Source organism: Hordeum vulgare, chromosome 4H (assembly GCF_904849725.1).
Source record: "Hordeum vulgare subsp. vulgare chromosome 4H, MorexV3_pseudomolecules_assembly, whole genome shotgun sequence".
In the NCBI taxonomy this organism is placed as follows: domain Eukaryota; kingdom Viridiplantae; phylum Streptophyta; class Magnoliopsida; order Poales; family Poaceae; genus Hordeum; species Hordeum vulgare.
Genome location: NC_058521.1, coordinates 514,074,833 through 514,146,302, shown reverse-complemented (window position 1 = coordinate 514,146,302; position 71,470 = coordinate 514,074,833). Strand labels below are relative to the sequence as shown.

At 45.5% G+C, this 71,470-nt stretch overlaps 3 protein-coding genes across 3 annotated transcripts; all 3 read left to right on the top strand.

Moving 5' to 3' along the window:
* Positions 1-14,791: 14,791 nt before the first annotated feature.
* On the top strand, positions 14,792-40,073 carry LOC123449209 (anaphase-promoting complex subunit 6). The gene is made up of 16 exons (XM_045126346.1): positions 14,792-15,314; positions 16,029-16,163; positions 16,240-16,313; positions 16,494-16,533; positions 17,065-17,110; positions 17,535-17,614; positions 17,727-17,905; positions 17,987-18,112; positions 23,529-23,603; positions 23,939-24,064; positions 24,867-24,936; positions 26,905-26,987; positions 27,697-27,810; positions 28,699-28,798; positions 39,530-39,565; positions 39,820-40,073. Exons 1-16 carry the CDS (start codon positions 14,931-14,933, stop codon positions 39,910-39,912), a joined length of 1,761 nt encoding a protein of 586 aa, XP_044982281.1. The 5' UTR covers positions 14,792-14,930; the 3' UTR covers positions 39,913-40,073.
* Positions 40,074-40,840: 767 nt separating this feature from the next.
* Positions 40,841-45,510, top strand: LOC123449208 (transmembrane 9 superfamily member 3). The gene is made up of 7 exons (XM_045126344.1): positions 40,841-41,247; positions 41,719-41,759; positions 41,854-42,439; positions 43,454-43,591; positions 43,710-43,866; positions 43,986-44,470; positions 44,979-45,510. The coding sequence occupies exons 1-7, from the start codon at positions 41,093-41,095 to the stop codon at positions 45,196-45,198; spliced, it is 1,782 nt and encodes a 593-aa protein (XP_044982279.1). The 5' UTR covers positions 40,841-41,092; the 3' UTR covers positions 45,199-45,510.
* Positions 45,511-46,090: 580 nt separating this feature from the next.
* LOC123449210 (deoxymugineic acid synthase 1) lies at positions 46,091-63,828 on the top strand. The gene is made up of 3 exons (XM_045126347.1): positions 46,091-46,597; positions 62,864-63,107; positions 63,214-63,828. The coding sequence occupies exons 1-3, from the start codon at positions 46,302-46,304 to the stop codon at positions 63,616-63,618; spliced, it is 945 nt and encodes a 314-aa protein (XP_044982282.1). The 5' UTR covers positions 46,091-46,301; the 3' UTR covers positions 63,619-63,828.
* The last annotated feature ends 7,642 nt before the right edge of the window (positions 63,829-71,470 follow it).

Here is a 71,470-nt window from a genome sequence, read left to right as displayed (position 1 = left end):
TCAGCATCTACTTACTAATCATCCACTTTGAGATATCTATCCAAAACATCTCGCTGGTATTAAGTTGCGAGCCCCACCCAAAGTGTAAACTCAAAGCAATGGACAACTGCATAAACGAACTATGCGTAAGGTAAACAATCCTTGCAACCGTGGTCACAAGTACTGTTGTTTTCTCCCTGGTGGCAACAGCACATCCCCTAGTCTCATGTTTCTGTCACTCAAGCTAGACATCAGGGGGCATGAACCCACAATCATGCATAACGCTCCCTCTTGGAGTTACAATCTACTACTCGGCCAAAGCAATAAAAAGCAACGGAGAACATGCATGAATCACTAAAGAACATAATATAAAAGGATAATCAAATATATAACTCATCACAATCTGAACATAATCTCATAATCCATCGGATCCCAACAAACCAAGCATAGCAATAGCAGGAAAATTACATAGGTGCCTTGATCATGTAGGGCAGCTCACAAGGGCTAAAGATTGAAGCACAAGATTGGAGAGAAGACATCACATAGCTACTCGTCATGGACTCATGGTCCAAGGAGGACTACTCACGGCACGTGCGGGAAGCGTCCATGGCAATGGAGAAGCTCCCGGGGGTCAATCCTCCCTCCGACAGGGTGCCGGGATGAGGTCTCCTGACGCTCCCGATCTTGGAAGCGCTGCGGCCGCGGAACGATGCAGAAATTCGTGATTCTGGATGTGATCGAAGGGTTTCCGATCGGAGGGGTAAATATAGACCAAAGGAGGGCGTCAGAGGAGGTGGGGCCCACCCAGGCGGCCCGTGGGCGCGGCCAGGGGCCAGGCCGCGCAGGGTGGTCGCCTGGGCAGCCCCTTGCTCCCCTCTAGCCCATCTTCGATGTTGCGGAAGCTTCCGTCACGCTGATTTTTATATATTTTTCTTGGGGTTTTTGGGGCTCTCGAAATTTGGGTAAAAGTCCGTGCAAAAAAGACATCGACAGACAGAAACTGGCACTAGGTGCACTGAGTTAGTATGTTAGTCCAAATATGTGTAAAATATATATAAAAGTGTAGCAAAACATATAACAATGTCACCCAAAAGATCATGGAACGAGCAGAAATTATAGATACGTTTGGGACGTATCAACATCCCCAAGCTTAATTCCTGCTCGTCCTCGAGTAGGTAAATGATAACACAAATAATTTCTGTGGTGACATGCTAACACACATATAAGAACTTCAAAGTAAAGCAAGTAAGATATGCAATTCAAGTCAAGACAATAACAAGCAAGAGTCTATATCTAGTATTGAAATTAGCAAAGTAAGAACATAAAGGTGCAAGAGCTCTCGCTGTCCGTGACTCGAATGTCTCCAAATGGTGTTTGCGTGCAAGAAATGGGAGATGGTTGAGAGTATAAAAATATATTTTTTAATTGAGAACTCAATCTACTAAACTTCACACTTGGTCTCCTTCGGAATCTTATTTTGACTCATCCCCACACCACTAGTCAGTCACAAGTCAAAATGATCCTCTCCCTTTCGATTTTGAGCACTCATGCAATGGATGGGCGCAAGCAAGATATGTTGGCACTTAGGATGGCAAATAGAATAATGATGGAGAAGGAATACAAAAAGGTTTGAAAGGCTCACGTCAATGAGGACAACCATAGGCGAGAGAAAGCCAAATGATAGATGTGATGTGAGGAGTAGGGATTGCCATGCAACGGATGCACATATGAGCTAAGGTAAGCTCTCCAATGGAACTAGTGGGGGTGCATCCAACTTGCTTGCTCATGAAGACCTAGATCTCATTTGAGGAGGCTCATCATTGGAATATACAAGCCAAGTTCTATAGTGTAAGGGTCCCCACATAGTTATGCATGAATGATGACCTCTATGTAGTACAAATATAACAATGGAGTACGAGTGTGGATCTTTCAAAAGGAATAGTAGTGTTGCCCCCTTCTCTTTTTTTATTTATTTTTCTTTCCTTTTTCTTTTTTGTGTCTCTTTGGCTCTTTATATTTATCTCTCATGTGTCCTCTTTGGGATCTTTTAATTTGTCCTCTTTGGGATCTTTCAATTTGTCCTCTTTGGGATCTTTTCCTCACTTAAGGGCAACACTCTATATTTTACAAGAGTAAAAAGAATATCTTCACACTTTATAAGAAGTACTCAACATAAAGACAAATGAAAACTATCATGATGTATGCAAATATATGCCTATGCCAGTGTAGCAGGATATGCAATGAAACTAGCGCGTCATGTAGCAATAATAAGGGCAAGGCCCAACTATAATGCGTCTCCTCGATCAAGCAAAAACATGTATGACATGAAGATCAAGTCATGAGATGGTGGATATTGCATGGCAATGTATCTCGGAAAGGCTATGGAAATGCCTTCATAGGTAGGTATGGTGGCTCTTTTGAGGAAAGATATAATGATGCTTATGATGACAGAGTGTATCATGCCAAGGGTTTGGATGCACCGGCGAAGTTTGCACCAACTCTCAAGATGAGAAAGGGCAATGCACTGTACTGGAGAGGCTAGCAAAATATGGATGGTGGAAGTGCCAATAATCGAATACTCTCATTAGTCCGAAGAAATCATACACTTATTATCGGTAACTCTCTATCTAGTCAGGAAATTCACAAAGATACAAGAACCCCGAGGAGGAGTGTTTGGGTGTTTGGTTATCCTTGCACATCCTCGACCCATGGTAACGTGAGGGTACTCTATATATTTCAACCCCTCCAGAGGTTAGCGATCAATTTAGTAGCTAGAGTTCTCAACTAATTTTTTGTTTTTTATAAACACACGAATTTCCCAAAATACGACACCTATCACTAATAGGCTCAAGCTCTTGGCACCAATAGTCCAAACATTACTCAAATCAATACCTCAAAACTATTGCAAGTTACTACTATACTTAAATAGCAACTTCAATTACCTACTCATGCAAGACACGCAACTCAGTGCAACAAGCCAACTCTCTAAACAAGATAAGCATGATAACTCAAGACAGTTCCAAAGGCAACATAAATAAAATCTCTTAAAAGATATAGCATGAAAACTAAGAGCTAGGCATGACAACAGCTATGAAAAGATAAAGAACGCACAAAAAGATAAGCATGAAAACCTATGTTGTGTTCTAGGGTGGAGTGGAGCGTGTTTGTCTCCCAAACAAAGAAGGCTAGGTTTCGACTTGTTATGAACAACAAGCAAAACTAAAACAAAGTAAAAAGTAAAGAGCGGGACGCTCCAAGTATAACACATAACATATGAAGTGATAAAAATATAGCATGGAGATGGACGAACTGATGATTGTTGATAGAGAAGGGGGTGCACGGGGGCATCCCCAAGCTTAGACGCTTGAGTATCCTTGAATATTTCTTGGGGGTGCATAGGGGCACTTCTGCAACTCAAATCAGAAAACTCAAAACTCAAAAGATGATCTGGTGATTTTTGGCGAATTTTTTTGTCAAGTAGACATAATCTGTTTCTCGACAGCATGTCACAACTTTTGAACTTTCTTGCAATGGGAGGCTAAAACTTGGCACAAAGCTTGAAAATAAAGATACAATAATGTTGCTACAATAGTAACAAGCATCAAGACCACTAAAACTGAAAGTAAAAAACATTGGGTTGCCTCCCAACAAGCGCTTTCTTTTATGCCCTTGAGCTACGCATGATGCAAAAAGATCAAGTATTATCAACTCCATAAGAATAACTTGCCCGAATAACAGACTCATAAGGTAACTTAATCTTCTTTTGAGGGAAGTGTTCCATTCCTTTTTTAAGGGGAAATTGGAATCTAATGGTCCCTTCTTTCATGTCAATGATAGCACCAACGGTGCAGAGAAAAGGATGTCCCAAAATAATTGGACATGAGGGATCACACTCAGTGTCCATAATAAGAAAATCAACGGGCACATACTTATCACTGACAACAATAAGAACATCATAAATTCTTCCTAAAGGCTTCTTTATGGAATAATCAACAAGACGAACACCAAAAGAACATTGATCAAAAGGTTTCAAATCAAGCATATCATACATTCTTTTGGGCATAACGGAGGCACTAGCTCCCTAGCTTTGATAAGAGCATTGGTAATATTCAATTTAATCTTGACCATAGGATCCCAACCATCTTCTAGTTTTCTAGGAATAGAAGTCTCTAGCTTGAGCTTCTCCTCCCTAGCTTTGATAAGAGCATTGGTAATATGCTCGGTGAAGGCAATATTGAGTGTACTAGTGTGGGGGTCTTTAGCCATTCTTTACAAAAAGTGATAACTTTGGAAAGACTACAATTGTCAAAATCAAGATTACCACCATTAATTAAAGTGGTGGTAATGTCATCTAAACTCATTCTTTTGGTAGTCTATAAATTCAGAGGACCTTCTTGTCCTATAGTTAAGGTATTAGCATCACCATTAATAGGTCCACTGGGACTAGGGGTATGATGGGTGCTAAAAGTTTTGAGATCCTCAACAACTTGTATAGTAGCAATGGTAGTATGTGTAGGAAGCTCTTAATCCTATCTCCCTCTTCTTTTTCTCTAGCCCATCTATCTTTAAGTTTGGCCAACATTCTTATGTTCTCATTAATTTGGACTTGGATAGCATTCATGAGTTTGGTGTTCCTTTCCTCAAGGGGGAGTTCTAATTTTAAGCATCTCTACATCATGAGTTATGTTGTCTACCTTCAAAGAGAGACTATCTAATTTTTCTAATTTCTCTTCTACACTCTTGTTGAAGGCTCTTTGATAAGTGGTAAAATCTTTAAGCATGCTCTCTAATTCAGAAGTGGAGTTTTTGGTGCTAGGATAAGTGTTGTTGTTCCCATAGTTGTTGGATGGGAACGGTCTAGGATTGCTACCAAAATTACTACTATTGCTTCTACTGCTGCTACTGCTACCGCTACTACTGCTACTACTACGACGACGACGACTACCACTACCACTACCACTGCTACTGTCGTTGCTACTGGCGCTGCTACTGCCACTTCTACTGTTGCCGCTGCTTTTGCTGCCACTGCTGCTCCTACTGCTGCTGCTGCTACTGCTCCTGCTATTGCTCCTGCTGCTGCTAGTGCTCCTGCTCCTGCTCCTCCTGCTGCTGCTACTGCTCCTGCTCCTGCTCCTGCTCGTGCTACTCCTCCTACTGCTGCTGCTGCTGATGCAGCTCCTCCTGTTGCTGCTCCTCCTGCTCCTGTTGCTGCTGTTGCTGCTACTGCTCTTGCTGTTGTTGCTGCTCCTGCTCCTGCTAGTGCTGTTGCTGCTGCTCCTGATGCTGCTGCTGCTGCTCCTGCTCCTGCTCCTGCTACTCCTCCTACTGTTGCTCCTGCTCCTGCTACTCCTACTCCTACTCCTACTGCTGCTACTCCTACTGCTGCTGCTGCTACTACTACTACTACTACTACTACTACTACTACTACTACTACTACTACTACTACTACTACTGTTGCTGCTGCTCCTCCTCCTACTACTACTACTACTACTAATGCTGCTCCTGCTGCTCCTCCTCCTACTGCTACTGCTACTGCTGTTGGTACTGCTACTGCTCCTGGTACTGCTACTGCTACTCCTACTGCTACTACTACTGCTGCTACTACTGCTACTGCTGCTGGTACTAGTACTGCTACTGCTACCACTACTGCCGCTACTCTTCCTGTTGCTACTCTTCCTACTGCTACTACTGCTACTACCACCACCACTACTACTACTACTGTTGTTGCTGCTGCTGCTCCTACTGCTGCTACTACTACTACTACTACTCCTACTGCTACTCCTACTGCTCCTGCTACTACTACTGCTGCTACTCTTCCTACTACTGCTGCTACTGCTACTGCTACTGCTGCTGCTGCTACTTCTACTCCTCCTCCTCCTCCTCCTCCTCCTACTACTACTACTACTTGGGAGGGCTCATCTACAACACCAAGAAGCCATGAAGGAAGGGGGCTAAGGGGCGGAATGTTGGCGAGGAATCTTATCGGATTCGACGAGGTTGGTGCGCGGGCAGGATGCACGGATGTTTGGGAGCGGCATGGGCAAACACTCGTGTGGCTAGAAGGAGGACGACGACGAGGAATCCAGCCGGATCTTGCCGTATCCAACGAGATGACGTCCAAGAGCGTGAGTGGATTGTCTCGACAAGGTCTGGCGGGGCTGACGGTGAGCTTCATAGCTCCGGTGCTCGCCGGCTGTGATGTGAAGGCGCTCCGATGGGCCCCTCTTGACAGGGGGGCCATCGATACATGTTGTTGCTGCTGCTGCTGCTAGTGCTACTGCTACTGCTACTCCTACTGCTATTACTACTCCTAGTGCTGCTACTCTTCCTATTGCTACTCTTCCTGCTGCTACTGCTACTGCTATTGCTAGTGCTACTGCTAGTGCTACTACTGCTACTGCTACTCCTCCTCCTCCTCCTACAACTACTATTGGGGAGGGCTCATCTACAGCACCAAGAAGCCATGGATGAAGGGGGCTAAGGGGCGGAATGTTGGCGAGGAATCTTACCGGATTCGACGAGGTTGGTGCGCGGGCAGGATGTAGGGATGTCTCGGAGTGGCATGGGCAAACACTCATGCAGCTAGGAGGAGGACGGCGACGAGGATTCCAGCCAGATCTTGCCGTATCCAACGAGATGACGTCCAGGAGCGCGAGTGGCTTGTCTCGACAAGGTCTGGCGGGGCTGACTGCGAGCTTCATAGCTCCGGTGCTCGTCGGCTGCCATGCGAAGGCGCTCCGATGGGCCCCTCTTGGCAGGGGGGCATCGATACATGCTAGGGGACGCGACACCTGACGTTTCCCATCTCGCCATGGCCGCAACTGCAATGAGAAGAGCTTGGAGGACGACTGCGGGAGGTGGCAATCGACGGATCTGGCCGGAGGGCAGAGAACAGTGGAGCAAGGCAACCTCGGGAGCGTGTCGCCTACTCATACGTCTCCAACGTATCTATAATTTTTTATCGTTCCATGCTATTATATTATCAACTTTGGATGTTTTATATGCATGAATATGCTATTTTATATTATTTTTGGGACTAACCTATTGACATAGAGCCCAGTGCCAGTTTCTGTTTTTTCCTTGTTTTTGACCTTTTTCACATAGGAATATCAAATGAAGTCCAAACGGAATAAAACTTTCGCCGTGATTTTTGTGTGGAAAATATCAAAAATACCAGAAAAAAAGATACCGGAGAGGAGTCCCGAGGAAGCCACGAGCCATGGAGGTGCGCCTGGGGGGTTCGTGACTCCCTCGTGGGTCCCCCTGACTTGTTCTGGATGCCATCTGGTCTTATAAATACAGAAACCTCCAGAAATAAACCTAGATCGGAAGTTCCGTCGCCGCAAGTCTGTGTAGCCACCAAAAACCAATCGGGAGCCCGTTCCGGCACCCTGCCGGAGGGGGAATCCATCTCGGGTGGCCTTCTTCATCATCCCGGCGATCTCCATGACGAGGAGAGAGTAGTTCTCCCTAGGGGTTGAGGGTATGTACCAGTAGCTATGTGTTTGATCTCTCTCTCTCTCATGTTCTTGAGATGTCTTGATCTCGATGTACCGCGAGGTTGGCACACGTTTTATTCTTGACTCTCGGTAGAAACTTTGGGGCATTCTATGAAGTTCTATGTGTTGGTTGAATAGATGATTCTGAGATTGTGTGATGCATATCGTATAATCATGCCCACAGATACTTGAGGTGACAATGGAGTATCTAGGTGACATTAGGGTCTTGGTTGATGTGTGTCTTAAGGTGTTATTCTAGTACGAACTCTAGGATAGATTGAACGGAAAGAATAGCTTCGTGTTATTTTACTACGGACTCTTGAATAGATCGATTAGAAAGAATAACTTTGTGGTGGTTTCGTACCCGACAATAATCTCTCCATTTGTTCTCCGCTATTAGTGACTTTGGAGTGACTCATTGTTGCATGTTGAGGGCTAGTTATATGATCCAATTATGTTATCATTGTTGAGAGAACTTCACTAGTGAAAGTATGAACCCTAGGTCTTGTTTCCACGCATTGCAATACCGTTCGTGCTCACTTTTATTATTAATTACCTTGCTGTTTTTATATTTTCAGATTACAAAAACTTATATCTATTATCCATATTGTACTTGTATCACCATCTCTTCACCGAACTAGTGCACCTATACAACTTACCACTGTATTGGGTGTGTTGGGGACACAAGAGACTCTTTGTTATTTGGTTGCAGGGTTGCTTGAGAGAGACCATCTTCATCCTACGCCTCCTGCAGATTGATAAACCTTAGGTCACCCACTTGAGGGAAAATTGCTACTGTCCTACAAACCTCTGCACTTGGAGGCCCAACAACGTCTACAAGGCGAAGGTTGCGTAGTAGACATCAAGCTCTTTTCTGGCGTCGTTGCCGGGGAGGTTAGCGCTTGAAGGTATATCTTTAGATCTTATAATCGAATCTTTTAGTTTCTTGTTTTATCACTAGTTTAGTTTATGAAAATAAAACTACCAAAAAAATGGAATTAAGGTTGCCTCATATGCTTCATCTTTTTAATGTCTTTCGTGAAAATGATGGGAAGGAAAATTGTGCTCAAGTGCTAGAAAAAGAATTACATAGAATGATTGGCATAAAATATTTGAATGATGAGCATGATTGCAATGTTGTTAGTATGAATACTTTGAATATCCATGATACTAATGATATGCAAAGCTACAAGCTTGGGGTGCTATGTTTGATGAAGATCATCTTTTTAGTTCCCCCACTTTGAATGATCAAAATTATTATGATGAAAGCATGCCCCCTATTTATGATGATTATTGTGATGATACTTATGCTATAAAGAAGAGGGATGATAAAACTTGTCATACTCTTGAGTATCCTTTCACTCAACATCACTCTTTTAATGTGGATACAATTTGTAATGCTCAAGTCTTTTACGATACTCCCACTATTAATCATGAGAATAAATTTGCTATTGTGAAGAGTAATAAAATTTCTATGCTTGTAGATAATTAAAGGAATGCTTTAGGTTCTGGTTATACTGTTTAATTCATTCATGATGATACTGAAAATTATTATTAGAGAGGAACATATGCTTCTACATATCGCAATAATATCAAGTTTCCTCTCTATGTGTTGAAAGTTTTGAAGCTATGCTTGTTTTACCTTCCTATGCTAGTTGATTCTTGCTCTAAAAAATTGTTTTTTCACAAAATCCCTATGCATAGGAAGAGGTTTAGGCTTAAATGTGCTAGTCATATGCTTCATGATGCTTCCATTATGTTTCAATCATTATCTTTTATGTGAGTATCATTGAAATCATCATGCCTAGCTTGAAAAGCATTAAAGAAAAGAGCTTGTTGGGAGACAAACCCAATATGTATCCTTACTGTTTTTGTGTTTTCACATGATTAAGCTACTGTATTAATCATGTTTTATAGCTTTTATTTCAATAAAGTGCCAAGTAAAGCCTTTATGATTAGTTTGGGTGATAGTTGTTTGATCATGCTGAAAAACACAGAAACTTTGCACTCATGAAATCATTTTTAATTTCTATCCATATAGTGCTTTTAGGTTTATTCTTTTTTATGCTGATTTATATACAAATTGCATTAATTGTCATAATTGTTTCAGAATTTTTGGAGGTGTAGAAGTATGGTTATTGTTCAGATCATTACAGACTGTTCTGTTCTTGACAGATTCTGTTTTCAATGCATAGTTTGCTTGTTTTTGGTGTTTCCATAGATTATATTAAGTGATATAAATTGTGGAAATGACAATATACAGTAGGAATTGTGTGGGAACATTTATGAATCTTGTCTTGACAGTACCAAAATGAATGATTTGCCTTTATTATACTAACCCATCTCACGAAGTTCCGTTAAGTTTTGTGTTGTGAAGTTTTCAAGTTTTGGGTAAAGTTCGGATGGACTAAGGAACAAGGAGTGGAAAGAGCCTAAGCTTGGGGATTCTCAAGGAACCCCAAAGCCATATTAAAGAAAACCAAAAATCCTAAGCTTGGGGATGCCCCCGAAAGGCATCCCCTCTTTCGTCTTCAATCCATTGGTAACTTTACTTGGGGCTATATTTTTATTCACCACATGATATGTGTTTTGCTTGGAGCGTCATTTTATTTTATTAGTACTTGCTTGCTGTTATTTACATTAATGTTTTGCATCATTTAGTTCAATAAAAATGTCAAGGATAGCCTTTACCATGCTTAATTTGCAAGTTTAGGAGTTGCTGTTCCAAAACAGAAAGTTTGCTTGTAGTGCAAAAATTCCCTAGAATTTTCTGTATACCAGAATAACTTGAAATTTGTACACAATATGCTCTTATAAATTCTCTACAGCGTGGAAGTTTTTTCAGATTTTTTTGGAGTTAATTAAGTATGGATCTTGCTGCATTCTTTATAGACTATTCTGTTTAGGAAGATTGTTGTTTTGTTTGCATTGTTTGCATATGTTTGCTTGTTTAATGATTACATTTGAGGATTTAAGTTTTAAATATGTAGAGTCATTTAGTATGCTATGTGAAATAATAATTTTAGTGATTTTCTACAGTAGATGATGATATAGTTTTGCATTGATTTATACTAACCTATCTCACGAGTTCTTGTTGAGTTTTGCGTGGGTGAAGTTTTTAAGATTTTGGAAACCACCATATGAGAGGAATTAAGTAGACACAAAAGCTCAAGCTTGGGGATGACCAAGACACCCCCAGACCATATTTCAAGAAGTATCAAGCATCTAAGCTTGGGGAGGCCCCGGTTGGCATGCCACCTTTCTTCTTCAACAATTATCGGTTAGTATCGGTTGAACCTAAGTTTTTGCTTCTTCACATGATTCGTGCTATCTTTGGAGTGTCATTTTATTTTGTTTGAATAAGGTACTTAGGATCTGAAATTATTAGATGGGAGAGTCTTCACATAGCCAAATAATTATTCAACTACTCATTGATTTTCACTTATAACTTTTGGAGTACTTTTTCTTTTACTCTCATGCTTCACTTATATCATTTTGAGAGTCTTAAATAGCATGGTAATTTGCTTAGGTTATGAATCTAGTCCTAATATGATGGGCATCCAAGAGGGATATAATAAAAACTTTCATACAGAGTGCATCGAGTACTATGAGAAGTTTGATTCTTTGCATATAGTTTTGAGACATAAGGATGGTGATATTAGAGTCATGCTAGTTAGTAATTATGGATTGGTAGAAATACTTGTGTTAGAGTTTGTGATTCCCGTAGCATGCACATATGGTGAACCACTATGTTAGGAAGTCGGAGCATGATGCTTTTATTGAGTGTCATCCTTTGTGTGGAGATCGGGATCGCGCGATGGTTAACTCCTACCAACCCTTCCCCTAGGAGCATGCGTCTAATACTTTGTTTCGATTACTAATAAAACTTTCGCAATAAGTATGTGAGTTCTTTATGACTAATGTTGAGTCCATGGATTATACACACTCTCACCCTTCCACCATTGCTAGCCTCTCTAGTACCGCGCAACTTTTGCCGGTGCATTACACCCACCATATATCCTTCCTCAAAACAGCCACCATACCTACCCATCATGGCATTTTTATAGCCATTCCGAGATATATTGCCATGCAACTTCCACCGTTCCGTTTATTATGACGCGCACCATCATTGTCATATTGCTTTGCATGATCATGTAGTTAACATCGTATTTGTGGCAAAGCCACGTTCATATCTTTCATACATGTCACACATGAGTCATTGCACATCCCGGTACACCGCCAGAGGCATTCATATAGATTCATATCTTTTGTTCTAAGAATCGAGTTGTAAGTAAATTAAAGTGTGATGATCATCATTATTAGAGCATTGTCCCATGTGAGGAAAGGAAGGAAGCTATGATTCCCTCACAAGTTGGGATGAGACTCCGGACTATAAAAATAAAACAAAAGAGGCCAAAGAGCCCACACAAAAAAAGGAAAAAGAAAAGAAAAAAAGAGAGGCCAAAGAGCCAAAACAAAAAATGAGAGAAAAGGAGAGAAGGGACAATGCTACTATCCTTTACCACACTTGTGCTTCAAAGTAGCACCATGATATTCATAATAGAGAGTCTCCTATTTTGTCACTTTCATATACTAGTGGGAATTTTCATTATATAACTTGGCTTGTATATTCCAATGATGGGCTTCCTCAAAACTGCCCTAGGTCTTCATGAGCAAGCAAGTTGGGTGCACACCCACCAGTTCCCTTTTGAGCTTTCATACACTTATAGCTCTAGTGTATCCATTGCATGGCAATCCCTACTCATTCACATTGATATCTATTAATGGGCATCTCCATAGCCCATTGATATGCCTAGTCGATGTGACCATCTCCTCCTTTTTGCCTCACAACCTCCACCATATTCTATTTCACCTATAGTGCTATATCCATGGCTCACGCTCTTGTATTGCGTGAGAGTTGAAAAAGTTTGAGAAAGTAAAAGTGTGAAAACAATTGCTTGACTAAGACCGGGATTGTGCATGATTTAAATACGTTGTGTGGGGAAGATGGAGCATGGCCAGACTATACGATTTTGTAGGGATAACTTTCTTTGGCCATGTTATTTTGAAAAGACATGATTGCTTTGTTAGTATGCTTGAAGTATTATTGTTCTTATGTCAATATTAAACTTTTTGTCTTGAATCATATGGATATGAATATTCATGCCACAATATATGTTAGGTAGCATTCCACAACAAAAATTCTGTTTTTATCATTTACCTGCTCGAGGACGAGCAGGAATTAAGCTTGGGGATGCTTGATACGTCTCCAACGTATCTATAATTTTTGATCGTTCCATGCTATTATATTATCAACTTTGGAAGTTTTATATGCATGAATATACTATTTTATATTATTTTTGGGACTAACCTATTGACATAGAGCCCAGTGCCAGTTTCTGTTTTTTTCCTTGTTTTTGACCTTTTTCACATAGGAATATCAAACACAGTCCAAACGGAATAAAACTTTCGCCGTGATTTTTTTATGGAAAATATCAAAAATACCAGAAGACAAAGATACCGGAGAGGAGTCCCGAGGAAGCCACGAGCCAGGGAGGTACGCCTGGGGGGTTCGTGATTCCCTCGTGGGTCCTCCTGACTTGTTCTCGATGCCATCTGGTCTTATAAATACAGAAACCTCCAGAAATAAACCTAGATCGGAAGTTCCGTCGCCGCAAGTCTCTGTAGCCACCAAAAACCAATCGGGAGCCCGTTCCGGCACCCTGCCGGAGGGGGAATCCATCTCCGGTGGCCTTCTTCATCATCCCGGCGATCTCCATGACGAGGAGGGAGTAGTTCTCCCCCGGGGTTGAGGGTATGTACCAGTAGCTATGTGTTTGATCTCTCTCTCTCTCTCTCTCTCTCGTGTTCTTGAGATGTCTTGATCTCGATGTACCGCGAGGTTGTCACACGTTTTATTCTTGACTCTTCGGTAGAAACTTTGGGGCACTCTTTGAAGTTCTATGTGTTGGTTGAATAGATGACTCTGAGATTGTGTGATGCATATCTTATAATCATGCCCACGGATACTTGAGGTGACAATGTAGTATCTAGGTGACATTAGGGTCTTGGTTGATGTGTGCCTTAAGGTATTATTCTAGTACGAACTCTAGGATAGATTGAACGGAAAGAATAGCTTCGTGTTATTTTACTACGAACTCTTGAATAGACCGATCAGAAAGAATAACTTTGTGGTGGTTTCGTACCCGACAATAATCTCTTCGTTTGTTCTCCGCTATTAGTGACTTTGGAGTGACTCTTTTTTGCATGTTGAGGGCTAGTTATATGATCCAATATGTTATCATTGTTGAGAGAACTTCACTAGTGAAAGTATGAACCCTAGGCCTTGTTCGTGCTCACTTTTATTATTAATTACCTTGCTGTTTTTATATTTTCAGATTACAAAAACTTATATCTATTATCCATATTGCACTTGTATCACCATCTCTTCGCCGAACTAGTGCACCTATACAACTTTCCACTGTATTGGGTGTGTTGGGGACACAAGAGACTCTTTGTTATTTGGTTGCACGGTTGCTTGAGAGAGACCATCTTCATCCTACGCCTCATGCGGATTAATAAACCTTAGGTCACCCACTTGAGGGAAAATTGCTACTGTCCTACAAACCTTTGCACTTGGAGGCCCAACGACGTCTACAAGAAGAAGGTTACGTAGTAGACATCACGTACCGCGTAACGCGTACCGTAGGTTGCCGCCAATACTCGTCGAAATCGACCTATGCAACGGTCAAAGGGAGAATGTTTTCTTACAACAAGATCTGAGTTGCAGAAAAAATTGCAACAAGGCTCTTGCTGCAATAGCGACGGGCACGACAACGATCCGCAGATACTTTTGTGAAACATTGATCTTGTTGCAAAAAAATAATTGCTAAAAGTATCTTGTTGTAAAAAAATCTACAACATGACCCATGTTTTAAAAGTTCCTGCAACACGGTCTTTATTTGAAAAAAATTCCGAAACACTACCGAGTTGCAATGTGAAGTACAACGCTTAGTCATTCGATGACGTGAGATGTGATGGCTCGCGACCGGACTGATTTTTTTAAAAGATCGGTGGACTGACGCGTAGCAGGGAGCACGTCCCAAAATACTAGCTCAAACTTCTTTTAAAAAATAAGAGTATATACAATTGGGGATTTCTCCCCGGAGTCAAAAAGACACACAAGTTTTCCGTTACTGCTCAAATTTACATTTTTTTTGACTTGTACTCTACTACTCTAGTTCTAAATCGACGAGGAACGAATCCATTCGGATCTGACCTTGTCAACAAACCCGCGGCTAGTCCCGAGCTTCTGGCCGTTCCCGTCGATCTCCTTCTTTTTGTTCCTTTGCCTTCATCAGCCAAAAATATAAATACGAATTGTTCAATTTTCTTTTCAAGACCAATCCTCCATTCTCTTTTAAGGAACCACACTTGCGAACCCTAGTTCGAATGTTGGATACAAAATTCGGTTTCCCTCCCTCCTCTTCCCCCGCAGCCGCGCCCCCATCCCGAGCCCCGGCCACAGCCGCAGCGCCGAATCCCAAGCGGAGGAGGAGAGAGGGCGAGGGCGACGCCGACGCCGAGGCGGACATGAGGGAGGAGGCGGTGGAGCGGCTGCGCGGGGTGGTGCGGGACAGCGTCGGGAAGCACCTCTACACGTCCGCCATCTTCCTCGCGGACAAGGTGGCCGCGGCCACGGGCGACCCCGCCGACGTCTACATGCTCGCCCAGGCGCTCTTCCTCGGCCGCCACTTCCGCCGCGCTCTCCACGTGCTCAACAACTCCCGCCTCCTTCGCGATCTGCGCTTCCGGTTCCTCGCCGCCAAGTGCCTCGTGAGCTCTACTCCGCCCCCCGCCCCTTTTTTTCTATCTTGTTCCACTCCCGCATTTCGTCGAACGCGTTGCGTGCGTCACGATTAAATCCAGTTCCCCCTTCCCCTGTTTTCCTTTTTTTTGTTTGGATGGGCGTGTCCGCGCGTTCGGGCTTTCATATCCGTTGTTTGTTTGACCTGATTTTTTGTCAGGCGAACCTACATAGTTAAATTTTGGCCGAATACCTCGCGGGCATTTTCAAGCATTCGGCAAAATTATCTTGTTCTGCTTTCCGCCGGAGGTGTTTGAGTCTGATTTGGGCATTTTGTTACACAGGTGCCCCCCTAGTGGCTACATTTAGTGGTTCTGTTTCTGGCTTGTATAGAATGCCCTAATTTGTTTTTAACTGTTGACTTGATCTGTCTCCCTGCAGCAACTTAGGATAGAAATTGGATGCCCTATGGGGAAAGGATCGAAATACCTCCTTGTAATTAGTCACTTAGTCTGATTTATATCTCCAAATTGTGGCACCATGACTGCACTTAAGCTTCACCATCTTGTAAAACATTGTCTAATTTATGATTTATAAACAATGCTTTATTGCCTGTTACAGAAAGATAAAGTCTCTGTGATGTTTCTTTTTCTTCTTCATCATTTTAGTTTACTAACTTAGCGACATGATTTGCCCTTTATGTTTTCATCTGCTGTATGGCTCACATCTTCTTTATTGGTCAGGAGGAGTTGAAAGAATGGCACCAGTGTTTGATGATGCTCGGGGATGCCAAAGTTGACGAACATGGCAATGTTCTTGATCAGGATGATGGCAGTGACATATATTTTGATAAGGATGCAGAAGATCACGAGATCAATGTGTGGCTTTTCTTCTATTTCTCTCTGAATAATTGCTTTCACGGTTTCTTATTATTTTGACTCTGTGCTTTTCCAGATCAAATCAGCTATATGTTTCTTACGTGGCAAGGCGTATGAAGCACTGGATAATCGTGATCTTGCTCGGCAATGGTGAATTGAGCAACTTCCATTAAACTGCTTGTGTATATTCCAAAACAGCATAACCACTTCCAGTGTGTTCAGCATTATTGGCGATTCATTTCTTTCAAGTTTTTCTTTTTTTGTGCACCTTTTAAGTTGAGTGATAGTTTGGTTAAGCAGATGTAGTGACCCCGTCTGCTGTTATGTCAGGTACAAGGCAGCAGTTAAAGTTGATCCATTATGTTATGAGGTGAGAGGAATCATCTGACTTCATAAAGATAAGATATTCTGATGCTTGTTAGCTTTGTTGATTAAATGAATTGTCCCTTATAATTAATACCACATATGAAAAATACCTGTACCTTAATTGTATTTGAATGCCAAATTCAGTATCTACGAGTACATGCCATGAACCTGATTTTTTGAACCATTCTATGGGTTTTGTATTTGCCTCAACATGTCTAGTTGGTTATCTGAACCTTCTTATGGGCCTGATGCGCTGAGTCAGCTATGGCCCTAGGGACTATGCGCTTTCTAGCATTGCAAATAAAGTGCCATAGGACAATACCCAACCTTTTATGCCCTGAATCTGATTTCAGAATATCATGGACGTGGGTCATAGTCGTATGATTCTGCAACTTGCTGTGAAAATTCTGTTACACCCTCATATGTTATTCATCTTTCCAGCAAACTAAAACACCATTAATCATCCATTGAAATTTTATGTCCTATGTTATCTTCATTTGGTATAATCCTCACTGTTTTGTAATACACTTGTCAGGCTCTTGAATGCCTTGTTGATAACTACATGTTAACATGCGAGGAAGGTAAGCTTTGAAAGGTCAAATCAGCCTTTTCGTTCTTGTTTTGGAGTCTATCTGAGGTTTGCTTATCCCGCATGCTAGTTTTATGTCTTGCATTGCTTTTCAAATATGGACTGCGTTCATTTGATGCTTGTTTGCATTATTTTTTCTTTTGGTAAAGTTGTGCACTCAGTGCTCTCATCATTGTAAGTATGTATGGGTTGGAAAATGCTGGATATGTATTAACTAGATAAGCTTGACAAAATCGGTCCATTCTTCTGTCTGTTAAGTGTCAAGTGCATCCTTTGGGGATATGTCTGTTGATCATCTTATGTCTACTGTCATCACTCATCACTTGGCTAGTTTATAGAGGAACAAAATTTACCTGCAACTTCCTCTTAGTTGTCACCTTATTGAAACCAAAGTATGATGCTGCTTTATATTTCAGAATCTGAGTTATTGGCCTCTCTGAAATTCGGGAAAGAAGACGGGTGGCTGTCAGCATTCTACTCATGTTTGATTAGGAAGGTATCCAGTTGAATAATTATAGCATACCATGCATTGCACCTGAATATACAACCAGTCTTCTACGTCTTTATTGACATTTTTGTTGGTCTTGGTTTCTTTTACTGCCTTTTAGCATGAAAAAGAATATGTAGTGGAAGCAAAATTCAAGGAACTTGAACGCGGATCTAGCAGTATTTGTATTTCTTCAAGTTCTGGTCAAATGATGAAAAATAACATCGATGTTTTGGCTTGCAAAGCTGAATACTACCATCAGAGTGGAGAATACCAAAAATGTTTTGAGCTCACATCTGTGTAAGTTTGTTAACATTCCTGTTTCATTTTTGTTTCCTCGACTAACGTTGATTTAACATTCTCATGATAATGTTTTTTCAGTTTACTTGAAAGAGATCCGTTTCATTTAAAAAGCACATTAGTGCATTTGGCTGCTGCTATGGAGCTTGGGCATTCCAATGATCTTTATCTCTTGTCATGCAATTTAGTTAAGGACTATCCTCAAAAGTGAGTATTTACCTTAATAATTGACCGAGCAACTATATATTAGAATTTGTTCTACATGATCCCATAAGACAAACTCAACACTTCATTGCGTATCAAACAGTTTGAGCCATATAATGATATTTGTATACAATTTATGCATCTTTCTACAGTATCTTAAACATCATGATATATTATACTGGTAGCTTGTAGTCAACCATGTGTAAAGTGTTAAGAGTACTATATATGTAGCCATGTAACCTTTCGTATTTACCCGATTGTATAAGGGGTTTTCTGCATATTACACACCTGTACATGTATATATACTGGCCTATGGCCTCCTGGAAATACAAGTTGCATATTTCCTAACATGGTATTAGAGCTAGGTCAATTTTTTGCACGCTGCAACTCGTGCTATTGATCTTCCTGTCACCGCTGCTTTTCTCTTCGTCTGGATCGAGGAGCGCAGCCGTCGGGCCCTCTCTCTCTCGCTCGAAGACACTGTCGTTGGGTGCCTGGGTCTCGCTCGAAGCCGCTGTCCCTGCGTCTCACTCGAAGCCGCTCCAGATCGAAGCCCCTCGACCGAAGTCGCCGGATCCTGCCGTCCTCTGCCGGATCCCGCCGTCCTCGGCCGGATCTCGTCGTTCTCTGCCGCCGCCGTCTTCGTTCCACCCTGCTGGATCCCATCGCCCGCCCGATCCCACAGCCCCTCGCCAGATCCCGTCGGCATCCTCTGCCAGCAGCTGGATCTCGCCGGACTTGCGCCCCTCGCCGGATCTCGCCGGCCCTTGTTGCCAGTTGCCGCTCTCCGTGGTCTCGCCTGATCCCGCCCCTGCTCTCTGCTGGTTCTCGTGAACTCTGCTGCCGCCGGGAGAGCTGCATATTTCCTAAAAAAATGTTTGCTGCATTGGGTTATGTTGCCGTTCCTCGTTGTCCTGTGATTTTTGATGGCACTAACTACATCGAGTTTGTTGGCTTTATGCGCACTCATATGCGTGGCATACATCTGTGGGGTGTTCTTTCTAGCGAGGTCCGTTGCCCACCACGTCTGGTTCTTCCTGTGGCACCCACTCCGCCAAAGTCACTGGTTCTTCGTGCGGATGCTAATCTGGCCGCGAAGGATGCAACTAAACTTGCTTATGAGGCCGCTGTTCGTGCTTATGATGAGCAGTTTTTGACTTATGAGGAGGCTCTTCAGGCGTATCATGGTGCTATGTCTGTTTACACCCAACGGCTTGATGACGATGCTCGTGCTGCAGTTGTTCTCATTGCTAGTGTTGTGCCTCAGTTTGCCTCTTGAGTTTTTGGGCCTTCCTACTATATTTGAGATGTGGACCCGTCTCCGTCAGCGCTATGAGCCCTCTGGTGATGCCTTATACCTCTTTGTGGTCCGTCAGGAGCATGCTCGTCAACAGGGTGACTCCACTGTTGATGATTTCTATGCACAAAGTTTTGCTATCTAGCGTCAGCTTGATTCTCTCTGCACTGCTGGTTGTCGTACTTGTCAGTGTTGTTAGGCTGTGCGGGCTGATTTGGAGTTTCATCGTGTCTATGAATTCTTGTCTCGGCTTCGTAAGGAGTTTGAGCCCCGACGTGCTCAGTTGTTTGCTCGTGGACGTATCTCCCTCATGGAGGCGCTTTCTGAGATTCATGCTGTGAGGGTTACTTGAGGTTCCCTCTGTGCTTGCTGCTCGAGTTCCTGCTATACCGCCTGCTGCACCGGCTCCATCCCGCTCCAGTGCTCCACCGCTCTTGCCTACTCCTAGAGGTGGTCAGGGTCGTTCCCGTCCTCATTGCGGCTACTGCAATATGGATGGGCATGTTGAGTCTTAGTGCTTCCAGAAGAAGCGAACCTGTGTAAGGCGCGGTCATCATCTTCAGGGAACTCTCCTTCGACATCGTCTGCCACGGCCTTGACTGAGCAGGATATTTTGAGGCTTAAGCGTCTCCTTGCTGCTTCAGGTTCTTCGACGGGTACTGCAGGTTCTGTGACTGATGCTTCCCGCACTGAGCAACCAACACCTTCTACGCAGTCAGGTACATCCTCGTGTGTTTTGGACTCCGGAGCTTCTTTTCATATGTCTTCTCATTCTTCCAATTTGTCCTCTCTTCGACCACTTGATTTTCTTGTTCATGTACTCACTGCTGATGGTACTCCTCATCCTGTTGCTAGTCGAGGCAATCTTGCCGCGCCCTCTTATTCTGTTCCTGATGTTGCTCATGTTCCTTGACTTACCATGAATCTTTTTTCTGCTGGTCAACTTACCGATTTTGATTGTCGCGTCATCCTTGACGTTGACTCTTTGTTCTGTTCAGGATCATCGAACACACACTTTGGTTGGGGCTGGCCCTCGCTGCCGTGACTCTCAGGGTCTTTGGGAGCTTGACTGGCTTCATGTTCCTTCCGCTGCCACCACCATCGCCAGTTCATCCGCTTCTGTCGCTTCAGCTATCGGCTCCTTCCAGCAGTGGCATCATCGACTTGGTCATCTTTGTGGTTCTCGTTTGTCGTCTTTAGTTTGTCGAGGCCTTCTGGGTCTGTCTCAGGAGATGTCTCTTTAGAGTGTCAGGGTTGTCGGCTTGGTAAACAGATTCAGTTACCTTATCCTACCAGTGAGTCAGCGTCCTACTGTCTTTCTGATTTATTCCACTCCGATGTATGGGGACCGGCTCCCTTCGCTTCGAAAGGGGGTCATCGATTCTATATTATTTTCATAGATGATTTCTCTCGTTACACTTGGCTATACTTTATGACTTCTCGCAGTGAAGTTTTATCTATATATAAGCGCTTTGCTGCCATGGTTCGCAATCAATTCTCTTCGCCCATTCGTTTGTTTCGTGCTGACTCCGTTGGCGAGTATATTTCTAAGATGTTGCGTGGTGTTCTTGCTGAGCAAGGGACTCTTCCTCAGTTCTCTTGTCCTGGTGCTCACACTCAGAATGGCGTGGCTGAGTGCAAGCATCGCCACCTTCTTGAGACGGCTCGTGCATTGATGATTGCCGCCTCTCTCCCGTCTCATTTTTGGGCTGAGGCCATCTCCACCTCCACTTACTTCATCAATCTACAACCGTCCGTTGCTCTACAAGGTGGTGTTCCTTTCGAGCGTCTTTTTGATCGTTCTCTCGATTATACAATACTTCGTTTGTTTGGTTGTGTTTGCTATGTTCTTCTTGCCCCTCGAGAATGCACTAAACTGACCGCTTAGTCTGTTGAGTGTGTCTTCTTAGGCTATAGTGATGAGCATAAGGGTTATCGTTGTTGGGATCCTATCGGTCGTCGGATGCGTATTTCTCGGGATGTGACTTTTTATGAGTCTCGTCCCTTCTACCCGCGCCCATCTTCCTCGACCTTTTCAGTGGAGGATATCTCTTTCCTCACTTTTCCTGACACACCTATCACCCCGATCGAGCCTTTGTCTATTCGTTCCACTACCTCTGCTTCTGCACCTCTTGCCAATTTGCCGCCACCATCTCCCACGGTTTCCTCACCTAGCATGTCACCGGATTCTGCACCTTCATCTCCGTTGACTTCTTCGTCTCCACCCCCCGATTCTACCTTGGCGGTTCCTCCTTGTATTCTTCCATCTTTTCCTTAGTATTTCACTCGTCGTTCACGTAATGTGGATGCCTCTGCGGATGTGTCGTCCTCCTTGTCTCAGCCTACCTATGGCTTGCGTCCTCGTCCTCGTCCGCCTGTTGATCGCCTTGGATTTCCCACCGCTGGTGCTGCTGTTCTTGAGCCGACTTCTTATCGTGAGGCTGTTGTTCATCCTGAATGACAGTTTGCGATGGCAGAGGAGATTGTTGCTCTTGAACGCACTGGTACATGAGATCTTGTTTCTCTTCCTCCTGGTGTCCGTCCCATCAATTGTAAGTGGGTCTACAAGGTTAAGACTCGCTCCGATGGTTTTCTTGAGCGTTACAAAACTCGTCTTGTGGCTCGTGGCTTTCAGCAGGAGCATGGTCGTGATTACGACGAGACTTTTGCTCCTGTGGCCCATATGACCACTATTCGTACACTTCTTGCCGTGGCCTCTGCACGCCACTGGTTTGTATCTCAGCTTGATGTTAAGAATGCCTTTCTTAATGGTGAGCTGCGTGAGGAGGTGTACATGCAGCCACCACCTGGGTATTCTGTTCCTGATGGCATGGTATGTCGTCTTCGTCGCTCTCTCTATGGCCTTAAGCAAGCCCCTGCGTCTGGTTTGAGCGTTTTGCCTCTGTTGTGATTGCTGCTGGTTTTTCAGCAAGTGCTCATGATCTGGTATTGTCTGTCCACCTTCCTCCTCGTGGTCCGTCTCTTCTTCTTTATGTTGATGACATGATCATCACTGGTGACGACCCCGAGTATATTGCTTTTGTAAAGGCCCGTCTTAGTGAGCAGTATCTTATATCCGATCTTGGACCTCTTCGCTACTTGCTTGGAATTGAAGTCTCTTCTACCTCTGATGGCTTTTTTATATCCCAGGAAAATTATATCCAGGATCTTCTTGCTCGTGCTGCTCTTACTGACGAGCGCATTGTTGAGACTCCCATGGAGCTCAATGTTCACCTCCGTGATATTGATGGTGACCCCCTGCCTGATCCGACGCGTTATCGGCAGTCTTGTCTATCTAGTTGTCACTCGTCCGGATATCTCTTATCTGGTTCATATTCTGAGTCAGTTTGTCTCTGCTCCCACCTCGGTTCACTATAGTCACCTCCTTCGTGTTCTCCGATATCTTCTGGGCACGATCTCTCACCGTCTATTCTTTCCTTGCTCCAGTTCTTTACAACTTCAGGCCTATTCGGATGCTATGTGGGCTAGCGATCCTTCAGATCGCCGCTCACTTTCTGTTTAGTGTGTTTTTCTTGGTGGTTCTCTCATTGCCTGGAAGACGAAGAAACAAACCACAGTTCCCCGTTCGAGTGCAGAGGCTGAGTTGCGAGCTATGGCTCTTTTGACGGCAGAGGTGACTTGGTTACGGTGGTTACTTTAGGATTTTGTTGTTTCTGTCACTACACCTACTCTGCTCTTATCTGACAGTACATGTGCTATTAACATTGTGCGTGATCCTGTGAAGCATGAGCTCACCAAGCATATTGGTGTTGATGCTTTCTATGTGCGTGCTGGTGTGCAGGATCAGGTTATTGCTCTTCAGTATGTGCCTTCCGAGTTATAGTTGGCGGATTTTCTAACGAAGGCCCAGACTAGAGCACAGCATGGCTTCTATCTCTTCAAACTCAGTGTTGTTAATCCACCATGAGTTTGAAGGGGGTGTTAGAGTACTATATATGTAGCCATGTAACCTTTCGTATTTACCCTATTGTATAAGGGGTTTTCTGCATATTACACACCTGTACATGTATATATACTGGCCTATGGCCTCCTGGAAATACAAGTTGCATATTTCCTAACATAAAGCATATATTTCTAATTTATTTTCTGAACCATCTGCAGGGCTATCTCCTGGTTTGCTGTGGGGTGCTATTACTACTGCATTAAGAAGTATGATCAAGCAAGGAGATACTTTGGGTAAGCATATTGTCCTGTAAAGCTGTCATCACTGTCTTCATTTGAAGCTTTGTTATTCTTCATTTTTTCCCCTCTGCACTCTTGTAAGACGTTTTAGGTCACTATGTAAGACGTTTTAGGTCACTATACGTCATACATTTGTTTACAGAGAGAATATTTTTTATGGCTGGAAGAACTCTGGCACTTTCTTTGTTCTTTCTCTTGTTTTTCTTGATTAGAAGAATAGACATAATGCTCCCATTTCTTCAGATAATTCAGGATATGTTTTGGGATATTCAATTGTGCCCTCAAAAGTTAGCAAATGTACTCTACACTAATATATGTGTCCCTATCAGCAAAGCTACAGGGTTAGATGGCACATTCCCTCCTGCTTGGATTGGTACTGGTATTGCTTATGCTGCTCAAGAGGAGGGTGACCAGGCAATGGCTGCATTTAGGACAGCAGCTAGACTATTTCCTGGGTCAGTAACCCCTTTACTTTATTTGATTTGACATGCCAAAGTAACTGCTGATCTAAAGATCAAATACCCCCCCCCCCCCTTCTTATTCTGCTGTACTCCATTGAAGAATATTATTCTGCTTTAGTTGAAATCTGTATACTTTGTGCTAACTTACTATTCTTGGCTTCTGCCAGGCAACATGCCAACATTTATCTCATACAATGCAACTAGTGATTACTCACACAGTTCATCTTGTATTTTGATTACTCAACTGTAGACCGTGTTGAACTTCTCTCATCTGTTGAATTATGTCATGGATGTTTTTCTTTTTTATTCTGAAATCATGTTTTTTTTGCGGGACGTGTGACAAGCTCTTCTATATTTACAAAACACAATGCTATCTAGATATTGATTATGAGAATTGTTGGTTAGTTCCTACCTTTTATTTTGGGGTGTAAGAGCATTTGCATCCCTACTTCCCTGACAGTAGAAAACACTAGAAGTGAGAGAAATTGGCTATAATTAGTGCTAAGGGATGTGGTAGATGCTAAGATAAAAACACCATCGCTAAGCTTGGCACCTAATGCTAAATATAATTTATGAATTGTTATCCGACTCCTTCGGACCTATAGGTGGTGCTAAGGGATGTGCTACAGAAGCTAGGAGGGGTAAATAGAGCGAAAGCTAATTTGTCTACTTTAGAGTCTACTTATAGGCACTAGCAGGCGGATCCTCTAAGTATCTCTTATTTTGCTTAGTAATCTACACTCTACTTGTTTTTGTAGCTTCTATCTTACTACTTTCATTTTGATTTACATTTCAGATGTCATCTCCCAGCTTTATACATGGGTATGCAATACGTGCGAATGCATAATTTCAAACTTGCGGAGCAGGTATATTTGAGGTTGCTTAGGAGTTTAAATTTGCTTGCAGAACTCTATTGTAATAGAGTAACACACCTTGAGCTAGCGTTTCTGCCCTAATATTTTTCCCATTTACATTGATACTTCCATAGTTTCACGGAAACTGTAGGGTTTAATGCCGATAACTGTTGGAAAAATACATTTAGGCAAATGGAGATTTCAAATGCTGATTGCTGTTGGTCAAATACATCAATTTGGATTCTTGGCATGCTGACAGATAGTGAGCGATCATATTGTTCAAGGAAGTGATACTTGTAGCTCATGGTGAGAGATCATAACTAGTGCACAGACCTAACTTGTGTACTACTGGGCCCACTTGTGACTCTTCAGCCATTGAATGAAGATATGGGCGCTAGTGTCATATTTGCAAAATGAATCTTGTATTTCATGAAACTCAACCTGCGGTCCACCTCATCTCTAGATGAAACTTAGATAAGTTGGACTGGATTCGGTTAGATTAAATACAAGGTTTCTTTTGCAAGTATGATGACAACCAAATCCCAACAAGATGGACAGCTGGTTGATTTTGATAAGTTCTTGTTGTAAAAATGGCAGCAGCCAACGGACTCGGTTCATCTTTCCTGAATCCAACGGATTGAGAGTCAATGGGTGTACTCTGTGCATCAGTTGGCTTGGTGCACCTGATATGTCCTTGTCACGATGAGAACTATATTTGCAGTGTTAGAACCAGACTTGAGATGGAGGCAGAGAGGGCGAGCTGAACAAGAGAGTGTTATTTTCTGAAGCTGCAGAGTATATAGTATACATAGATTAGTTGGTTTGTGAACTGGCTTACTCCCCTAGCTGCTTACTTCCCTAGCTGCTATTTCTAGAGTAACTAGTATTTGCATTATTTTCTAGCGGACCTATTTACTTATTTAGTACTCCCTCCATCCCAAAGTAAGCGTTGTGGTGTTTTAGTTCAAATTTAAACTAAAACCAAGACACTTATTTTGGGACGGAGGGAGTACTAACTTAGCTATATCATTTAAACGTGGGAAGACATCAGTTGGGAACCCAAATGGAGTGCAAGCTACATTGAAACGTGTGGAATTTCGAAACATTTATCATTCTCTATAGATATAGGAGAGGCCATATTCTATTTCCAGGAAAATTTCAAGATCAAGATCAATCACATCCGAATGCTAGAAAGAAGATTTTTAATTTGCATGAGTACTGATTCATCCTTTTCTTGCACAACACCTTTTTCATATCTTCTACTTCCCTCTGTTCACTATTATAAGATGTTTTGGATATTTCAGTATGACTACATATGGATTGAAACGAGTGAACAAACACACTAAAACGTGTCTACTTAAATCCGATTTAGAAAAAGTTACATGTGATGAGCTTGACTTGAAAGTTTTATGTGGCTATGGATGCTCCTTTGCGGTCCTGTTATCTACATTTTTTTCATAACATTCACTCATGGTTTCCACAAAGTTTACACCCAATTTGGGTTCCTTATGATACTTACCCTTTAAACACAACGAAGCTGTCCATATTCACAATCTTGTATGCCTGATTTCTTTTGTATATGGGTATGTAGACTCCAAGCAGGTAGTGTAAAGTGGAACGGCATGGTACCTGTCCTGCTGGCTACTGAATATAATGTCCTCATAAATGCAGTGAGTTCATGCCCAAAATTTTAAGCAAGTTGAATTTGAATCAGGTGGACATCCAACCAGGAATTAATGACTCCATGTATCTGATTTTTGCTTGTGCTCAAGCATCGTTCATTTCAGCAGCTCTGCCACTTCAACCCCTAAGTTGAAATCTAAGATCTGAAATTCTTGTAGTCAATACTGTTAATTCCATGCACCATTTACTGCCACCGCTAGCTTGCACCTTGCACTTACCTCTATAAGCTTGTTTGCAAAAAGCAAAGTTTTTTTGGTTGCCATTTCTTATCGATTCAATTTTGTTTCTGTGCTGCAGTTCTTCATGCAAGCAAAGTCCATTTGTCCATCTGATCCACTTATATATAACGAGCTGGGCGTTGTAGCTTATAATATGAAAGAGTAAGAGAACTTCTCTGTTCTGAAGGCTTTTCTTATTCTAGTACTTCCTCCGTCCCAAAATTCTTGTCATAGGTTTATCTAGAAATGAACGTATCAAAGTACTAAAACGTGACTAGATACATTCAGATCTAGAGAAATCTAAGACAAGAATTTTGGGACGGAGGGAGTATGATGTACTCACCAAATGCTTCACTTTAACTCTAGACAGTTTGCCCCAAGAACAGCTTCCCTAGTGTGAGGCTTAAAGTTTACTACAAAAATGTCATGTTAAAGCAGTGGCAAAAAATGCATTCATCACAGATCTCCGGGACATCGCGAAATACACCAAACAGGAAGTTGTTACTTGTTAAAAAGTCTTAATGATTTTGGCCATGATGTAGATAATGCTTTTTTAAGCAGTCCGTCGAAATTTTGAACACTTTTACGTGCATTTTGAACAAAATTCTTGATTCAGCATGGAGCCTTATGCGCAGAGCATGTTTGAAATGGGGCAACCCCCCAGCCCGTTCATGCTCGCATTTAGATTTAAGAAATTTCATACACATGATCTGTGACAAATATTGTTTTCCTCGTTCTCATGCACTTCTCCATTCAACAGGCTTATGCTATTTCATTTTATTGGATTGGATAGAAAGTAACAGAGTAATGTCAGTATTTTTATGTTTTTGTTGCTCTTGGGACTTGATAATGCTATTTTTTTCATGTTTAGGTATCAAAATGCAGTTCAGTGGTTTGAGTTAACACTGACTCATACTTCATCCTCCTCGAATGAAATGTGGGAACCAACAATGGTGAATCTTGGACACGCACTGCGGAAACTGAAGTAAGTGAAGAAGCTGCATCCAATTGTTATGTTTTAGTCTATAAATTCATTGGCTTCTAACCTGTTTATGCTAGCTGAACTAGAGACTTTCCAAGGCCAATCACATTTACATGCCTAACTGATCATTGTCATTATATGCATGTGAACAGAAAAGTGCAAGGACATATAAAATGAAGTGTTGTATTTTGTTGAGGCATCAGCAGTTGCTCTGTAAACTTCTTAGGGCCTCTTTGGGAACGCAGGATTGTGAAACACAGGAATAGGAAAAATATAGGAATCTGACAGGTTTGGCAGTGTAAAACAGAGGATTACTAAACATAAAAAAACCCTACAGGAATAGTCGTTTGGATGGAACTCAGGAAAAATGTCCCAATCCTATGCGGTTGAGTCTTAAAAAGAGGTTGGAGTGGATGTTCAAATTCCTATGGAATTGAGGCATAGGAATCCATTCGGAAGAATTCGGGTGTCACCATTCCTTTGATCCAAAGGCAATCCGTAGGAAAAATTCTAAGGGATCAGAAGCCCATGAAGTTCCTACAAAATTTCTACAATCCAAAGAGGGCCTTACCGTGATAAAATAAATGAGCAAATTATTTTTGGAGCTATTACTTGACTATGCATGAGTGCATATAAATCTGTGGTATCGTTGTAGAGCCAAAATGAACCTTATCATAACTTAATTTACAACACATACATATTGCCCAACATATTGTCATATTCTCACCTATATGAGCTTTTCTTTTGGATAAACTACATGATTGGTATTTTCTTTCTTGTTGTGCGCGGATTAGTTTAACTAGGAAGACTGGTACTTTTTATTAGCTCTGATAAAAATGTCTTAAAAAAAGAGATCATGTTATTTCCCAACTAACACTATTGTTTCAACAGGCAATATGAAAAAGCAATATCATATTATGAAAAGGCGCTCACTTTTCCAACAAAAACTCTGAGTGCATTTTCTGGTCTTGCTTATACTTACCAACTTATGGTATTTCCCTGATCCTCTTTAATTTATCGTTTTGTAGAATGTTATTTCTACTGCAATGATATCCTCCTAATTATCATATTATCAAGATGCACTATGTTATGAATCATATCGCTTTGCTCATGAATAATTGTTTTATATCCATAATGTTGAAACTTGAAAACTTAAGTTCATATGCAGCCATATGGTTCTGCACCAATGTGCGATATAGCTACAGGAACATTGTATTTCCAAAAGAAAACTTTACAGGGATTCGTCGAGTAAAGGGTGTTGGAGAGAGGGGAATGAGGGGGTGGGGGAAGGGAACACAATCAAGTTGGGTTGACGCTGTGCTTTCGATAGGGGCCTTTCTAATGTTTACGTCTGGCTTGGGCTTGTGCTGTAACTGGTAGTGTCTTTTAAGTTAGTCTATAAATTCTTTTTTCCAAGTCGATGATCTTGAGAGTTGATTTTTTATCTAATAGAAATCGAGTAGTTGCACATTTTGAAGCTGTACAGAATTTGTTCAACTTGGAACTAGAAATAACTAGTTATTTCTTGGGTGACTTAGAAATAGCAATCCTATTCTTTCTTAGTTAAAAATACCAGGGATACTTCGAGATACATGTACCTCAGTGTACCCCGACTCTTCTCTACCGAGTGCCAATGATTAGATTTGACGGTGGACCAGTCCATCATCACATGATGCCATTTGTAAGAACTTGAGAATGCTGGGGTACTTGGTTTCAATCACTATTTTGGCGCAGGCTTGGTTGTAATTTAAGCTCACTAACAAACTGGCCTAGGAGGATCCACTTAGGTAGCTGGAACGTAGGGTCCTTGTCAGGTAAGCTTCGGGGCTAGTTGATACAACAATGAGGAGAGGTGTCGATATTCTTTGCGTCCAAGAAATCAAATGGAGGGGACAAAAAGCGAATGAGGTGGAGGATACCGACTTCAAGAGCCTCAAGTATGGTGTGGTAGACGTCAAGAGATTGGGAGACCGGATTATCTGGGTCAAGCCGGTAGTTCGGGACTTAGTTCTCATTGTGATTGGTGCGTATGCCCTGCAAGTAGGCCACAATGAGAACACCAAGAGGGAGTTCTGGTAAGGCCTGGAGGACATTGTTAGGAGAGTATTGATTTGCCAAAAGCTCTTCATAGGAGAAGACCTCAATGGCCACGTGGGTACATCTAACACATGTTCTGAAGGGGTGTATGGGGGCTTTGGCTATGTCATCAAGAATTAAGAATCAAGAAGGAGAAGATGTCTTAAGCTTTGCTTTAGCCTACGACATGATCGTAGCTAACACCCTTTTTAAAAGGCAGAATCACATCTAGTGACTTTTAATAATGGTCAACATTCTAGCCAGATTGATTTCATCCTCTCGAGAAGAGAAGACATGCGTGCGTGTGTGTCTAGATTGTAAGTTGATACCTGGAGGGAGTGTTGTCCCTCATCGTAAGCTCGTGGTGGCTGACTTCCGCTTTCAGATTCGTGTCCAGAGGGATAAGCATGCCAAAGTCGCTAGAACGAAGTGGTGGTAGCTCAGACATTCAAGGAGAGGGTCAATAAAGAGGGCCTTTGGGAGGAAGGAAGTGATGCTGACAATTCGTGGATGAAGATGGGGACTTTTTTTGAGAAAATGCAAAGGACCTTTGCGTTTCATTGCATTGAAGAGGTAGAGTCTGGATACAATCCTCCTAGGAGGTCAAGTACAAATGAAGAATGCTAAAACTAATGCACATCCCAGGTGGATGGCATGATGAAACTTAGGCCACGGGCACCAGCTAGAGCCCATTGCTCGGCTTCATCCTTGATCTTGGAGACCAGGGTCTGAACCAGTGGTTGGGCGCCATCGAAGATGCATTCGTTGCGCTGCTTCCAGATCATCCATGGTGTCAATAGGGCAATGGATGCTAGGCCTTTACGCATCCGTGTCGGTGTGTTTTGTTTGTCATGCAACCACCAGTCCATGAGAGTATCTTCGTGGTTTGGTCCCGCGGTGGTCATCCATAGCCTGGAGAGGATTTCATACCAAGTCTGCCTGGCGAAGGGGCATTCCAGGAGGAGGTGGCGCATCATCTCGGGGGCTTGGTCGCAGAGTGGGCATCGCAGCTGATGCTAGAGACCTCGTCTAGCGAGGCGATCAGCCGTCCAACACCTGTCCTGGTTGGCCAACAAGTGGAAGAACTTCACTCGTGGCGGCGCCCAATTCTTCCAAATGAGTTTCCACGAGAAACACGTCGTGGGTCCCTGGAATGTGGCGAGGTAGCAGGAGCTAGCAGAGTAGGTACCTGAGGCTGTCCATCTCCACCTACCTGGTTGGGGGTGTCTGAGAGCGTGATGTGCTCGATCGCCAGCCATATACGGATGTACTGGCTGATCTCGTGTATGCCCAGGATCCTGTGGATGTCTCTAGTCCAGTTCTGTCCTTGCAACCCATTGGCAACAGTCCGGGTCTTGCGGCGACGCTTGGGTATGCAGGCGTAAAGGGCCGGGGCGATTTCATGTATGGACTGCCCATTGATCCAACGGTCTTCCCAGAAATATGCTATTGATCCATCCCCGATGGCCATCGTAGAGGACGCGAAGAATAGCGCTCGTTCCTCGGCAGAGAATTGTAGGTCCAGGTCACTCCAAGCGCGCTCATGGTCAGTGCGTGAGAACCATAGCCATCGTAGTCGTAGAGCGAGTCCAACGCGCTCCAGGTCCTGAACTCCCAAGCCTCCGTGTGATATGGGCCGACAGACGCGGCGCCAGTTGACGTGGCAGTGGCTGCCGTTAGCAGCAGCGCGACCAATCCACAAGAATCCTCGCTCAATCTTCTCGATTTGAGGAAGCGTCTTCTTGGCGGCGTATAGGCTAGAAGTTGATGTACTGGAATGGCACTCAACACAGACTTCACTAGCGCAAGCCGCACAACTTCGTTCATTAGGTTGGCCTTCCAGGCGGGGAGCCGACCGGCCCGTCAACTAGAGGCTGCAGTTGGCCGGCCTATTGTGAGTGGGATCTTGAGGTAGGTGATCGGCAGGTTGACCATGGATCAGCCTAGAAGTGCCAGCGCTGTCGTTGCCTTGTTCGCGTCACAGTGCAGCAACAAGGCAAAGCTCTTGGCGTAGTTAACCATCAGACCAAAGGCACGACAGAAGAGTGCCAAAATTTCACGCACGGCGATGATGTCGCTGGCCGAGCATTGACAGAATAACACCACGTCATTCGCGTACAGGGGCACTGTGGGAATGGAACGCCTTGGGTGCAGCTGCGCCATGACCCCCATGTCAATAGCACGCTTGATGACCCTGCCCAGGATGTCGACAACAAACACAAAGAGTTGTGGTGAAACGGGGTCACCTTGTCGGAGTCCCTTCCGATGCCAAATAGGTGGGCCCGGTTGGCCGTTCATCAGTACTCGTGTGCTCGCCAATGAGAGGAGGATAGTGATCCACTCCATGAACCTGTTTCGAAAGCCATATTGGCGTAGGGTGTCCAGGAGGAAGGGCCAAGCCAAGGAGTTGAATGCACGCGCAAGGTCTAGTTTGAGCAAGACTCGTGGTGCACCCAACTAGTGAAGAAGCCGGGCCGATTGCTTGACCAGGACGAAGTTGTCGTGTAGGCTTCTCCGTGCGATGAATGCATTTTGGCTCCGGCTGACAAGACTGCCCAGCTTGGGGGCGAGTCGTAAAGAGAGCACTTTGGCGAATATCTTGGCTACCAGGTGAATAAGGCTTATTGGCCGGTAGTCATTCAGCGTTCGCGCGTTTTGGCACCATGGTGATCAGCGCTTGGTTGAGGCTGCTAAAGCCACGAGCCCTCATCTCATAGGCTGTTGGAAGAAGTCAACAAAGTCTTGCCGTACCGTGCTCCAGCAGGCTCACAAAAATTCTACGGTGAAGCCGTCCGGCCCGGGCTACGCAGGTAGCCGTTTGATCGCCTCTAAAATCTCTTCGACGCTAAAGGGGGCATCGAAGTCTGCCTGGTTAATGGGCGTGATCAGCTCCGACAAGTCCAACGTGCAATCACGATCAAAATTGGTGCCCAACAGTGTATCATAATGCGTGAATGCCGCTTCAGCCATGTGCTCGTGATTGGTGACCATCTGGCCATCCACGTTTAGACCAAAGATCCTATTCTTCTACCTTCTGAAGGAGCATTGCCGGGGGTCGCCATCCTTCAGCCCGGCAATCCGTGGGCGCTGGTGAGCGAAAGTGTGCTCCATATAGGCGAAGTCGAGGTAGGCGATCTTGAGTTGTTTACGGAGCCAATCTTCATGTGGTGTCAGCTGCCGGTCTTCCTGAGCCTTGTCAAAGTGTGATGGCAGTTCACGCGAGATTGCCATCTTATGCTTAATGTGTCCTATAGATCGGGAACTCCAGCTTGTCAATTTTCGTGCTGTGGCTTGCAATCAAAGCATCAGCCAGCGAAAGGGGTCGGCGTTTTGCACTGACGTCCAAGCCGAGTCCACTGTCGCGTGGAAGCCATCCATGCGCAACCATAGGTCCTCAAAATGAAAACGCCGATGTGCAGCCGGAACCGGAGCGTAGTCCAGGAACAATGGGCTATGGCGCGAGACCATCGATGCAAGACATCGAAGGTTGCAGGCAGCATGGGCTTCCTCTCAATCGGAAGTGCAGAGCACTTTGTCTAGATGCACAAGGGTGGGGGGTGACTGCTCGTTCGACCATGTGTACCGGCGCCCATTTAGGTAAACTTCTTTCAACGCGAGATCATTGATCAGCCTTCGGAATCTGCCCATCATTCGTCTATGGAGGTCGCCATTGTTCTTGTCTTCATCGCGGTAGACTAGATTGATATCTCTGCAAAGCATCCAAGGTCCCTGGCAAGCACTTCGGATGTCGCGCAACTCTTGAAGGAACATTATCTTTTTCGTGTCCTCCTGCGGGCCATAAACCACCGTCATCCACCAGGGGGTAGCAGAGGCCGTGGAGAACTTGGCGGTAATCGCGTTCGTTGAGAATTTCGGGTCCGTGATATTCACGACCCTGCTCTTCCAGGCGAGGAGGATGCTGCCTCTTGTGTCGATTGCTGGCAGGTAGACGTAGCCGTCGAACTCTGAACCTAGCGTGTCCAGGATCACGGAGGAGCATATCAAGGCCATTTTAGTCTCCTGGAGACAAACGATGGCCGCATCAGTGGAGGTCAGCAAAGAGCGAACAACAAATCTTCACGCACGGGCGTTTAGGCCACGAACGTTCCAGACAACAATCTTAAGGCCGTGATCCATATGAAGAAGATCGACGGTAAAAAATTGCAGCTAGACAAGGCCTAAGCCCCCGCAAGCGGCGACACTGCGTGTGAAGACCACCGCCGGGGCCGCCACGTCAACAGGAGCTCGCAATCTACAAGTGCGGCAATTGCTGAGAGGACTGCGAGCGGGATGGCCGCGACAAAGATGCCGTCGTACGTCTTCATCTCCGATGCTGTAATCCTCTGGTCGGTGTCCATGATTTCGGGCGTATGAAGGATCTGAACTTGTGCCCGCCATTCAGCAGTTGGTGGCACTGTTGTTGGCGAGCGCGCTGCGGAGGCTGAACGTTCCCGACGAGGGGTGAAGTTCAAAGGTCGTCGCGGCCTTTTCCCGGGCGCGGGTAGCGTGGCTCCGATTTGCTTTGTTTGCAGCAGCCAAGAATTCACCCAACGTCTAGGTCTGGTCAGGGTTGACTCGAGTCGTGGAGCGGCGTAGGGTAATTGGTGGGGAAGCAAATCGGCCAGCAGCAGCACGCAGAGAGGTGAGGTCGGGTGTAGCCTCTTGCGTATCCCCATTGGGCTTAGCCAAGGGTAGCGTGGGTCCTGTGTTGGCTCGCCACGATTCGGGGTGGACACCTGCGTCCTGGGTCGTTGAAGGAGCATGATGGGCTACATGGGCTGTGGTCGTGGCCCGGCTTCGGGAGTCTGCTGGTTGTTGTTAGCGGGAACGTCGGAGTGCGGCGGTAGATTCGAAATATGCGCGCTTGCACCAGGCATAATTGTCCCAGCCGCGGAGGACCGGTCCATAAAAGCCTCCAAACCAGCGTTAGGCGCTGACGGTTGGTTATTACCACTTTGTCCCGATAGGATGTTGTCTTTGTCTGGAGGAGGGGGCCCAGTCAGCTGAGAGTCTGGCACCTCGCTCGCAGATGCAAAAGCGTTCGGATCCTGAGGAGGGTTGTGTCTGGCCAAGCTAGGACTGCATCCCCCAGAGGCGGCCTCACGCACGCCAGGCGACGCGGAGTTCAAGCCTCAGGATGGTTCTGGTGCCTTCTTCGCCAATGGGGAGCCACCAACACACGCAACCGATAGCGGGGGATATCCAATGGACCCCACATCTGTACCTGATGCAGCTTAGGTTGTAGGGCCCTCCTCCAAAAGTATCATTTCTGTCGTTCGTGCTTTTCCTTCCTTGGAACGATGACGACGTCGACGCGCCCCATGCTTCTCCGGCCAAGGCAGCTTCCCCCTTTTCGGCTTGCGTACGGGCGGGGGTGCTCCCGCCCACGAGGAGGCCATGGAGACGCCGTCGGCCCGCACGGCGCGGCTGTCGGCATGCCAGCCAAGGGAGTCCATCGATATGCAATCGGTGCGTCCCGATGGCTTCTCGTTGGAGCGACGACGCTTGCGGCCGCGACAACGTTGGCGGCTAAGGTCTGGGCCAGGGCCAGGACCGGGAGTGTGTCCAGTGCCTGCTTCATCGTTGCCATCCCCGTCATGGGCGGCGCCATGAGTGCGATGAGCATGAGCATGGTTAACCTCAGTACGCACGACGACGATGGTGATGGGGTATGTGAGGGTGCGGACTGTCGGGGCGGAGGAGCTGGAGGGAGCAGGGATTTGCTCGAAGATCTCGAGCGTGGCGGCGCGTCGGATGCCGACGGCGTCGTGGGTACGTCTAGTGAGCCGAAACGTTGCAAGGTCAGCAGAAGACCGTGTCTGCGGGTGGAGGCGCTCAATCCATACGCTTTGCCCCAATATGTGCTACGCCGTCGCCAAGTGCCAGGCCTGGGCGGGGATGCTGTGGAGCTCCAACTCGACGCGGTATTCAAACCAACCGCAGCCGGCATGGGCTAGCTTGCACCATGAGCGGAGCGACAAGGCAAAACGCGGGCAACTGACGAAGTGGTTGCCATGCATGCGGTCCACTGATGCTCTGGAGTCGAATATGATGATGAAATCCTCGGGATGGTGAGCGTGGACGGAGAAATCGCCCTCCTGGAACTCGAACGTGCTGCACAACCGTTTGGCGACGTCATCGGAAGACACTTGTGGCCTATTGCCCGTGATGGTCGCCACCATCGCGTGGGAGAGCACCCCTTCCGCCTCCTTCATCTCGACGGAGCGCGCCATGATGACCCGCGCTGGTTTTGCAGCGGCCACATGCGCCACCGGATCTGGGGGCGGAGGTGGTGGCGGGGCTGTAGGGCGGGGAGAGTCGGGAGCGGCTGGAGGAGCGCTGATGGAAGTCCGTGCAGCCGCGAGAGTCATGGTCGAAGATGAGACATCGCCTGCAGCGGATGTCGTTGGTGCAGTCCCGGACCCGATGGCGGGTATCAAGGCATCGAAAGCAGAGCTCGGCGACCTCCTCTGGCGACGGGCTGCGTTGCCACAACAGAGCGGGGCTTGGCGCCGGGGCATGACGGAGATGACGACGATTCCTGCGGCGTGGCTGCTGGAACCCGTCAGCATCGACTGCGGCCGCACTCAAGACGCGGTGCACCTTAGAGCGGGGGCCGTGGTAGGCACCAGAGCGGCTGCCGGTGCGGCGACGGGGCCAGGTGGCACAGGGGCGATTGTCCGTGGCGTTAGCGGCGAGCGGACTACCTCGCTGTAGGAGCGTGTGGAGGATTCACCCTCCGAGTGGAACCAGCGCCCATCCTCGGAAGAGACGCTGTCGCCGGAGGGGGAGCGTCCGTCAGGGGAGGCTATGGGGTGAGGGGGGAGGGGCTCGGGGGAGGAGGGCCATCGGCGGGGAGTCGACGGTAGCGAGGCTGGTGGGTGGCGGGTTCAGGCTGAGCTAGAACGAAGCGGAGCCATCACCGCTTTCTCCTTGTGATATGAAGATGGGGACTCCTTGTGATATGAAGATGTGGACTTGCATTCGTACGGCGGCCTTAGTGGAGTTTGGAGTGTCCAGGGGAAATAGAAGCGTAGTTAAAGATACATGGTAGCGAGGCTGGTGGGTGGCGGGTTCAGGCTGAGCTAGAACGAAGCGGAGCCATCACCGCTTTCTCCTTGTATTATGAAGATGGGGACTCCTTGTGATATGAAGATGTGGACTTGCATTCGTACGGCGGCCTTAGTGGAGTTTGGAGTGTCTAGGGTAAATAGAAGCGTAGTTAAAGATACATGGTGGTGAAATGATGATGTCCAGAAGAAGAAGGCTATTAAGGAGAAGGAAGATTGTTTTAGACGCCTATACCTGGATAGGAGTGCAGACAACATGGAGAAGTATAAGATGGCAAAGAAGGTTGCAAAGCGAGCTGTGAGTGAAGCAAGGGGTCAGGCGTATGATGACCTCTACCAGCGGTTAGACACGAAATAAGGCGAAAGGGACAACTATAGGACGGCCAAGAACCAAGAGAGGAAGACGAGTGACGTTGACCAAGTCAAATGCATCAAGGACGGAGCATGCCAACTCATGGTGAAGGACGAGGAGATTAAGCATAAATGGCGGGAGTACTTCGATAAGTTGTTCAACGGGGAGAATAAGAGCTCTACCATTGAACTGGACGACTCCTTACCAACAGGCATTTTGTGCGGTGAATCCAGGAGTCCGAGGTCAAGGAGGCTTTAAAAAGGATGAAAGGCAGCAAGGCGATGGGCCATGATTGTATCCCCATTGAGGTGTGAAGAGGCCTAGGAGACATAACGATAGTATGGCTAACTATGCTTTTCAACCTTATTTTTCAGGCAATGCCACAAGAATGAAGACAATATATTAGTACCAATCTTCAAGAAGGGGGATGCTTGGAGTTGTACTAATTACCGTGTAATTAAGTTGATGAGCCATGCAATGAAGGTATGGGAGAGTCATTGAGCACCTCTTAAGAAGAATGACAAGGGTGACAAAAAATCAGTTTGGTTTCATGCGTGGTAGGTCGACCATGGAAGCCATTTTCTTGGTACGACAACTTATGGAGAGATACATAAAAGAAGGACATGCATATGGTGTTCATTGACTTGGAGAAGGCCTATGATAAGATACCACAAAATGTCATGTGGTGGGCCTTGGAGAAACATAAAGTCGCAACAAAGTAAATTACCTTCATCAAGGACATATACGATAATGTTGTGACAAGTGTTTGAACAAGTGATGGCGACACTGATGACTTACCAACTAAAATAGGATTGCACCAGGGGTCAGATTTGAGCCCTTATCTTTTTGGCTTGGTGATGGATGAGGTCACAAGGATATACTCCCTCTGTTTTTTTAGTTTGCATATAAGATTTGGTCAAAGTCAAGCTTTGTAAACTTTGACTAACTTTACAGAAAAATATATCAATATTCACAATACGAAATCAATATTACTAGATGCATCATTAAATTAACTTTCATAATGTATAACTTTACCATTGTAGACATTGTTATTTTTTTGTATAAATTTGGTCAAACTTTGTTTAGCTTGACTTTGACCAAATCTTATATGCAAAGTAAAAGAAACGGAGGGAGTACAAGGATATATCTCTTGATGTATGCTCTTTGTGGATGATGTGGTGCTAGTCGATGATAGTCGGATGTGGGTCAACATGAAGTTAAGAGCTATGAAGACAAACCTTGGAATCGACAGGTTTTAGACTTAGTAGAACTAAAATGGAGTACATGAGAGGAGAAGGAGGTTAGCCTTGATGGACAGGTGGTGCCTGAGAAGGACACCTTTTGATATTTGGGGTCAATGTTGCAGAAGGATGGGGACATTGATGAACACGTGAATCATCGAATCAAAGTCGGATGATGAAGTGGCGCCAAGCTTCTAGCATTCTCTATGACAAGAGAGTGCCACAAAAGCTAAAAGGCAAGTTCTATAGGACGGGGATTCAACCCGCAATGTTGTATGGCGCTGAGTGTTTGGCCGACTAAGAGGCGACGACATATTCAACGGTTAGGTGTGACGGAGATGCGCATGTTGAGATGTATGTGTGGCCACACAAGGAAGGACCGAGTCTAAAATGATGACATACGGGATAGAGTTGGGTTAGCACCGATTGAGGAGAAGCTTGTCCGACATCGTCTGAGATGGTTTGGGCATATTCAGCGTAGACCGAACTTGACATGGGAGGTCGGGGTAGACCGAACTTGACATGGGAGGTCGGGTAGACTGAACTTGACATGGGAGAAGTCCGTAAAGAGAGATTTGAAGGAGTGGAGTATCACCAAAGCACTAGCCATTAACATGGGTGCATGGAAGCTGCTATCTATGTGCCAGGATCATGAGTCGGTTGCGGGATTTTATGGGTTTCACCTCTAGCCTGCCCCAAAAGGCTTTGTTGTTGTTGTTGTAACAAACTGAAACAATCAGGCAGGAAGGAGTTTAGAGTTACACACCAACACGTGCACTTGATATTTGTAGGGAAACAATATTCTTTTAGAAGAAAACTCATGGTTCCAATGATGAGAATAGTGTCCTTCATTTTATTTATTTATTTTGCGAATAGCATTTGTCCAAGTTTGACACTTTTGTGTGTTTGAGCTTAAGTAATGACAGTAATTTATTTTCCATGTATATATATTACTTCTAATGATATTCTTTTTAATATTACAGGATGATTTTGAAGCTGCCATAACTTACTACCACAAGGTGAGCTTTTTATGTTTTCATTAAGCATTATCACCCAATAAGTTAGGGCAACAAATGACTTCCCTGCAAAATATATGCTCTGAAATCTTCCATTTTGTTTTCACTTCGTGTATAATCCACAGTTCCGTAACAAGTAACCATTAGAACAATAGACATGCTTCAAATGGGAACCAACACATATTTTCTCAGTTTTATTATGCTTTTGTTAACAAGTGGTTGGGCTAGGATTTTTCTCACCTCTGCTTTTCTTTCAGGCTCTATGGTTGAAACCAGACGACCAGTTTTGCACTGACATGCTAACATTAGCTCTCGAGACAAGCTGCCAAAGCATGGCTCGGAGAAAATAGTTTAGGCATGCTAGTTATCTGTAGTATGTAACCGCTCTCAAGTTCATATGTAACCACCCAAACAGGTTCTGGATTTGTGGTGCAGTACTGAGTTTTTGCTGAAATTTCCTAATGTAGTGTAAATATCACAATCATTTTTCACAAGTAATGTTGTCCATGAATATGCTGTACTTTGTTTTGTTACTTTAGCCGCCCCCCCTCCCTCCCTCCCTTGTGTTGCGCAGTTCTGTCAACCCAGATGCCGAATAGTATTTTATATTCGGGGGTTAATTAAAGTTCTCTTGGGACATTGCAATTTCATTAACTCTTGTGGTAAGATGCATATAGATTCTTGTGCCGTTTTCGGTCTTCTTTGATTCGCGGGATTTTAAAAATGCAGGAACTGAAAAATACAGAGTTGGACTGATATGTCCATTTAAATTCTATAGGATTAGCAAAGAGTATTTGATGTCTCAGAAAAAAACAAAGAAACTGTAAAAATTTTTTTGGGATAGATGTTAGATTTTCTATCAAATGCAATACTTTCTTCGTATTTAAATAATTATAGTTGAAGAGAACCAGCTTTCTGTTTTCAGGAGCCTTTTCATGATGTGTTCAATTATGAAAACGTTTTCTGTTTTTAGGAGGCTGTCGGTGGTTGTGCCTTGAGTCGCAAAACGCGAGTTCATTAATATGAGTAATAATTAAATAACTCTACTACTACTACCAGTAGCAGTAGACACTAACGAGATTTGAGAGTGCGGTCAGGCCAAAAAGGCGGTAAAGAGGCTTGCACCGGACTCCAAATGGGCGGGGAGCCTGAGCTGGATTCGGATCGTGCCAAAGCGACCGACGCGTCGACCAAATGTGGGTTCGCTAGCTGACCAATGCACACAAAGGCGGACCAATCGGGTACATCGCCACCTTCCACCACCACCCAACCCAACGCCCCGCCCGCAAGAGAGAAGGAAAAAAAGAACGCCATCCGAGAAGGACCTGAGCCAAACCCAACCCCCAGAGCCAGATCTCCATCCTTCCTTGCTCCTCCGTCTCCCTCCCTCCCTTCTATTTCTATTAAGAAGCAAGCAGGGCGCCACTCAGATCTCTCCGCCCCTTCCTCGCCTCGTGCCCCTCCCCCCCCCTCTCGTCAACGCCGCCCCGCCGCCCCACCGCCCGAGGAGAGGAGAGGAGAGGACGAGCCATGGCATCGCCGGCCGCGCGCGCGGCCTCGGCGCTCCTCCTCCTGCTCGCCCTCGCCGTGGCCGGCGTCCTCTCCGACGGCTCCGACCACCGCTACAAGCTCGGCGACCCCGTCCCGCTCTACGCCAACAAGGTCGGCCCCTTCCACAACCCCAGGTCAGCCAGATCTCCATCCCTCCTCCAGATCCCTTTCCGTTCCATTCGCGCGCGTGGGTGGGTGGGTGAGTGAGTCATCGGATCCGTCGGCTCCCGCGGGCGAGTTGGCCGTGCCGTGTACCGTCCCTGTCCGACGCCGGGGCGGAATGGTCTGGGAGGGTTTACGCCGCGCCACGATGGTTAGCACTTAGCACCGCCTAGTTTCGGAGGAGATCTGGCGGAGAGCTCTCGGGGCGGTGGATTGCGCGGCATCCGCAACTGATTCAGTGCACCCCGGATCTTCCTCACGTAGTAGGCCTCTATTTATGCCCATCTTCAGTTAAGTGTCGGTTGTTATTGGTTTGGGCGCCAATTTTGGCCTGTATCCAACGAACTTTTGTCTGCAGCGTTAGGAACCGGATCTTGTTTGCTAAAGCAGATTTCTGCCCCTTTATAAACGCAATCCTCACGCCTTGCTTCCTTTCCTTGCAGCGAGACGTACCGCTACTTCGACCTCCCTTTCTGCTCCCCGGGTTAGTTCCTCACTATTCATTCCATCACTTGCTTGGTTAAGTAACTTCTCTCTCCAACCATGTCATGCTTATTATCTGTGACTTTAATTTTCAGAGAAAGTGAAGGAGAAGAGCGAGGCCCTAGGCGAGGTCCTCAATGGGGATCGGCTGGTCGACGCGCCCTACAAGCTTGATTTCCGCACGGATCATGACTCCAAGGCGGTTTGCCCCAAGAAGCTTACCAAGGAGGACGTGGCCAAGTTCCGGAACGCCGTAGCCAAGGACTACTACTTCCAGATGTACTATGATGATCTCCCACTGTGGGGTTTTATTGGTAAGGTCGAGAAGGGAGGCAAGCCGGACCCGAGCGAGTGGAAGTATTACCTCTACAGGCACATTATCTTTGACATCCTCTACAATAACGACCGTGTTATTGAGATCAATGTGCACACTGACCAGAGTGCCCTGGTTGACCTGACGGAGGACAAGGAGGTTAATGTGGACTTCCTTTACACTGTCAAGTGGAAGGAGACACCTACCCCGTTCGAGAAGAGGATGGAGAAGTATTCCAGCTCCTCCAACATGCCGCATCACTTGGAGGTTCATTGGTTCTCCATTATAAATTCTTGTGTTACGGTCCTCCTCCTCACAGGGTTCCTGGCAACAATCCTCATGCGAGTTCTGAAGAATGATTTTGTGAAGTAAGTTTCCACCAAACTTCATTTATGTGAATTAACTAATTCAAGAAAGCTAAAAGTTATGGTATCTATTTCTAGATATGCTAAAACAATGTAAATTGTTTGTCTGCCCCTACTGCTCAAGTTATAGGCTTTATTTTGTTCTCAGTTCTTACTGCAAAACCCTCGTGATACATTTCCATGGAACATATCTGAAATGTTGTTTAGGGCCTGTTTGATCCGTTTGATCCGATAAAACATCCTAGATAAGGCTTGGGATTGCAATGTCATGCCCACTTGAATCCTACGCGATTAAGTTTACACCAAAGGTTGTTTGATTGCACCATGGTAAAAACAAAGGAATCTTTCCGATAGGTTTCATGTGCTACAAATCAAACAAAAGGAAAATTTCCTAAGAATCTTCTGAATTAAAGAGTCGCCCAGTCTTTTGGCAATCTATCATGGATGTATATTAAGAATCCCCTAATTAAAGATGGATGGCAGCCTAATTGCTTCCATCCAGCTCCACCATTGATTCTTCCAGTCCTTACTTATTTCAGCCAGTGTTATAGAGCTGCCAAAAATTACTGTCCCTAGATTCTATAATTAGGAAAAATATCTTGTAGTCCCCTTTTAAGTTTTTTTGAGCTGCTTTTTTTGCTCAATTTGGTAATGCTGGATTGTTTTACATGTCAGCTGGGCAAGCTTCTCAAATGATGTGCAAATCTAGTATCTTCGCAGCATTCACATACAATTTTTGCTCAGAATGCAAGTAGGCAATCTGTTGACTTGTTATTAGTTTTTACCTTCAGCCTATGCTTTATCCTTTATATTGAATAATGTTCTGCAGTTGAGGATGTAGGCTGCTGCATGATGTAGAAAGTGTATGAAACAGATACTTCATGGGCATATTCATATTTTGCCCATTATATGATGTAATTTAGTGATTTCCTCAGTTATTGTCTTCTCTATTGATATATTAAGATCATCGACTCCATTCTTTTCTATGTTTCTGAACATCATATATATTATTTGAAGGTACGCACATGATGAGGAAGCAGCTGATGACCAAGAAGAGTCTGGATGGAAGTATATTCACGGTGATGTCTTCAGGTTCCCCAAGAACAAGTCATTGTTTTCGGCTGCTCTTGGCACTGGAACTCAACTGTTTGCTCTGTAAGTGCTGATGTATTCATTTTTGCCTTTTATACTGTTACCATACAGTGTCTAAATAAAAATCATGTAGTTATCCCTTGGATTGCACATATCTAATGGTCTTATTTGGACATGTCAGAACAACCTTCATATTCCTGCTTGCACTTGTTGGAGTATTCTACCCTTACAATCGTGGTGCCCTTTTCACTGCATTGGTCGTCATCTATGCACTCACCTCAGGAATTGCTGGTTACATTGCAACCTCTTTCTATTGCCAGCTAGAGGGAACAAACTGGGTATGTGTTGCCTTTATTTATAAGATATCCCTAGATTATTCTGTTATGTTGAGATTTTTGAAAGCATGCATTATATTTGTTATAGTTCTAACACTACAATTTTATGCTTGTATTCTCAGGTGAGGAACTTGCTGTTAACAGGATGCCTGTTTTGTGGACCTCTCTTCCTGACATTCTGTTTCTTGAACACTGTTGCTATTGCTTATAGTGCAACAGCAGCATTGCCATTCGGCACAATCTGTGTCATTGTGCTGATCTGGACCTTAGTCACATTCCCTCTACTAGTTTTGGGAGGCATTGCTGGTAAAAACAGCAAGAGTGAATTCCAAGCTCCTTGCCGTACCACCAAATACCCTAGGGAGATTCCTCCACTTCCTTGGTACCGGACAACAGTTCCGCAGATGGCTATGGCTGGATTTTTGCCTTTCAGTGCTATATATATCGAGCTCTACTACATCTTTGCTAGTGTTTGGGGCCACCGAATTTACACAATTTACAGCATTCTCTTCATAGTCTTCATCATCCTCCTTATCGTCACTGCCTTCATCACTGTTGCGCTGACATACTTCCAGCTTGCTGCTGAAGACCATGAGTGGTGGTGGAGGTACAGTCATTTTTCTTATCACTATAGTTTGGTACTGGAATTGCAGCATAGCAATATTATGAGAGTAAAGTTTGTTACGAATCTTGAGTTCCTGAAACCAGTTACAACTCTTGAGCTGGAGTCATGTTTCTTCAATCACGTCATGTTTCTCTTATGTGTAAATATCATGAATACATTGTCGCGGATACTGCATTTGTCTATATGATACAGACTTACCGTATACCATATTAGCATCCATATTTTCTAAGTTGATGCAAATACATATTTCAATGCTTTAGAAATCATTGTTCAGATAAACTCCTTGCAGTGATCGTACCTTATTGATTTTGGATTTGTATCTGTTTTCCATCATTAAGCGAGCTCTGCTCTTGTTAATTGTTAAATGACCGACCAGACAGATTATCAGCACTTTTCTGAAAGATGCCCGTCCAACCATTAGACATTTTCTGTTGGAAAATTCTTTCATTGTTGTGCTGAACATTTTTTTTATGTAAAATTTTATAAACAGGTCATTCCTGTGCGGAGGATCAACTGGATTTTTCGTCTATGGCTACTGTCTGTACTACTACTATGCACGATCGGATATGTCTGGCTTCATGCAGACATCTTTCTTCTTTGGGTACATGGCGTGCATCTGCTATGCATTCTTCCTGATGCTGGGTATGGTGGGCTTCCGTGCCGCCTTGTTCTTTGTTCGGCACATATACAAGTCGATCAAGTGTGAGTAAGGTGCTGTTGGAGGATGAAGAGCAGCAAGCAGAGTTGTACTCCTTTTTGGTGCCGCTAAGAAGTCCCAGTATAGAAAAGGTTAGCTCTCGCGTGCAACAGGAAGCAACTAGAAGAGATTGGCATGTTTGAGATTAGGCCATTATTCATAGGAAGAGGTAATGAACCTATAAATTTCTTGTCATTGTGCGACTGGTGTGATGAACCAACCGTCTTTCCTTTGATCCATCCCCATGTATTATGTGACGTCCAGACAGTATTACTTTGTTGAACCATAACAACCTATATAAATTTCTGTGCAAGTTCCTATGGCAGAATAACACGTGTAGAGATGATGCCTCAAGAAGGGCATGTCCAGTCGATCTGTACCGTTGTACTTGTATCCTATGCGTTCTGGTTATATATTGTCAGATTTTGAAACATTTTCTTTACAAAGATGGCAAAGATTCTTCTGTAATTTACCAGTGGGCTAATTGTTGTTATCGCTGGTTTGTAAAACCATGGCCAAATGCCTCTGGAGGTTCTCTTATTTTTTATAATGCAATGTATGTCAAATCTGAGTTAAATGTATACTTCAGAGGGAAAGAAAACAAAAACACAATGGAGAAATCAATGGCGATATCTTTAGAAAAATGCCATGGGAATAATGGAGTAGTGTGAGTGCGTGACATATCAACCGCCGCTTTGCTTATTCTGGGCTAAGCATGGGTGATGCAGGCATGGACCTGGCTGTGACCTCGCGCCGGCTCTAGCAGGGTGGCATGATGAGCGCCTTTCCTTTCTAGAGCCGTATCGACGAAGGGGTAGATGGATTGCACACGGCAACGCCCAAATCGTAAAAAGACGCAGAAAGCACGCTGCGTCGAGACCAACACTCCCAAAATTTCCGCTTCTTTACAAAGCTGGCAAAAAGCTTTCACCGACACGAGGAGCTCAACCACCCGTAGCAGTGAGCCGAGGCACGTCTCATGCCGTCAACGCCTAGGAGGAGCGCATATATGTGACGACTAACCCCTCCCGCTGCAACCCCGAGTCCACCCTGCCTGCTTCAGAGTCTCAGCTCCCGACCCAGCCCTTCCCTTCCCACACGCCCTCGACTCAACCCATGGGCGCCGGCGATAGGACGGTCGCGGGCATGCCGCGCATCGGCATGGGCACGGCGGTGCAGGGGCCCAAGCCGGACCCCATCCGCCGCGCCGTCCTCCGGGCCATCGAGATTGGGTACCGCCACTTCGACACGGCGGCGCACTACGAGACCGAGGCCCCCATCGGCGAGGCCGCCGCCGAGGCCGTGCGCTCCGGCGCCGTCGCCTCCCGGGACGACCTCTTCATCACCTCCAAGCTCTGGTGCAGCGACGCGCACGGCGACAGGGTCGTCCCCGCCCTCAGGCACACGCTCCGGTACGGCGCCCATCCCCTCCTCCTCCCCTAATTCGCTTGGATTGCGTGATAATTACCGATTAGGACAAGAACTGCTCGTGATTTAGGTCGGGGTATATATATACGTTACAGTTTCTTTTTTATGTACTAACAAATATGACCGTGCGTTGCAACGGGAGGAACAAACTCTCTCATCTTTTTGATGGAAAACAAACGGTACTCTCCTCAACTAAAGCTTACAATTTCTTCCCGTAATGAGGCACAATTTTTCATCTTGTTTTAGCTTACAATTTCTTCCCGTAATGAGGCATAATTTGCCACCTTGTTTTATGGGAAACTCTTACCTTCCAGCGGCGGATCCAAATAAACTGTCCACCGCTTCCTCGTCCCGCGCATCAATCGATTTCTGAAACTGGGGCACAGTTTCTGAAACTGGTCAGTTGTTTTAGAGAAACTGTCCAGCCGTGCTCCGCCCCGACGACCTCGCGTCGCCGGCCTGCTGTGGCTCGCCGTCCGCTGCTGCAGCCCCGCCGCCCCCTCTGCTGCCGGCCTGCTGCTTCCCTGCCACCCCCTCCGCCACGGTCCCGCACACCCCGCCGTGGTGCGCCGCCGCCGGCCGATCCTGCAGCCACCGGAGCCCCAGCCACCGGCGCCGGAGCCCCCAGCCATCGCCGTCGCGTTCCTGCCGCCGGCTGACTCGCGTCGGCCTTGCCTCCCCGCGCCAGACCGGATCCCGGCTGGGGTAGTGCTTCTGCAACAAGCAAATTGTTTCTGAAACTCGGCCGTTGTTTCAGGAATTAACGGATCCAAAGTTTATTTTTTGCAACAAAGCGAAAGTTTCTGCAACTCGAGCATCGTTTCAGGAATTGCGTCCAGAGAGGATCAGACGCAGCGGATCGGACGGCTACACGCGCGAGATCGAACGGCTGTTCAGGTGGTGGATATTTAACAAATATCCACCGGTAGATGCGTAGCAGTCCCCTTGTTTTATTCATATACACATGGGTCTGTTTTCGACCGAGCTCTGTTTTAGAATGCATCGCCTGGCAACAGGGCAGAGGTGGAGGCCATGACGGCCCTCGTCGGCGAGGACCTAGCCGGCTCCCTGCTCGCCACAATCAACGGTCGCTGCTTCAACGAGCTCTTATCTACGCTGCATCCTTGAAAGGGGTGGATCTGGATCGACCGTGCTCACACAGAGGAGGATTGGGATGCGCTCGTGTAAGGAGGGGTTGGACTCGAGGCAGTTGATCGGCCGATAGTGAGCGGCGGCGGCAGAAGAGGAGGAGAGAGATGAGTTGGGGAAGGTGCCTCACCGGCGTCGGTTGTTGCTGACAGTGGAAAACGATAGGGGTAGGGGCACTTCGTGTAGGGGTGGCCACAGCGGCGGGGAACGGCGTTGGCAGTGCACGGCGGAGGGGCGGGGGTCGATGGTGACAGCGCGCGACAGAGGGGCGGGGGTCGGTGGTGGCGGCGCGCGGCGGAGGGGTAGGGGTCGGTGGTGGCGGCGCGCGGTGACATGGCATGGGGCGGCGGCGTGCGGCGACATGGCAGGGGCGGCGGCGCGCTATAGGTGGAGATGAGGTAAGGTCGTGGGTCGTCTGGGCGGAATTTTCTTTCTCGCCCGTACCGGTTCATGTTGACTGAACAATATGACTGCGGGTTGATTTCGATAAAACACAAGGACGTTTTTGCAAAAACACCACGACGACAGAAGCACTCCGTGCTTTATTTTTAGAAAGAGATAATAAAGACCTAGGAAATATAGAATCAATTGGCAATATAAGTACCAACCAGTTGCCAAATTACTGTAAAGAAAAGCTGTTGCTGCTGAAATAAAACCTACTCCACTAAAATTGTACGAAAGCTGCGATAGTTCATTTAAATCGGAGGGAGGGAGTAGCTAGAGAACAAAGAAGAGATATAGAGTCAATTACAACATAGGTGTCTAAACTTAACGTGAAAAGTCAATTTGGTGCTAAAACTTGCATCATACATTGTAACGGTGACAGAACTTGGTTTGGACGTGCATCTACAGTTTCAATCATACTTGTATACGTATAGGATGCTGATGTGGAGCGCTAGCATGGCACGAGGCCTATCCGTTAGTAACCGGGAGGCAGGGCCGAGGGCGTGTTGCCTGGTTTTTCTACAAAAATTCCATGAAACTTTAAGTTTCTCATGAAAAGCCCCTCAAATTTTTTCCTTCAAAAACTGAAACAACACTATTAATATAAAAAATATTGCGCCACCAAGGTCAGAACCGACGACCAATGGCTCTTGGCGGACCTGGTTAGCCACCAGACTATGTATAAATGATAGAGTAGTTGGACAGCTATTCCTAATGAACTATGGAAAAGCAGGAGCAAAAATCTTAAATGGACTGCTGTCACTGCAGCCCTTTTTGACATGTTAGCTTTTTTCTTTCTTAGAATTATGTGGCATTATTTAAGTCATAAATAATGTAAATACAAAGGAAATAAGTAATTTCAATAGTTTTCATGTAATTTTAAAAACTATTTTTATTTAAAATAATGTTCATATAATTCTAGAAATATACTTACTTAAAATAATGTTCATATAATACTAAAAAATGAAAAGAATTTCTGTGTGATTCTGTAAATACAAAATATTATTGAAAAAATAATTAAATAAAATAATATTTATGGTTGACAATAAAATCAAATAATTATAATAAAATTATTATTTATAAATATTTTTAATAATTCATAAAATTATTCATCTATTCAAGTATTTTTAGTCTATACACATGTTTTTGAGAGAAATATTATTATTTAAAGTGATGTTCATGTAATTCTCAAAATTATTAACATATTATTTGATGTTGATGTAATTAAAATGGTAAATATGAATTATATTAGTATATTTAAACTAAAAAACTAATACGTGAAAAATGGGCTGCAGTGACTGCAGTGGTGCAGCCTATGTAAGCCCTATGCACGTGTCTGTTTGTAGGTCATTAGGTATTGTTATCCCATGTATATCGATACTAGTAGTGTGTCTATTTGTAGGTCATTAGGTATTGTTATCCCATGTATATCGATACTAGTAGTTGGTGGGGTAGCTAGCTTGTCTGTTTTGTTACGTTGACGATGCTGGTTTGATCCATGGCAGACATAATTTTTTTGTTATTAATTTCCTCTTCATACTGTTTCATGACCGGTGGCCCAAAGGGTCATAGAGACATTGTTACGTTTCTGAGGCTTTTTAAAAGAAGAAAAATAAAGGGGTTTTTCTGTGACGAAAATAAATTCAATGTGTTGTGCAAAAGAAAGGGCCACACATCCTCGCCCCATCTCCTAGTCACTGACGAATGGGCACGACACCATGCTGTCATGCCACGTCAGCACTTTATACGTATACAAACGTGATTAGCATCTTAGATGCATGGCCAAGCCAAGTTCTATCACTCGTTCAATGTATCCCATAAATTTTAGCATCAAGCTAATTTTTCTCGTCAAGTTCAAGCACGTGTGGTATAATTGACTCAGAGATGTAACATAATAGTACATGGTGTAGAAGCCGTAGATCGACTAGGCATAGATAGATCCGGAGTTACCATGTACTCACCTAATCCCGAACCCGATGAACTCCCTGCTCCGGCCATCGGTGCCGGTGTAGTCGTCGGTGGCGTGAGGGAGGAGGTGTGGTCGTGGGTGGTGTTTCCCGTGAGCACTGCGCAAACCCTAGATCGGAAGGGGATTTAGGTGGGGAGTCTGGCGGCGCGGTGAACCTCGTACCGTGCGCAGATCACAGGGGCCCACCAACCATAACGGGTTGGGCGTCCCCGATCAGGGCGCATAGATCAAGGGCCCGGTGGGCCGTTGGGCCCACGCGGAAGAGATCAACCTAACATTCTTCCCCTTGATCTCAACTTTCACTTTGACTTCATACTTTTATTTATTCCATCACATATAGGCGTGCAGAGCATGTCTCATCGTCACAGCTTGATTGCCGATAGAATCATACAGCCACAACACACCTTTTGTTTTGAAACAAATTCATTTACTTCTGGGCCTCTTATTATCTAGGGATCATAGGCTTTCCATCAAACCCATGCCGGCTAAGTGTTCCTTGAACACACTGGGTGGTAAGCCTTTCGTTAGCGGATCCGCAAGCATATACTTCGTACTTATATGCTCGAGACTTATAGTTTGATCCTGGATTTTATCTTTCACAACATAATACTTTATATCTATTGTCTTGGTAGCATTGTTGGACTTGTTGTTGTGAGCGTAGAATACTGCGGGCTGGTTGTCGCAATATATCTTTAGTGGCTTGTGGATACAATCTACCACTTTCAAGTCGGGTATAAATTTCTTTAGCCATATCACCTGCCCGGTGGCTTCAAAACATGCTATGAACTCTGCTTGCATCGTAGACGATGCAACTATGGTCTGTTTAGAGCTTTTCCATGAAATAGCTCCCCATGCGAGAGTGAACACGTACCCAGACGTGGATTTTCTATCATCTCTATCTCCCGCAAAATCGGCGTCGGAGTACCCTTTTATCTCTAGGGAATCAGATCGCCTATATGTCAGCATGATTTCCTTTGTGCCTTGCACATAACGCAAAGCTTTCTTTGCCATCTTCCAGTGCTCTTGGCCTGGATTTGCTTGATATCTACCGAGTACTCCGGTGATAAAAGCTAAGTCAGGGCGTGTGCACACTTGTGCGTACTGTAAACTTCCAATAGCCGAAGTATATGGTACTGATTTCATTTCATTGAGCTCATACTGATTCTTGGGACATTGATATTTCCCAAAACTATCGCCCTTGACTATGGGAGCAGGTGTGGCTTTGCTCTTATGCATATTATAATTTTGGAGAACTTTCTCTAAATATGCTTTCTGTGAGAGTCCTAAGACTCCATTCTTCCTGTCTCGGTGAATTTCAATGCCCAAAACATATGAAGCTTCACCAAGGTCTTTCATGTCGAAATGTGAGGATAAAAACTTCTTTGTCTCTTGTAGTAGACCAATACCATTGCTTGCAAGCAAGATATCATCCACATACAAGATTAGGAAAATATATTTCCCATGTTTAAACTTAGCATAAATGCAATTATCCTCAACATTTTCTTGGAATCCAAATCTTTTAATGGTATCATTGAACTTGATGTACCACTGTCTAGAGGCTTGCCTTAGCCCATAAATGGATTTCTTTAGATGGCAACCTAGATCTTCCTTGCCTTCCATGATAAAACCCTTGGGTTGTTTCATGTAGACATCTTCTTCTAAATCACCGTTTAGAAACGCCGTCTTTACATCCATTTGATGCAGCTCTAAATCAAAATGAGCAACTAGTGCCATGATGATTCTGAAAGAATCCTTACAAGAGACCGGAGAAAAGGTCTCGTTGTAATCTATCCCTTCTCTTTGTGTAAATCTTTTTGCCACAAGTCGGGCTTTATACTTGTCTACATTCCCATTAGAGTCATACTTTGTTTTGTAGACCCATTTGCAGCCTACTGTCTTTGCTCCTTTAGGAATAATCTCTAAGTCCCAAACATGATTGGAACTCATCGATTTCATCTCATCTTCCATTGCCTCTATCCATTTTGATGAGTGAGGGCTTTTAATGGCCTCCTCATATGTGGTGGGATCACCTTCCATGTGGGCCATTTCTATATTGTATACTTTATTATTAGTAGAAATAGCGGGTCTTCTTGTTCTATTAGACCTTCTAAGTGCCTCATTGTCGGGCACACTTTCTACTATTTCTTGCTGCACTTTCAATTCATGATCAACAACGGGTTCAGTCGGCTCCTGAAGGACAGGTTCCGGGTCTTCTCCCGCAGTTGTCATGGTTGGAGTTACATCGGGTAGTGAGAAAAATGGCTCTTGAATTATCGGAATGGGTGCATGGACCCTTTTCTCCTCAAGATCAATTGTTCGAGCTACCCGGCTCCCCCTCATCATCTCGTCCTCTAAGAAGACAGCATGTCTCGTTTCCACAAACTTTGTGTATCTTTCTGGACAGTAGAAACGAAAACCTTTTGACCTATCAGGCTAGCCAATGAAATGGCAACTCACTGTCTTCGGGTTTAACTTTCCAAGATTTGGATTAAACATTTTGGCCTCCGCAGGGCATCCCCACACTCTTAAGTGTTGTAGGGATGGCACTCTTCCTGTCCAGAGCTCGTGCGGTGTTTTGGGCACCGACTTGCTTGGAACTCTGTTGAGAATGTGAATGGCGGTTTTAAGCGCCTCCATCCACAATCCCAACGGGAGGTCTGAGTAGCTCATCATGCTGCGTACCATATCCATGAGAGTACGGTTGTGCCTTTCAGCTACTCCATTTTGCTGAGGCTCGCCCGGCATGGAATACTGGGCAACAATGCCAGTCTCTTGCAATAATTTTGCAAAAGGTCCAGGGACTTGGCCATATGGAGTGTGTCGACCGTAGTACTCCCCCCCACGGTCAGACCTCACTATCTTAATCTTTTTATCAAGCTGATTTTCAACTTCAGCTTTGAATATCTTGAATTTATCCAATGCTTCATGTCGGTCTTTGATTGGATAAATGTAACCGAAGCGGGAGTAATCGTCTGTGAACGTTATGAATGAATCATAACCGTCCACACTTTTCACCGGAAACGGTCCACAAATATCAGTGTGGACAATTTCCAGTGTTCCTGTGCTTCGGTTTGCTCCTTTCTTTATCTGTTTTACATATTTCCCTTTAATGCAATCCACGCATTGTTCTAAGTCAGAGAACTCCAACTTTGAAAGAATTTCATTTTTGATTAATCTTTCTATTGTCCCGTTGGAAATATGGCCCAATCGACAGTGCCATAGTTTCGAGGAGTCGTGAGTTCTTTTTCTTTTCTTTTGATCGTTGTTCGACGAAGTACTTTGTTCATTCACATTCAACACATAGGGCGCTTTTTCACATAGCGATAATAAATAAAGCTCATCATGAAAAAATGCATCCCCAACATAATCATTATGAGACCAAATGGCGCATTTGCCATGTCCAAAGAAACATTGATAACCATCTTTGTCTAAACAGGAAACACTTATTAAGTTCCTATTACATGAAGGTACGAAAAGCACATCCCTAAGCAGAAGTTTGAAACCACCGGCTAGCTCCAAGGAGACGTCACCCACAGCTTCAACTTCGGCTTGGACACCGTTCGCAACTTCAATTCCTCTTGAATTTCTTGGCAAAGTTATCGTCGAACTGAATCCCTGTAAAGAATTTGCAACATGAACAGTTGCACCTGAGTCAATCCACCAAGTAGATTTCATAAACTTTGTATACAAGGATTCATTAACAAAAGGAACTATATCTTTACCTCTCTTCGCCATGAAGGTCTTTAGAAAAACAGGGCAATCCTTCTTGTAGTGCCCTTTCTCCTTACAGTGGACGCAAGTTTCCCTGTCCACTGGAATGTGCCTATGCTGAAAATAGACAGGAGCTTTGCCATTGCCATTGCCATTGCCCTGTGGCTTGGAGGGAGAAGCTTTGTTGGGCGGAAAGCCCTTCTTCTTTTCCTTCACATAGTTGATAGATCCACCATGTGAGGCCTTAATCCTCTCCTCCTGAGTGCACATTGCGATGACCTTTTCTATGTCCCAAGTCTTGGGCTGCATGTTGTAGTTGACAACAAAAGTCTCGAACTCCTTGGGCAAAGATGCCATCACCAGGTGGACAAGGAGAGCTGGTTTTATCTCCAAATCCGCATCCATAGGTTTGAGCTTAGCCGCCGTGTGGCTCATCCTAAGGATGTGCTCCCTTATGCCATGGCCACCACCATGGTAGCTCTCTGTCACCAGCTGTTTGATCAACTGGGTAGCATACGTCTTAGAAGAGCCAGTAAACTGACTCTTAATCTTATTCAGCATTTCTTTTGCCGTAGGGCAATCAGCAATTGATCCCACGATAGTGGTCTCAATGGTGTTCTTTATGAACGTCAAACATTTCTTGTTGGCATTCAACCATAGCCTGTTGCTGATGGAGTGGGACATGACCTCCTTTTCATAATTTCCTTTCTTTTTATCCCAGCTCTCATCATCCTCATCAGCCTCTCTGACTGGGTCTGCAGGTGCAGCTGGCTGTGGTTCCTCCAGCACCCAGTCTACCTCTGCAATGCAGAGGGCCATGTCCACCTTCTTCCTCCACTCAGAGTAGTTGTCTCCCCTGAGTGTCGGAATTTCCTTGAGGCAGCTCATCAGATGGAAACCTCCTGAAATCACCAAATAAGCGAAGTCAGTACGACAATCATATGCATTAATAACGTTGGTTAACTGTGACGCCCTCGATTTAATCGTACGCTAATTATACACGCAAATGCGTACGACCAAACCCAAGGACTCACGGGAAGATATCACAACACAACTCTAGACACAAATAAAATAACATCAGCTTCATATTACAAGCCAGGGGCCTCGAGGGGGAGCTCGATAAACACACGAGTCAGCGGAAGCAACAAATATCTGAGTACAGACATAAAACATGGGGTGCCTTAGAGAAGGCTAGCACAAAAGATACAACGACCGAACGAGGCGAGGCCTCCTGCCTGGGAACCTCCTAACTACTCCTGATCATCAGCGGCCTCCACGTAGTAGTAGGCACCGTCGGGGTAGCAGTCGTCGGCGGCGGGGACCTCCATCTCCTGGGCTCCATCATCTGGTCGCAGCAAACGGATCAAGGGGACAAGGGGGGAGCAAAGCAGCGGTGAGTACTCATCCAAAGTACTCGCAAGTCTTACATCAGAACTATTCTAATTATGCATCAGTATCAAAGAAAGGGGGGTGTATATGTGGACTGACTGCAGCAATGCGAGAATAGAGAGAGAAGACCTAGTCCTATCGAAGACTAGCATCTTCGGGGTCTTGCAGCAATAGACGAGAGTAGAACAGGGGGTAACACATAAATAGTCATATTGTTGCAGCAATATTAAAGTGAGGTCACGCCTAAAGATCCTCCCTCGACTCCCTGCGAGGAAGCAATCCCGAGGCAAACTAATTCCAATTAAGTAAAAATTGTAGTTGTAAAAGATCGGGGCACAACTCCAAGTCGTCCTGTAACCGTGGACACGGCTATCCGAATAGTTAATTTTCATCCCTGCAGGGGTGCACCACATGTCCCGTCACGCTCGATAACACTCTGGCCGGACATACTTTTCTGGGTCCTGCCCGGCCTCGGAATATCGACACGTCGCAGCCCCACCTAAGACTAATCAGAGAGGCCAGCTCGCTGGTCTAACTCCTAAGCACAAAGGGTTCGTGGGCCCAGTTCCCCTTCACGCTCCTGCACGTGGCGTGGGCGGCCGACGTCAGTCCTAGCATCCCTTAATCACAAGCGCAATGCATCTTGGGACCACTCGGGCGCGCGCCGCTACATTGCTGGCATCTGAAAAGCTTCGGCTGATACCGCGACGCCGAGTACCCATAATTCTTCCCGCGTAGCCGGTTAGTGCGAAAACGTCTCCGACCAACCCAGATCAAATACCCAAATCCATTAGCATTTTAATTAGGCCACCAACACAATCTCACGGGAAACCACCCGTCTACAACTAATCACCAATGATCCCAGTAACATGGTCGAGTAACTGTGTGGTTGTAACATCGGGGGGAACCCGAGGTATCACCCTCGTTGGATTCCGAACGATGTACCCGTCAAGGTGGGCTTAGAGGAATCACCCTCGGGGGTCCCACACTTGAGGGGTTGCACGACAGGGGCGTCATCGGGAATGGGGAAAGAGGAATCACCCTCGATAACCACGACCGACTAGCTATACTACAGAGATATCATCAGGAGTACTTAGTGAGGTGTCACCCTCGGTACCCGATAGTATCTCTGTAGCGTCGTACAACGAAGGGGGGGGGTATGTGCTGTGTCGGGCCTGGCTCGTCGATCAAAGATCGAGATTTGAAAACAAGCGGGGCAACTGAACTACGGGGTCAGAGGGGATGACTGCTCCACCTATACTAAGCAGGTTAAAGGTACAGGACTGAAAGTAGCAGTTCATCAAAAACAGGCTATGCATCAGATATAGAAGCTAACTACAACAGTAGCAAAATACTAATGCAAGCAGTAGGAAGAAAGACATAGGCGATATAGGAATGATCAAGGGGAGTTTGCTTTCCTTGCTGCTCTGCGGCAAAGGACTGATCGGCAGGGTCGTAGATGTACCCGACGGCAGCGTCAGTCTCGGGGTCTACCGGTAAGAAGAGGGGGAAGAAACAATAAATAATAGCACCGATGCAACACAAAGCATGACATGGCAAGATGCAGGCTAGACATGAGCTAACGCAGCAACATCCGTCATAGACGGGTCGGAAGAATATCTGACGATATTTTCCGGGTCTCGGGCTACTACCGGTTATACTGGAAACGATGGAAAAGTTCCATGTTTGCTATGCTAGGGACGCGTGACAGACGAACGGGTCGTGTATCCGGGTTCGTCTCGTTCTGCTGATCAACTTTCATGTTGAAAATATTTTGATCTGACTTACGAATTATTTTATATTAATTTTTAAAGTTTTATTTAATAATTAGGAATTAAAAACAGATTTAAATATTTAATAAAATCCTATTATGACATCATCGCGATGTCATGCTGACATCAACATTTGACTGGTCAACTGACCAGCGGGTCCCGAACGTTATAGGCACAAGTTTTTATTAAGATTAATTATTAATTAATCAGATTAATTTAGTGGGGGACCCACGTGTCATACTCTAATTATTCTAATTAATTAATTTAACTAATATATCTATTTATTTATTTAATAAAAACATTATTTTTTATTATTTATATTAACTATCGCGTGGGGCCTCCCTGTCATAGACAGCGGGTGCGTTGGCCCCACCGGTAAGTGACCCTAGGCCAAAAACACATTTTTAATCACAAATACATAACCATACAAATGTCGTATTTCTCCAAATGCCTATATACGCAAATACATACATAAATACGGGTATCAAATACATACATACATACATACATACGGAATACAACATTTGTTTTTTTTTATTTTCTTTCAAAACTCTCATCTCCCTCTCTCTGTTAACAAATATAACAGAGAGGTTCTTTGCTAACTCCACATAGAAGAACCAAATGTTCAATCCTTCCTACCGGAGTCTACCGTCCACGGATCAGGGTTCCGTTTGCCGGAACGGAACCGGGGCGGCGAGGAGAACGACATGGTGGGAGGAGCCCGAGGAGGGGCTCACCGACGTTGACGGGAGGGGCCGGTGAAGCTGGAGTTCGCGGGAAGCGGCGGTGACGGCGAGGAGGAGGACGAGGCGGGTGACGGTGACGGCGCTGTTCCGGCGAGGAAGAGGCGTAGGGGAGGCCCGGTGGGGGAGGGGCTCGCCGGCATGGTGAAGGGGCCGAGGGGCCGGTCTCCCTGCCCGGTCCCTCCTGGACCGAGCGGGAGGAAGGGGGGCGCGACGGGGGGGAGGCCCCTGGCCTGGGTCGGCCGGCCAGGGAGGATCCCGGGAGGGCCTCGGCCGCCGGAGGTGTTGGAGGTCTGGCCGACCGGGGGGGGGGGGGGTCCTCGGTGAGGAGGCAGGGGGGCCGCCGACGGGGAGGGGAGGAGGTGGAGAGGCTCGGGTGAGAGGGAGGCCGTGGGGAGGGAGAGAGACCTGGGACCGGCGAGGTGGGGAGAGCCGGCGGGATGGGGAGGTCTGGGGCTCGGCTCGTGGGTTGCAGGGGCTCCAGTGGGAAGGGACTCGGTCCCTGGGGGGATGCGAGCCAAGAGGAGGGGGGCGATGCGGGGAAAGTGGGGGGGGGGGGGCAGGGGCGATTGGATCGAGGGGAGGGAACCCTCGGGTGGATCGGGAGTGGGGCGTGGGGTTAGGTGGGACGTGGGTGGTCGAGGCGGGAGTCCAGGGGTGGGGTGGCGGCGGCTCAGGGAGAAAACGGGAGTGCGGGGGGGGGGGGGGAGCCGGGGGATAGCGTTAGGGTTTGGGGGAGGGGGCGCGGGGGCCTGGCCGGTTGGGCCACTAGGCCCAGTTGGGCCAGGTGGGGGGGGGGGGTTCGGTTGCTTGCCTTTTTTTTATCATTTGTTTTTCTTTCTTTTACTTTCTGACATCCTATCATTATTATTTTCTTATATATTTATATCTTTCTGTTCTAATTATATAGGACTTTTAATACAATTAAAAATGTCCGATTGGTTTTTATAACATATTAAGGAATTTCAATAACTCTCCCGACATTTTTACTTAACATCACGAAACGTTTCTCGTTCGACTTTATTCGTAAATTTCGAACTCGACTGGGTTTTCGACTAACACGAGATCCACGATAGAATTTATGATGACGTGGCTTCACTAGCGTGGGATTACTGTCGCTTGACTACAGGAGTTGCTGTAGCACCAATCCGGGGATGTCACGTTAACATAATCATATAATTGCCTATGCATATTAATCTACATTACCGTTGGGCAAATGATAGAAATAAATGCATCATTTTGCAATATGCAATATGACCGTGTGATTAAACAACGTCATATTCCATATTGCTTTTAGCAGCGGAAAACGTGAAATAAAATTTCATGTGCCTCATAACTTAACAGAAAATAATTTTGACATTTAAAATAAAATTCATGAACTTTATTAATGCTTTTATAAAATTCATGAACTATTCCTTTTCTGAGAAAGCTATTTTATTTTCAAAAACCCTTTTACTTTTCTTTACAGAAAAAATATAACAATTCTGTATAAAATTACAGAAGCTTTGAACATTTTTACTTTCTATTTTTCTAAACATATTTTCATAGAAAAAACGTCTAGAAAACACTTTTTTATCTGTCTAGATAGACAGAGAACGAAAATTCCTTAAAAAAGGAAAATGGCCGAGGCCTTTTCTTTCTTGGGCCGGCTTCGGCCTGGGTCGGCTTGCTCTCGCTGGCCAGAGGCATTGCCTCGGCTGCGGGTGGGCCTTGGCCTGGCGCAGCTCGCGGTCTGTTAGGCCCAGCCGCCCCTCCTGGCGCTAGGGTTTCCCCTGGAGGGCATCTCAGCCGTCCGGGTAGATCCAACGGCGCAGCGCGCCGCTCGGAGGATCAAAACCAGTGAGCCGGTGGGGAGGGGAACCCTACCCCTCATTTTCCCCTTCCCCAGCCCGCCGCTCTCGCTCTCGTCCAGGGGACCGAGCGGCGACTGAGCCGTGCTCGAGAGATGAGGCGAGACTTGCTCTGCTCTGCTCGTCGGGGTTGGACGACGGCGGGCCGGGCCCTTCCCTCACGCGATGGCTCTAAGGCCCCGCCAAGGTGGCCTCTCGTCGCCCCTCTTGCGAGCCGGCGGGCTTTCTTCCTCTTGCCGGCTCGGCTTCTCTGTGCGGCGGCGTCTCGCCCCGCCGGAGAGGGCCCCGGCCGGCTACCTTTGCTCTCTCTTGCGTGCGTCCCTCGCGCGGAGGCTCTTGCCCCGCCGGGGAGGGTCAGATCTGCCGCCGGCCTTTACACCATGTCATGCAGCGGCGGCCCCCTCCGCTCCTCTTGCCGGTGCGCGCCCTCTCCCGAGGGAGAGTGCGCCGCCGTCAAGGGGGCGTTGGGGTGCCATCCACCCTGCCTTTGGCTCATATGTTTTTCTTTACAGAGAAAAGGAGCATGGCGCCGTGGCCTCCCGTTTCGCCGGTGGCGCGTTCCTTTGCGGGGAGCGCGTCGCCGTCGAGTGGGTTGGCCGTGGTGCCTCGTTGCCATTCTCTCTATCTTTTGCCTTTTCGGATCTTGATCCGACATGTTTTCTTTTGTCCTTGTTTTGCATCGTTCCCCCCTTCTTTTTGTTTTTCTTTTCGGATCTTGATCCGTACTTAGCCCCCGAGGGGGTAGGTTCTTCTTCCCCGCACCTCGGCTTGCCGATGCGTGTGGGGATCGAGAGGAACAGGCGCGGCCTTGCGGCGGCGCTTCTTTTCCGACGAGGTCGTAGCCATCCTCGGTGCCATGCCCATCTAGGGTTCGTAGGGGTGGGGAAACATGTTTTCTTTTCTTTGTACCGAATAAATCTCTGCCTAGTGGCTCTGATACCAATGTAGAAGCCGTAGATCGATTAGGCATAGATAGATCCGGAGTTACCATGTACTCACCTAATCCCGAGCTCGATGAACTCCCTGCTCCGGCCATCGGTGCCGGTGTAGTCGTCGGTGGCATGAGGGAGGAGGTGTGGTCGTGGGTGGTGCTTCCCGTGAGCACTGCGCAAACCCTAGATCGGAAGGGGATTTAGGTGGGGAGTCTGGCGGCGCAGTGAACCTCGTACCGTGCGCTCCGGCTCCCACCACTTTATATATAGCGCAGGTCACAGGGGCCCATCAACCATAACGGGTTGGGCGCCTCCGATCAGGACGCATAGATCAAGGGCCCGGTTGGCCGTTGGACCCACGCGGAAGAGATCAACCTAACACATGGAACCATTGCATACAAGATGCTGCGGGCTAAGTTTGGTAAGGAAGTATTAAAAAAACCGCAGTATTTTAATCAATAGGTACAAGATACGCAATTTTTGACGTACCAAAGAATCTTGAAGTATTGAAAATACTGTGACCCGTTTGACGAGTGCTTATATGCGTCAACGAAATTAGCTAGCTAGCAATGAGATATTTACAATGAGGACGGTGCACTGAAGGCTAGCTAGCCTGACGCACTGAACGGCCATGTATAAGTTATAACAACCAGCAGCATGCACAAAGCGAGCTTACAGGAAAAGAAGGTAGTTCAACCCGACGCAGAGCTGCAGGCGGCTAAACGTGGACTCGCTCTCCAAGTTCAAGGGTGCCTCGTTGCTCTCAGCTCGCACGAAGGGGTACGAAGCGGCCGCGCAGAGGCATGTGCCAGCGTCGAGAGGCGGGAGGTTAAGGCTGGCCATGGTGGGGGTATCATAGCTAGTAACATAGTCTCGGGACTAACAAACATGATGATGTGACAAGTAATTAAAGAAGAGAGAGAGGGTTAGAGTAACATAGGTACTTCCTCAGTCTCGGTGCATTAGGCATCTTACGAAAATCAAATAATCCCAAAACACTAAGGCACATTAAAGTAGTACTAGTTGCATGTATATTAATTAGACCACATCTATTAATTGAAGGACCAATGCATGCAATTTATGCTGCACACTTTTTGGATTTCAAGAGGTCTTCTAACTAATAGCACGTTTTCAGTTGAGAAAGGAATGGTGTGATTGGTTTCCTCTGCAATTTAATTTTCTTCTCCTACCCAATCTATGCGTGCCTAGGTTGCAGTGCATCTCCTAAAATGCCTAATGCACCGAGACGGAGGGAGTAGATACCGTATCATGTTAAATGTTATGCTACTATGTGTCATGCATGTCAATAAATGAGATCAACTATGATACTAGTTTATGATACTATGTACTATAAAGGTAGTGTCATACAATAATAATATATGCATGATACTACTATATGTTACTCCCTACTATGAGCAGCCTAAAGATCAGCATACCCACTCTCCTCTCTTCTTTGCTGTCTCTTGGTTTGTCCTCGATGGAAACGATACCCAAAGATGAAATGCTGGCTGTAACTTAGAGGGAGCGAGAAGATAACGAGGGCGGCATTTCTTTCGCGTGCTCTGCTTTTAAAAAAGAGGTTGAGGGTTCTTTTTTTATAACAGTGAAAATACCGTGGTTCTGTAAATACTACAGTTTTAATATCACAGTTTTCACTCATAGCCAAACAGCTCATGGTAATTAAAACTACGGTATACAGGAAAACTTTAGTATTCGTGGAATACTCCAAAAATATTCTGTTATCAAACAGGGTAGGTATGGGTGCTCCAGTTGAGTTTGCTGCTTGAATACCCCACTAGGAAGGAGGGAAATGGGTTTTGGCAGGCAGGCTAACACCCCATCGCTTGTCCTAGCCGCCTACACGGTTCTCGATGCCGTAAGATTACCATTTTCATGTGCATCTATCTTTCAGGCATATCAGTTGAGCCCACACATCAACGGTGTAGGTGATCCAAGTTCCAACGAGCGCGGATCGTTCTCACACCGCACTGATCTGGTCTGACAACCTAAACGAGAAAACCAGTAGAAATTCACTGTCGCGTAAAGCCAACTTTGCAATTCCCAGAAGACACTAGCTGGAGTAAGCAGGGTTAGCTAGCTCCAAATTCAGGTCAAATCAGTCCAGTGGTGCGTCATCGGTCGCCTCTCTCACTCTCACGGGCACTGAACCCAACATTGCAAATGCACTTTTGCGCTATCGTGAAACTGAATATACTCTTTTGGTTATAATAAAAGATGGCCTATGACAGGAGTTACTTAACGACGGTGCATTCGCGCCAATGACACTGCAGGAATCTCCAGATGGAGTACGTGGACCTGTACCTCGTCCACTGGCCGGTATCCATGAAGCCCGGGCGGTTCAAGGCCCCCTTCACGGCGGAGGACTTCGTGCCGTTCGACATGCGGGCCGTGTGGGAGGCCATGGAGGAGTGCCATAGGCTGGGCCTCGCCAAGGCCATCGGCGTCGCCAATTTCTCCTGCAAGAAGCTCGACACCCTCCTCTCCTTCGCCACCATCCCTCCCGCCGTCAATCAGGTCGCTACACATTCCTACATACTACGTCTAATCAGTTTTGTTTACAAAGAAAAGAGTGCAAATCGATCATACGACCAAGTGAAGTGAGTGACCGGTCATTTTGCAGGTGGAGGTGAACCCTGTGTGGCAGCAGAGGAAGCTGAGGGAGTTCTGCAGGGGCAAGGGCATCCAGCTGTGCGCCTACTCGCCGCTTGGGGCCAAGGGCACGCACTGGGGCAGCGACGCCGTGATGGACGCCGGCGTCCTGCAGGACATCGCCGCGTCCAGGGGCAAGAGCGTGGCGCAGGTGTGCCTGAGGTGGGTGTACGAGCAGGGGGACTGCCTCATCGTCAAGAGCTTCGACGAGGCCCGGATGCGGGAGAACCTGGACGTGGACGGCTGGGAGCTCACGGAGGAGGAGCGCCGCAGGATCGCCGAGATCCCGCAGCGCAAGATCAACCTCGGCAAGCGCTACGTGTCCGACCACGGGCCTTACAAGTCCCTCGAGGAGCTCTGGGACGGCGAGATATGAGTAGCCTGTGGAGACCGACTGGCCTGCCGGCGTACCAGCGTTTGTCATCCTCGGCCATGGATGGCTGGTTGATTGGGGGACAGCTTTGCACTGATTTCCCTTGGAATAAATCAATAAAACGATGTGTTGCGTTTCAGTGAATGAATGAAGATGTTTGCTACTAGTACCGAATGTGCCAAGGGAGTAAAGAGATTGGGATCGTTATGCGTACTGACTGTCTGCAGAGGTTCGGGGAAACGAACCCCATGTTGAAATTCTGTCGATTGCACCCTGTCAAATCAGGATTGTTGACGTGACCAGGATTGGGCTGGGCTGCAAGGTGCATGCGCGAAAAAGACTGGGTCAGCCCAGTCGGGCCATCTCGCTCTTCACGCGTGATTTTTTTTTTGCGAAAATTAAAAAAATGAAGAAAAAAGTTTATGAATTTTGAAAAAATAATCATGGATTTAGGAAAAGTGCAACGATTTTGAAAACAAGAAAATGGATTTTCAAAATTAAAATTCATGGATTTTCGAAAGCATTCTGAAGTCCGTAGGTTATTTTATACGTAGGAAGCACCTGAAATTAAAAGGGAGCCACCCCGTGCAGTATTTTTTTTTTGTTTTTTTAACAAAATAAAACTCAAGTGGACCTGTCCAGCAAGGAGTAGGGTGTGCGCCCTTTGAAAATTGTTTTGAATGAAAAATTTAAAACGGGTTGGTCAATCAGATGAATCCCGATTGACACGATGTCAGTGTTCAATTTATACCGGGATTCCATAATTTAGGATGCAATTGATAGGGATTTCAACTTAGGGGTTCTTTCCACCCGATCAATACAAGTTTAAGGTTTAAATTAGATTTTCGCCAAAACAGAAGTGAGGCAGCGGCGGCGGGTTTCATCGTGGCCGTATGCCGCATGCCGTTTGCTAGGGCATGACCGGCCGAGCAACTGAACCGCTGCTTGCCAAGCTCGCCATAATGGGTGGCGGAGCATCCCACTGCCGATGAGCCGTCGTGCCAACCCGCCGGGCCCGATAATGAATGACCGACCGAGCAACTGAACCGCTGCTTGTCAGGCTCGTCAATGGGTGATGGAGCAGCCCACTACCGACGAGCAGTCGTGCCAACCCGCCGAGCCCGACAATGCCAGCCCACTGTCGGCGAGCAGTCGTGCCAACCCGCCGGGCCCGACAATGCCAACCCATTACTGGCGAGCAGTCGTGCCAACCCGCCGAGCCCGACAATGCCGGTGGAGTGCCGCGCGGGGCGCAACCCTTTAGCTAGCTCTTGCTCGGCGGCCAGTTGGCCAGCACGATCAGTCAGATGTTGCGGTGCCGGTGCTAAGCGTAAGCCAAGTGCGTGAGAAACGAGAGAAAGAAGACGAGAAATAAAATCTTGTATCCTCTATGTAATCTTATGCTCTTTAATTTTAAAGATCCTACATTTAATTAAGGTCTTCAATTAAAACTGAATCGCTCAAATTTAACTGAGTCAACAATTTTCCAAAGCTTTCTCACTCAACTCATTTATATTATACACCATGCTCCCTAATTTTTAAATATCTCATAATTAACTGAGGTAATCAATTTAGAATTGGATCATCCGGTTTTGACCGGGTCAACAATTGCTCAAGCTCTTCCGTTCAATTCTTTTAATATTTCATTTAATTGAGGTATTTAATTTTAAATTTGGCTTACAATCTTGACTTGTCCAACATTTTTTCAAATCAATTAGCAACAACCGACCTAACTAACCTATAAAAACATATCAATCGGCACACCCTTCCATCACTTAAACAAAAGAAGCACCACGCTGTGATATTGTAGCATCATTATAGTACATGCAACCATCGACGCAGAAATTTTCCCACATAAATATATAGATTGGTTAGCGGATAACACATAATAACACCATAAAAGACCCATCAAATCATCGTATTATAAACACAAAAAAAACACACTCCATCATCTTCCTACCTGCCAAACTAAATATGACATTGGTTCCAAATTATAAGGGGTATTAGTTTTCTGAAAGTAAAATTTCTTTAACTTTGAACAAGTTCAGAGAAAAAATATTGACATCCACAATATTAAACTAAAAAGTATGAAAATTCATTTCAGATGAATCTAGTCATACCGATTTGATATTATGATTTTGATATAATTCTCTATACATTTAATCAAACTTAGAAGATTTGACTTTTCAAAAAGATAATACACCAGATATTTTGAAAGAAAGTGATTTTTTTCTAGAACCTAACATCAATGGTGCAACAAAGGGTGGCCAACCCTTCTAGAAACATTATTATGCTCCCTAGTTTTAAAAACTCCATATTCAATTGATGTTTTTAATTGGAATTGGGTCACTCGATTTCGACCGGGTCAATAATTTTTCAAAGCTCTCCCATTCAATTCTGCTATACTATACAATATTCTTCCTAATTTCTAAGGCCACCCAATTAATTGGGGTTTTCAATTTAGAATTGATCATTTTATTTTGACCGGGTCAACAATTTCTCCAGAGCACTCCTATTTAGGTCTTTTACTTCACCGTGTCCTCTAATTTTAAAATTCTTTCATTCAATTGAGGTATTTGATTTTAAATTTGGTTTACAATTTTGGCCAGGCCAACGAATTTTCAAATCAATCAACACCAACTAGCCTTTTAAAACCATATAATTCCCGTGTGCCCTCCTAGCACCTAGAAAAAAAAGAAGTGTGACCATGTGATAATGCAACACCAATATAGTATATGCAACCACCCATGTAGAAATGTTTCCACATAAATATATATTGGTTAGCAGATAACACATAAAAACATCACGAAAGACCCACCAGATCATCGAATTATTAAAAAAATAAAACATACTCCATCATCTCCATCACTCGACAAACTCAATATTTTATTAGTTCAATAATATAAGGGGTATTAGTTTTTTAGAAAGCCAAATTTCTATAGCTTTGCAAGTTCAAAGGAAAAAATATCGACATCCACAATACTAAACAAAAAGTATGGAAATTCATTGCATGATGAATCTAATCATACCAATTTGATATTATGGATTTTGATATATTTTTCTACAAATTTGATCAAATTTAAAAAGTTGTCTTTTCAAAAAAGTAATACACCTTATATTGTAAAACAAAGTTGATTTTTTTTATGAAACTCAACAACATCAACGGCACAACAAAGCACGTCCAAGGCCCAAACCTTCTTGTAAAGTTCCAATGGATGTAAGTGCGGCATCATGGCTTAACATAATCAAAGTGAATCAATCACATAGGGGTAATTTTAGAGCATCTCATATTGCAACATCAGCCTGCCCCTCATATTACAACACTTATTAAACTCTCAAACCCATACTATTCATGCAACGTTCATTTCATTATACATAATACATGTTATATGAAAAGACAGGCAAACAAGTCTTTTGTTCGTTTGGGTTGGCTGGCAGCATCCGACCACGTTTGAATTTTCATGGGCAGTGCGCCCAACCGAATGACCCATTTGGTTCGCCCATCCGGCCGACGACCAAATGCACACAATTGTTTTTCATACATATATCAATAAAATATTGCACAACCAAATCAATCAAATAGTTTAACATGATAATAAGAAATAGTTTACAATAAAAATCCCATGGTTTTACAATCAAATTTAAATTGTCACCAATACATGAAATAAAAAAAAGCCCATATATCTATTGGTTGCCAAGGTGAGTAGACATGTGCTCAACCAAATCATTTTAAAGGTGGATGTGACTTGCCCAATCACACATTTCTGGATGAAATTAGGTGAGCTCTGCAAAACATTGCCACTCCATACTCACGCACAACATTCCCCCTTGAAGTTGAAACCTTTGGTAAATTGTACATCTTATGATAAAAAAAGCCCAATCACGCATCTTATGATGAAACTCGATAAGTTGTGCAAACGTTGCCGCACATTCATGTTCACACACAACATTGTCATCCTGAAACTGAAACCCTTGATTGTATATACGTTCTGGGCGCTCTACGATCATGTTGTGCATGATCACACAAGCAATCATCACCTCTTAAAGCTTTTGGGTGCTCCAAGTTCTTGCAGGATACTGAACGATGCCCCATTGAGATTGCAAAACACCAAAAACACGCTCAACATCCTTCCTAGCACTCTCTTGCTCTTGGGAAATCTCTTTCTCTTCTCTTCTATAGTTCTCGGGATTGTCTTGACAAGAGTAGTCCACTGTGGATAAATATCGCCAGCTAGATAGTATCCATTGTTGTAGTGGTGGCTATTGATCTCAACATTGACATCCGTGCAATTGCTTTTTTCCCATCCTAGCAAACACTAGAGAACGCTCGAGACATTGATACTGTTGTGAGATCCGGCCATGCCAAAGAAAGAGTGTCAAATTTAGCAACGAACTCAAATATGACATTGCAAGCACGAACATGGCCCTTATACTGCCCCTGCCAAGCAGAAGGGCAGTTTTTCCACTTCCAGTGTATGCAATCTATGCTACCAAGCATCTCCGGGAACCCCGTGTTGTCATTCATTGCCAATAACCGTGCTGTATCAGCAATAGTTGACTCTCTCAAGTACTCCGTTCCAAATACAACTATGGAAGGCCTGCAGAACCTATACATGGACTCAAGGTAGGTGGACTCATTCATCCGGACATACTCATCAATGGGATCATCCAAAACACCGTATGAAAGCAACCGAATGGCAGCAGTGCATTTCTGAAAGAGGAGAAGCTAGTCTTTCCAAGGGAATCCATCTTGCACTCAAAATAGTTATCATACCCAACCACCCCTCCCGAATATGGTTGAACACATGCTTAGCCATACGAAAACGACGCCGGAACATCTGATGTTTGAAGAGCGGGTTGGGATTCTCGAAGTAGTCGTTCCGGCGTAGGAAATGGCCACTCGCTCTGTTGCGATTCAACACTCGCGTGTGCCCCGGTATCGAGATCCTAAACGATGGCCGCCGCCTGCTTATGTGGTCATGGACGACCAACGCAGCTGCCACGATCTCCTCCTCATCGGATGAAGAACCATCCGAATTGCAAAGAACGTTGTAGCAAAAAAACTCGTCGTCGGAATCCATTTGTACCTTGCGGGCAAACCGACGAACAACTTGCGGGCGTCCTGGAAGAAGCCGGCCGGTGAAGAGCCTCGTGCCCCACCGAGACAAGGTAGGAACCGGGGCGGCGGCGCTGATAGATGAGGCGATCGGGAGGGGTGACCTTTCTATGGACGGATGGCTAGCGGCGTCGACGGGACCGGGCGGCATCGACGGAATTGGGTGACGGTGCCGGGAGGTGGGCGGCCAGGTGAGTCGGAGGCGATGGGAGAAAGAGGAGATTGGCCCACGTGCCACCAACTAACAGGCCAGGAGAAAAGGGCGGATGTCACGCGCGTCCGTCTCGTATTCGCGCCGATGCAAATGCTATCCAAATTTGGGCCTGTAATAGATCGCGAACGAACAAAAAACGAACGCGCGATCCATGTCGGTCCTCACGTTGGACCAAGTTTTATGTCCGCGACGATTCAAATAAACACGTGCAGACCAAATGGATCGTCGGTTGGAGTTGCTCTAATATAAGACGTTTTAGATCACTGTGATCTAAAACGTTTTTTATATGGCAGTATTGTGTTGCGTCAGTTTGGGGATGGTGGTGATTGGAGACGCCAAGTTCTTACTTTTGATCCGGACCAAAGCTACCGAAGAAATCATGAGGCAAGGCTCAGGGCCCCAAGGGTAAACCAGTCGTGGAGCATATTCTCTTCTCTTTAATTACTGCAGTAAATGTGTCCTCCATCGCGTGTGCTTTTGTTTTAGCTGGGGACCGGTTCACAGGGAATTCAGCACCGGATGAAATGGATTGCACTCGCGCAGGTGCTGACCGACCCGACCGACCCGTGCGGTAAAAGCTGTTCACGTCAAGGACGCACGCAGGCCAGGAGTAAAGGCATTTTTTGGTTCCTTTTGCAAAAGAACTTTTCTCACCCACGCACTGATGCAGTGATGCTGCTGCTGGCGGTGCTGCTAGCCTCTGATGCACTGCTGCACGAGGCAGCAACCACAGGTATAGCTTGCAGGAGAATGCGTTTTTACTATGGAAGGAATTGATTCCATCGTAAAACACACACAATGGAATTGGGACCATTCTTCAGCGAATTAGGGGAGGACAATGATTTTTGCTAAAGGAGAAAAATCCAATTCTTGATGTCCTTCTTGACCCGGCATCTCTCTTGAACACTTTATTGGATCCTATTTGATGACCCCGTAACAGGAAAATGGGATTTAGCTTGTGTGGATCGACTGAAACAATCTGTGGTTGGTTAGTAGTAGGACAATATTATCTCGGTCCATCTGAATTTAAGTTCTAAATATAATGTTGGTGCTTGCATTTTTACTAGCGACGAAACTCTCATAGATTTTTCTTTTTAAACATCTAAATCCTTAGAGATTATTTTAGGCCGCTGCTACGGATCAGTCGGTTGATTTCTCATGGAAATCAGCCGGGTCCCTGATCATCGGATTCAACGATCGCCACTCGTTAGATCCGGTCAACGCATCACGCGTTGATTCCTACAGCCAGCAGCCAGCGATGCTGCAGCTCTGGCGACACTGCAACGGGCCGCCGGCGACCGGTGCTACGGATCAGCGGATGCCACTGCAGCTCCGACGTTGCTGCAGCGAGCCGTCGGCGACCACCGCTACAGATCAGCGGTGCCGCTGCAGCTCCGTTGACGCTACAACAAGCCGCCGACGAAGCTCCATTGCAACGTGAGTGGAGCTTCATTGCAACGCGAGCGCTGCAGCGCATATATTGACGCCGTCGATGAAGCTCCATAGCAACCACCGATGAAGTTCCATTGCAGCCGCCGGTGAAGCTTCATAGTAGTTCGGGGCGCTGCATCGCAACTCTTGGCGTCGTCGGTGAAGCTCCATAGCAACACCAATGACCCCCACAACAATCCATGGCAACACTGGCGACACTCCATTGCAACATCTACGGTGGCTCGATGGTAGCCTCGTAGGAGTGCGGCGGCTGGCGCATCTTATTGCAGCGCCGACGATCGGGCTGCAGCCGCCTACGACCGTCGACAGCTGCAGCGCAAGCGACTCTTCATTAGCAGCAGCAGCTCCCCCAAAATCGGGATGGAGAGGTCAAGCAAGGAGGCAAACTCGCAGGGGAGGGGACGGTGGGAGAGAAAGGGGACCGACGTTCATAGGGAAGATAAGGTGCGGGACGAGCGGTGCGTCGGTGAACATGTGTCGACCAACCGAGGCGGCTTACGGAGAAGAAAAATCAACAGGTTTATTTTAAACGTTTTCCATTATTTTATTAGTAGCGCCGGACTAGAAAGAAAAGCAGTTGCTAACATAACCAAGTAACTAGCAACGTTTGGAAGAAACAAATGATGTTAGTGATGTACAACAAGGGGTTGTTCTACCGCGGAATACCGGCAACGCTTGGGAAATGCAGACACTGCAAGAGGGTAGTCAACTAGCAGCATTGCCCGTACCAGGAACGAGAATAAGAGCCTATTTGGAACTGTTGTTTCTTAAAATTCAGCTCCGCTTCAAAAAACACAAGCCAAATGAGGTAGCTTCACGATATGCTGCTCCACAAAAGAACTAAAATTTAGGTACAACTTCAAAGTTTTTATAAATCTCTTTAAAGGGTGCTCCAACAAACTCTAGAAGCTGGAGTTGGGGGGAAATAACCCACCACTCACACGAGTAAGTGGATACTCTTTCATTTCCCCCTCAACCAATCAAATAGATTTTTTCCACCAAATATTCTATTCTTAAAGATGGAGCTAGATTGAAGCCAAACATTCTCTTGATAGTGCTATAGCTTTTATATA

What these genes read in the sequence shown, in the direction of transcription:
- LOC123449208 (XM_045126344.1), top strand. Translation starts at nt 41,093, where the DNA reads ATGGCATCGCCGGCCGCGCGCGCGGCCTCGGCGCTCCTCCTCCTGCTC. An exon ending in GGCCCCTTCCACAACCCCAG is followed by an intron (nt 41,248 to 41,718) that starts GTCAGCCAGATC and finishes CTTTCCTTGCAG; the next exon opens with CGAGACGTACCGCTACTTCG. An exon ending in GGAACTCAACTGTTTGCTCT is followed by an intron (nt 43,592 to 43,709) that starts GTAAGTGCTGAT and finishes TGGACATGTCAG; the next exon opens with AACAACCTTCATATTCCTGC.
- LOC123449210 (XM_045126347.1), top strand. Translation starts at nt 46,302, where the DNA reads ATGGGCGCCGGCGATAGGACGGTCGCGGGCATGCCGCGCATCGGCATG. An exon ending in GCCCTCAGGCACACGCTCCG is followed by an intron (nt 46,598 to 62,863) that starts GTACGGCGCCCA and finishes ATGACACTGCAG; the next exon opens with GAATCTCCAGATGGAGTACG. An exon ending in TCCCTCCCGCCGTCAATCAG is followed by an intron (nt 63,108 to 63,213) that starts GTCGCTACACAT and finishes GTCATTTTGCAG; the next exon opens with GTGGAGGTGAACCCTGTGTG.
- LOC123449209 (XM_045126346.1), top strand. Translation starts at nt 14,931, where the DNA reads ATGTTGGATACAAAATTCGGTTTCCCTCCCTCCTCTTCCCCCGCAGCC. An exon ending in CAGAAGATCACGAGATCAAT is followed by an intron (nt 16,164 to 16,239) that starts GTGTGGCTTTTC and finishes GTGCTTTTCCAG; the next exon opens with ATCAAATCAGCTATATGTTT. An exon ending in GCAGCTAGACTATTTCCTGG is followed by an intron (nt 24,065 to 24,866) that starts GTCAGTAACCCC and finishes TTTACATTTCAG; the next exon opens with ATGTCATCTCCCAGCTTTAT.